The 72,089-nt window shown below is 42.4% G+C and overlaps 2 protein-coding genes and 1 long non-coding RNA gene across 7 annotated transcripts; 1 reads left to right on the forward strand and 2 right to left on the reverse strand.

Moving 5' to 3' along the window:
• Positions 1–9,832: 9,832 nt before the first annotated feature.
• Positions 9,833–31,871, forward strand: tctn1 (tectonic family member 1). Of its 3 annotated transcripts, none has more exons than XM_025909568.1 (14): positions 9,833–9,993; positions 21,468–21,585; positions 22,491–22,624; positions 22,814–22,962; positions 23,233–23,335; positions 24,931–25,043; positions 25,276–25,296; positions 27,728–27,862; positions 29,130–29,255; positions 29,901–29,989; positions 30,722–30,859; positions 30,958–31,111; positions 31,317–31,448; positions 31,559–31,871. In XM_025909568.1, the coding sequence occupies exons 2-14, from the start codon at positions 21,497–21,499 to the stop codon at positions 31,703–31,705; spliced, it is 1,530 nt and encodes a 509-aa protein (XP_025765353.1). In that variant the 5' UTR covers positions 9,833–9,993; positions 21,468–21,496; the 3' UTR covers positions 31,706–31,871. The 3 variants fall into 3 exon arrangements, with proteins under 3 accessions (XP_025765353.1, XP_005458945.1, XP_005458946.1); XM_005458888.4 differs by lacking the exon at positions 9,833–9,993 and adding an exon at positions 20,120–20,504; XM_005458889.4 differs by lacking the exons at positions 9,833–9,993; positions 31,317–31,448; positions 31,559–31,871 and adding an exon at positions 20,120–20,504 and having other exon boundaries at positions 30,722–30,828; positions 30,958–31,106.
• On the reverse strand, positions 31,831–36,935 carry hvcn1 (hydrogen voltage-gated channel 1). 3 transcript variants are annotated; one of them, XM_005458887.4, is made up of 6 exons: positions 36,819–36,883; positions 35,613–35,843; positions 34,464–34,568; positions 34,152–34,383; positions 33,558–33,670; positions 31,831–32,249 (listed from the first exon to the last, which is right to left on the reverse strand). In XM_005458887.4, exons 2-6 carry the CDS (start codon positions 35,784–35,786, stop codon positions 32,193–32,195), a joined length of 681 nt encoding a protein of 226 aa, XP_005458944.1. In that variant the 5' UTR covers positions 35,787–35,843; positions 36,819–36,883; the 3' UTR covers positions 31,831–32,192. The 3 variants fall into 3 exon arrangements, with proteins under 3 accessions (XP_005458944.1, XP_019218385.1, XP_003454349.1); XM_019362840.2 differs by lacking the exon at positions 36,819–36,883 and adding an exon at positions 35,997–36,149; XM_003454301.4 differs by having other exon boundaries at positions 31,838–32,249; positions 36,813–36,935.
• A 4,291-nt stretch (positions 36,936–41,226) lies between these two features.
• Positions 41,227–48,532, reverse strand: LOC100697818 (uncharacterized). The gene is made up of 4 exons (XR_134882.3): positions 48,412–48,532; positions 47,893–47,983; positions 42,970–43,057; positions 41,227–42,116 (listed from the first exon to the last, which is right to left on the reverse strand). It is a non-coding gene; the product is annotated as an uncharacterized LOC100697818 (long non-coding RNA).
• Between the last annotated feature and the right edge of the window lie 23,557 nt (positions 48,533–72,089).

The following is a 72,089-nucleotide window of genomic DNA, read 5'->3' on the forward strand; positions in this document are numbered from 1 at the left end:
CAAGTTTGTGACAGAAAGTTTGCTGGTTTGGTTCCATGTGTTAGCCAGTGTATGCCGCCTGCCGCATGTCTTCATTTGGGCATGTGTGAGATTACATGCAAACTTGACTTTCTGGCCTTCATGTCACCACAGTTCAGTTCTTCTTATGAGCAACTGACTGGCTCTCTATTGATTTCCGCACAATGTATCTCACAAATCATTTGTCTGTCGATCAATAGAGAAATCTCCCGGAAAATTCATATTGAGAAGGTGCGTGTGCTTTCTGCCTGGCTGCTGAATGGGAGCTATTGAATGTTTAGTTGATTAATCGGGTTAGTTTAAATTTGACCATGGCTAGCTCTATTAAAACTGTGGCTGGTGTAAATCAAGATGCTGCTGTTTGTGATTGAAATGAGTTGAGCTCTGCACACCCAGCTGCTGAGGATAAATCAGAAGTTGGGTTTTCATATTTATTTTATTTCAGTAATAACCAGTAATAACTGGAAGCAAATCTGGCAAACCCAAGGTCCTTGTTATGATGGATAATTCGCCTTTGATAGACTGAATATGATATGAATATCTCTTCTTCTACTCTATGTATATTAAAGGTAGACCAGTATATGTGGTTCATATTGTCCTAATATTAAAAATCGGACGTAGTTCGTCAATATTGTGGTCTGCTCACCACTGATTTGATGGGAATGATGCAGTGTGACTGATTATGTATTTATTAAACAGATCAATACAATGCAGATTGTCTGTAAGACACCCGTAACTTCCACTGATTGTCAAAAGAAAGTTTGATGATTAGTGTGTAAAGGCAGTTATCTCCAGTAAATATATTCCTTGGAGCTGGTGACACATATGCGAGGCGGAAGTGGAGTAGTCCATGGGGCAGCCCAACAGTGATCTTACTGTGACCCACACTAAGCAGAGGGACCCACAGTGAGGCCACTGTAGGACTGCAACATGTATGCTCGCACTCTAGATGTGGACTGAGGCCCCACTTGGGCCCCACAGTGCAATGCCCAGATGTGCCCCACATTTAATGCAGTAATCCAGTACAAATTAAGCTCCATCATATCTCACAGACCTCATAGTACCATAAAGCACTCTTCACTCTCTGAATGCAGACTTTTGATGTAAAAATGCAGAACAAAAGAATAAAATGCGAGGCAGGGCCCAATTTGAAAACTTTTTCTTTTTTATAAAGCAATAGTTAGGGCTATAACAGGTGACCCTGAACCACCTCTTAGGTACCCAGCAATAGGATGAGGCTCCTGGGGACTTTGCATAATCACCAAGTGAACTAGTATACAGTGTGAGGATCTGTGTGAGGAAACTGATGTTCTTAGAGAAGATCCACAAGGTCCAAGATTCAAACCCAAAACCTTAAGACGGATGTCAGATAAAGAATTAAACTTGAATTAGGCTGAATGTGGGAGTCTTCATGGACTACAGTACTATGGAAGAGTCTTGAGAACAACACAAGAAATCCTTCGTACCTGTACAACTCCTCCATCTAATGCACAGTGAACAGTGAAATAGTTACACCCTTTTGCACAGGCTCTACAGTGAAAATAACAGATAACAAAATGGTACATTTTAGAGTAAAATGTAAATCATATATATGCCAGGTCTCTCTTGGAAATTCGATTTTTAATGTCAACCAGACTTTTAACCCTAACCCCGGATAAATAAAGGACTAAATTAAAATTTTTAAAAGTTCACCTCTGTAATACTCTGGACATTTATAAGTGAGCTATTTGCTATTTGCACTATCTTACTGTATATTACTGTATACTACTATTCTTTTTGCATATATTGTATATCTTATTCATCTGTTCCTCTGTCTTTCTTGCTGCTTTGAGCATGTACATGACAAAAGAATTTCCCTTGGGATAAATAAAGTTATTCTTATCTTATCTTATATTAGAGCTATTTCTTATATTTTGTAAACTTTGCAATATGTTGCATTATTTAATTTAGTTCAGTCTGTTACTGTTATTTTCTTGGGGCAACTATAGCTGCATAATTTCCTTAGGGATTAATAGATTAAAAGTATTCTGATTCTGATACCTCCCATTTCCCCAAGAGTAAGAATGTACTAGATTTCTTTTTAAGTAATCTTGAATTATAATAGTTCTCCAGGCTTTGTGAAGGTGTTTCCAAGTTTTTCCTTTGGACATTAACTGCTTTTTGCTTTTTGCACTTATAAATAAAGTTACTGCTACAAGGACAGTTACTCAGTACTAGAGATGGCACGATACCACTTTTTTATGTCCGATACCGATATCATAAATTTGGATATCTGCCGATACCGATATGAATCCGATATTGTGTTTTTTAATCAATAGAACTGTTTTTTAAATATCTTGCTGCATTTTGTATAAGTTCATACTCAAGTTTAAATAAACAACAACACTAAAGCTATTCTGTTATACCTGTGTGTAAAAAATACACTGCGCCCAAAATATTTCATAGTTCAGCAACACTGATCAATCTAATAAACCTTACCTAACTTAAAACCTAACTTAAACCTACTCCATCCTTCCTATTCTGGTATTTTAAAGAGTACTTAGCAGAAATATTAAGCAACCTAACTAATAGGGTTGCAAACTCCCAGCAAAAAAAAAATATGGAACCACCCCCCACCCTCCACCTCATGATGCTTAATCGATGTAATCAACTTTAATTTGATGCAGGGTGAAAAAAAATGCACAGAAACAAATTATTTTTCAAGAATAATTAAATAGATTCAACATCTTTCTTCAGCAGAATTGCAGAATTCATAGATGGAACCTTCCCAAAGGAAAAAGTACTATAGCTTACTAGGGTATATAGACTTAACAGTTACTATATACAGTAATGGACTTCTATACATTTTACATCAGATTAAAATTTTGGGTGTAAGATTCAGATAATTATTTATTAAAAGCTAGACATTTTAAATGAGAATAAGAAAGAAAAGTATGTCTTTGTGCCCCCTTTTCCCTGTTCATGCCCTATCGGCCCCCCTGGCTAAACTTTGCTAGATCCGCCCCTGCACAGTTACCAGCAGTCAGCTACATAGAAAAGGATCCTGGTGTAGAAAGTAATATTAAATACATTCTAACAACAGCTTATCAAGCTTAAATGTGCTTCTGTTGTTCCGCCGCTGGTTTCCTCTTTCTGGTGCAAAGTGGGCCAAAAACAAAGAAGAGAGACGGACTCGCGACAGAAAAGCCGATCAGCTGATCATTAATAAGTTTCACGATTGAAGTAGCAGCAGCAGAGGGAGAAAGAGAGGCAGTCGCTCCATATATCGGTTGTTAAGCTTAACGTGGGAATGCTTTACAAACATTCAGAGATGAACTTACGTACTTGCTTTACGTCTCTCTGGGATAACTTCCTCGGAGATGAAATGCTGGTTTGGTAGTGAGGCTACAAATACACACAGCCGCTCTATCACGTGACGCATACTGCTCCGATGTGCTACGGTTATGAGCCGAGTTACGCCGTGTCGCAAGTTTTGTGAGATGCTTTTTTGATATTTAATGGATCGGATTACATTTTTTATTTTTCGCCGATATCCGATCCAGTAATTTAGGTCAGTATCGGACCGATACCGATACGTAATATCGGATCGGTCCATCTCTACTCAGTACTGTCCTTGTAGCTGATGATTTTCAGAGGAATGTTTTTTTATTATAATACATTTTTCAAGCTTAAAGGGGTACCAAACCCAAGAACCAGTGTTGTTTCAACACATGAAAGACAACTCAGCAAAGAACTGATTTTAGTTCATTTACAAAAATGACAATGATTTTTGCACCAACAAGGTGATTCTCAAAGAGCTATGGGCCAGCTGTTTTGATTTTTCTCAACATGGTGTGCAGTTTGTCCTTAAACACATGACTTTCAGATATTCAAAATCTGCTGTAGATTTTTTTTATGCCTCTCATCTGGAAGTCATGTGCATATAAAATGTGAAAAAAAAAAATCCATAAGAAATGCAGTGAGTCCACTCTGCAGGTGGGGGCGAGACACAGGAGAGGTGGAGAATAAACCTAACCTGGGTGTCTGTTGTCTTGTGTAGTCTGGAGATGATTGAATGTTGGGGTGGGTATAGTTTCCTCTGCGGTGGGGTGGGGTGGGCTTCCCCAGGTCCTGTGGGGCTTAGCGGTGCTGCTGCCGTGGGCCCCGATCGGGATGGGCCTGGGCTCCCTTGCCTTGGTGGGTACTAGAGGACGGGGGTGCCTACTGGGGTCAGCCGGGGAGCTGGCCCTAAGGAGGGGCATCTTGCCCCTCCCTTCTTTCCTCCCCATCCCCGGCTGCCTCCCTCTTCCCGCTCCACCACACCCACCCACACAGGTAGGGCCTTGGGGTGCGGGTGTGTCACCAGGGTGCAGGGGAGGCATTCCCCCCCCTCTGTCCCCTTCTGGCCACCTGCGCCTCAATTTTATTTCACAACTTAGACATCCACATTATTCACACTCTCATAACACACACACACACACATATATATATATAGGGCCTTGAGGGTGATCACGTTAACGGCGTCCAGAGGACGGTCTGTGTATTCAACCCTACCTCTGGCGCCGGTGCCCACCTCTCAATTTTAAATCCATGTAGACATTGAGGGTTCTCGGGAGGGGCCGTGCTAACACCTGCTGCTCTCTGGCAGCAGCACCATGCCCTCCCTTGTTTTAAATGCACTTTAGAACAACACGCAGCAACACTACACATGAGCGGGAGGAGGGAGGTATGGGGTCTTCACACACCCCCGTTCTCTACTAGCCATCGGGGCGGGGGCTGGGAGGAGGTGTTGGCTGTCCGATTGGCCTCCCTGCTGCTGCGGAGCCTGCGGCGGTCTGCTTGCCTCCACCCCGGGGGAAAGGGTCACATCTCTTGGGTCTGGGTGCCGTTTCCCCCTCTGGGGGCGAGGGTACCTGGACCCAGGGCATAGAGTATGTTTGGGGAGTATGATTGTGTGTACATGTCTATGTATGTCTATCCCTACGTTGGGTGAGTGCTGAGTGTTTGTATATGTGTGCATGAGGGTGAGAAAGCACGTTTATGTCTGTGTGTGCCTGTTTGTCTGTGTCTATATGTCAGGTCGGGTCTTAGACTCCACCTCCATGGGTACTCCCAGGCCCTCCAAGTGTGGAGGCCTATCTCCCCTCACCACACTCCCTGCTGGTAACTGATGCCCTCAGGGGTTGGTGCATTGGTGGTTCTTGGTGTCCGGGGCTGGGCGCTCAGGTATGCACCAGCTCACTCCCGGTGGCTACTTGGCGGGGCCCGATGCCTGTCGCTCGGTCAGGCCTCTTCCGGGGCAAAGGGGGCCCTCGGGCCTCCGGCCTCGGGGCCTGCAACTCGGTTCACTCTGGCACAGCTGGCTGCCGGCAGAGCCGGCAGGCACGCCGGTGCAGCCCCCTCTGGCTTCTGCTCCGTGGCTACTGGGTGACCCCTCGTCTGGGGATCTCCTCAGCCCTTCCCAGGAAGGTGGCGCGGATGCCCCTCCGGTGGTACTCCTTGGGCTCTCGCACTCTGGGGCCTCTGGATGTCTGGAGCCTGGATCTCCTCCATGCCTGCTTCATGCCCTGGGGGACGGGGCTATGGGCCTCCACACCCTCTAGCAGACCGTTACATGGGGAAACCTTTTGTATACAAGCGCGTTGATCCACACAGGTGTGCACACGGGTGTTCACTGTTCGTAGACATAAACTACACCTTTCTTAGCTGCTACTTCAAAGCACATTGTGCGCTGTCTGTCCTGCGTGCTGCACAACAACTTTCAATATTTAGTATTTACTGCTGTTCACACTCAGCTAGATTAACGTGATGGTGTTGTGTTTAGTATGTTGCTTTGTTTTTGTTTGGGTTTTTTTGCTTGTTTTCTCTTCTTTTTCTCTCAACAGGTGATCCAGGAGATTTTTTTTTTCTTTCTCTTTGTAAGTGCCCTTTCTCACTGTCCCTTTTCCCTTCTGTTTTCCTTTTCCTTCCTCTCTTTCTTTCTCCCTTTCCTATCCCCCAGTCATGTCTGTCCCATCTGTAACAACTGAAAATAAAATAAATAATAACAACAAAGTTTGATCAAATGGACCAATACGGCAATGCCATGATGATCCATTTGGCAAAATAAATCCATCTGGTATCCTTGTTGGTCTTCAGACAACAATTCTGACGGCTTAAGAACCAAATGGGACAGACAAAAAAAGAAAAAAAAAGAAATGCAGTGAGCCCTTTGGTTTATCCACCTGCTGGTTGGCCCATTAGAAATGATCCCAGGGGAAGAGTGGATGTCAAGAAGTCATTATTAAGGAAGGGATACAGAGGGAAAAAAATCACATTAGAACTCATTTGTTTCAGATTGTCAGTATGTATTGTGGAGGTCGAGAGAGGTAGAGTGATGTGCAGAGCTGTAGCAACTACTTAAGTATAAAACTGATGAGCCCCATGGCTTTAGCCATGGGCTAAATTAAGAAGAGAGGTGATAATCAGTGAAAACACTACGTATTCAGTCTTTGTTTTGAGAATGTTGATAGAGAAGGTCAGATGGACTGCACTTTGCCTTTGTGTCATCGTGGCAACCTATTATAGAGAAAGCACAGGGGGTCAAGAGAGGAACTTATGTACTGCATGAGGAAGCCAGGAGCGGCAGAGAATTAAATTCAGTTCTATTTATATAGCACCAAATTACAGTAAATCACAGGCACTTTATATTGTAAGGTAAAGGCACTATAATAATATAGAGAAAACCCCAGCAGACAACCCCATCCAAGCAAGCATTTATAAGGACATTGTTTGGCAGTTTATGGACTCACTGCACAGCATGTTGAGATATGCCAAACAGGTCAGCTAATAGCCATACATCCATCCATCTTCTTCCTCTTATCCGGGGCAAGGCTGTGGGGGCAGCAGCCTAAGCAAAGAAGCCCAGACCTCCCTCTCCCCGACCACCTCCAGCTTGTCCGGGGAAACACCGAGGCATTCCCAGGCCAGCTGAGAGATAGAATCTCTCCAGCGTATCCTGGGTCTGCCCCGGGGCCTCCTCCCAGTGGGACATTCCTGGAATACCTCACCCAGGAGGCATCCTTGTCAGATACCTGAACCACCTCAACTGGCTCCTTTCGATGTGGAGGAGCAGTGGCTCTACTCTGAGCCCCTCCCAGATGGCCAAACTTCTCACCCTATCTCTAAGGGAGAGGCCAGCCACCCTTCAAGGAAGAGTATAATATATAAAATATGCCCTTTTAGATAGATAAAGTTGGGTATCATCTGCATAGTAGTGAAAATGTCTGCTATGCCTTCTGATGATACTGCCTAAGGGGAACATGTATAGGGTAAACAGAGTTGGTCCAAGCACTGAACTTTGTGGAATTAACCTCAGTGTTTGAAGAGGACTCTCTATTTACATGGCCAAACAGGAGTCTATTAGATAGATATGATACAAACCACTGCAGTGCAGTACCTTTAAACCTACGGCATGTTCTAATCACTATAATAAACTATTATGGTCAACAGTATCGAATGCTGCACTGAGCTTAATTAAGACAGCTGGGTCAAGTCCCAGCTTGATGGCCTGTGGTACATAGCCAATTAATTGAGATGGGTTGACCATATTTAAGATTAAAAATGCTTGCTGGTCCTTGTTGGGATTCTTATTTCTAACTCTAGCCCTGAAAACCAAGTTGTCTCTGTGACATCAAAGGGAATTCTAAAAGAGGAAGGAAAGGGAAAGAATTAATTTTACCCAAGGCCAATACCCTTAAAATGAACCATCCTCTGACCTTTGTTGCAAGACAGTGACAATTCTGTCTTTTAATAAACGTCAAATACACACAGATCAGACATATGATGGTGTACCTTGATGAAGGGCATATGGCTGGTGTTTTAATTTGAAGAGCAGATAACATGATGTTATCAGGAGATGACAGACTGACAGACAGATGCAGGAAGGTGGAGAGAACAAGATGTCCAGATAATGTTAATATTCCAATTGCTGCATTTTACTGTTCTGCTTAGTTTTGAGGTACTTCCATGTATTAATTAAAGAAAGATGGAAGGTTGTGTGGGGTCCTGTTTCTAAAGTAGGAATCCACAAGTTTAATGTACTCATTTACAGAAATACAGAAGAATAAGGAAAAACTGAACTGCTGAGATAGCAGGGAAGGAGGGAAGGCTCGTGTTTAAAGGCAGAGACAGTAGAGAAGATGACCTGATGAGAGATAATTGAGCAGATGCATGGACAGAGATGTGCAGACTGAGAGGATTAGAGAAGTAGAGGTGGAGCTGTGTAGCACCTGGACATGATACACTAGAAACACATAGATATACATGCTTTGTATAGGGAGTTAAAGACATTCATAGGCAGGTATCTGTGAAATACAGCAGATTTGTAGGTCAGGACACAGTGGGACAAGCACATCGAAGGGCAGCTACAGCCCAGGTTTTGCTGTGGCATTTCTTTTTAAGCTGCACTTACTCTAAAGTCCACTAGATGTCTCTGCATAGACACTTATTAACAACAAAACTGTATGTAAAACATGGACATAGTTGCCAGATTTGAAAAGTTAAGCCAATGTAGAAGTAAATTAAACATCCTTTGTTGGGGAGGTTGGTTTTGTCTTTGTCAGTGTGAAGAATATGTTATTTGAATGTCTGCATATAGTTTATAGGTAATCAGTTTAACATTAACTAACACTGAAGATTCCACAGGAGTCATGACTGAAACATTACTTTCACCACTAAATTAGAAACCTGGATATTCTTTGGCTGTCTGGAAGGACTTTGCTGAGACCTCTGAGTTCTGTCCCAGGGGGTCTGGGTCCACCTGAGGGGTTTCCTCATCCCAATATAGTTCTAATGAGGACACAGTTTTTATGTATGAGCACAAAACTGGCAACACGAAGCAAAGATAAAACCATTCTAACGAGACTTCAAGTATTGAAGCACCCTTAATGATGGTTTTCTTAGGTAAATTAACTTAAATAAGCTGTTCTGGACCAGGAAGCTCAGATTTGCTGATCTCAGAGTTATTCAACTCACAATTCATTTTCCAGAGTGTTTTAAAATTCAGTGTTTGATAAACATGCTTCCTGGAAGAGCTTCAGTCGCCCAAAAAAAACAGCTTCAAAATACATGTAAAGCTGAATGCTATGTTTTGTTATGTTAACAAGTTATTGTGGAAAGTAAAATCACAGTGATTCAGTGATCATTAAATTGTGTGCAAATTTGGCAAGATGATGATGGTTTATCTCATAAATCATTAAACACTGCTCTCCCCTACATAAGCCGGTTTTACAAGTAAAAAGTGTTGGTATCAGCAATAAAATAAGATAAGATAAGATAAAACTTTATTAATCCCTTGGGTGGGTTCCTCTGGGAAATTCGGTTTCCAAAAGCACAGCACCGACAGAAGTTACAGAGCGTGAGCAGAATATTATATATATACACATATATAAATACAGAGACTTATATAAATAAAATATACGAAGGGGATAAATAGAATAAATAGGAATAAGAATACAAGTGAATTGCACATTTCAAGTATTGAAGTCTATTGCACCGTTGACTATTAACAAAAAGTATTGCACAGTGAAGTGAAGAGGCATTACAGCTTAGTTGTTCCCCCCTCCTTTGTCCTCCTGTTTCCCCTCCCTCTCCCCTCCAGAGAGGAGTTAAACAGTTTGATGGCGTGTGGGACAAAGGAGTTTTTAATTCTGTTGGTTCTTGTCTTTGGGAGAAGCAACCTGTCACTGAACAGACTCTTCTGGTTGTTTATGGCCGTGTGCAGAGGATGCCCAGCATTGTCCATAATGTCCAGCAGTTTTTTTAGTGTCCTTCTCTCTGCCACTGTCACCAGAGTGTCCAGCTTCGTGCCGACCACAGAGCCAGCCTTCCTGATCAGTTTTTCCAGCCTGGATGATCCTTCTTTGCTGTGCTACTCCCCCAGCACAGTACAGCATAGAAAAGTACTCCAGCAACCACCGACTGGTAAAACATCCTCAGGAGCTTCCTGCATCTGAGGTAAGTTGATCTATAGTGTTACATCATATTCTATAAGGATGTTATGTGTTTGTATACTTTCTGCCCAGTTTGACCCATTTAGTAGAAGTCAGCCTGTTTAAGGCTCTGATATCTATTCTGTGTGACTTAAAGCAGTTATGACATGGTCTGATTTTCTCACCCAATAAAGGAATATTTAATATATCAGTCTGATCTTCATTCTATCAGAAACAGTTATCACAGCTCGTACATTTTCCTTTTTACACATGTATGTAAGCATTGAGCCAAATTTAGTAATGCCAACATATTAAACAAACAATATTTGTCTCTTATATATAGTACATCTATACACTGTCAAAGATACTTGTCTTTGAGTGAAGATTTAAGGTGATTGGAAATATAAATAACTGCAACTTGAATCTTTGACCCAGAGTTCAAGCTCACTGCTGTTATTCATATATATATATATATATATATATATATGTATATCATAATAGTCTGACAATACATATAATATTGGCCATATTGTATTTACATTACCACAGTGAGATGATTTTAGTCTCATGAACAACATTAGCTAATTGTTATTTACTAACTAATCTTGAAATGACTGTTCAGTACAGAAATGAAGCCCAACTATCATGTTTTACAGTCCCGTGGTCTCAGCCTCAGATACTCAACTAATCAAAGTGATATCATGACAGGGCTCGCAAAATTTCAAAATCTCTGGTAGCCCTTCGGGCAGGCACTCTTCAGCTTTTGGTAGCCCAAAATAAATTTAAGTAGCCCGAATAAAAAAGAGAGCAATTTTTTAATGTTCTGTTTCCTTTACAATATTATACATTAAAGTATAATATTGTAATGGAAACAAAAATTTATCAGAAAATTGTTAAAATACAAATCACAACAACTGTATAAAAATTACAATCATCAACTCAAATACTTGGTTCTAATTGAACAGAAATTTCTATGAACTTGCAAGAACTGTGTAGAACATGAATCAGTCTGTGTCAGATCCTGAATCTGAAATTTCCACTGAAGTCAAGGGTAAGAGGTAAGGGGAACCAAGATCGAGGCCATTTGCTTTTTGAAGTTTGCAAAAACTGCTAAATTTGGCCAATGGTGGTTCACTCTTTGCAACATAGTACGCTTTTGAAAGATTTTTCAGGACTTCTGCTTCTGCTTGGTTTATTTTTAGTATGTTTTTTGCAATTGCTGTTTGTTCTGGGAAAGATATTGCAGACTGGGCAATAATGCATTTCTTGCATTTCTCATGGGTTCTGATGGGGTCTTTCTTCAAATTACTGGTCCCAGTTACAAAGGCGCTTGTCGACTCAAATGAAATGAAACTCACGACACACCCGGCAGAACATTATGTTATTTAGCTCGTCATATTCCAGCCACATAAATTCTTTTGTCCATGAAACCAAAAAAGCTGAGCTTTCTTTTTGCCTCATAGTCTGATTTGTCATAACTTTTCCGTTTTGTGGTAGGCTTTTATTTGGCTGTGCCTTCTTCACCCTGACCTGTCTTATTTGGCTCAGCAGAACTAAAATTCCAGCGTAAATCCTGCTGCTTTTACACACGTACTTACATAACGGTCAGCGATTCTCTGAGCAATCAACCTCTCACGTGTTTAAGCTTGCTGTGGGAGATTTCACTTGTCACGTTTGAATAGTAAGCTAATGAGTGATAAGACGACGTCAGAGGAATTGGTGCGCAATTAATCGTCACTCACCAATCAGTGCTGCCGCTCTCTACACACAGTTCGCGCGATCGCAAAGTGAAAGTGAAAGCAAAAAACAAGCACAAATTCAAACGCGATTTCAATATGTCACATAATGACAGTGGCTCATCGATGCCAATAACATAATTACTCAGCTACATTTGCGAAAGAAAATGCAAAATCATTGACACATTTTGTCTTCCTATGATAGCCCGACGGGCAGGGCTGAGATGGATTTTGGTAGCCCGACTGGAAAAATCGCTAGCCCCGGGACGTCGGGCTAGCGATTTTGCGAGCCCTGCATGACAAAAATTAATGACCAACAAAACATTCTTTCTCCTTAATTTATGTCACACAAGTCTGTATGAAACGTTTCTTGCGGTTAGTATCATGGTTGCTAGGCAACCTGAACAGCGCGACGAAGGCTAGACCGTCCCATTTCACACTTCTCGTACTTATAGTACACACCGTACGTAGTGTGCGTACTTCAAGCGTGCAGACCCTGGCCGTTTCTCAATTCTCAAGTACGCGAGTACGTACTCGCGTTCTCGGTGAGTACGTACTCGCCGAGAACACACGGGAGTACGTACCCGCCGAGAACGCGAGCACGGACTCGCGATATGTACAATTGGAACACCTGCGTACGTGATGATGTAACAGGTCCGGAGTTTTTACTGCCGTCCCCTCCTAATTTAACTGTGAGTAACATGTTATGAAGCTTAACTGTAATCACAGCCAAACCGGTTTACTGAGGAACAAATAAAACACTGAAATAAACCAAACATTAACATTTAGAAGTGATCTAAGTGACTTATATATCATTTTTAACCTCAGTAGTGAAACCTCTATTAATAAAAATAGTGTACATGTACATACGTGTACATACCTTAATAAAAACAAGCAGGTGAGATGTTAGAACGCTTTTATTTCTATTCTAGTGGACACTCAATACTATAGACAGCTGCTGGGTTTCTTTAACCTCAGTAGTAAGAAGACCGCGAGCGGGGGGGGGTTGAAAACGATGTGCTGGGAGTCCGCTGTTGAGTTTTGGACGAAATGCATTCTGGGATATTTAGCTGTACCAAGTCCACACCGATGCATGCTCGATAAAACGGGCGGAGCGAGAACACATCCGGGACTATTTCGCGTTCTCGGCTTGATGCATACTTCGAATTGGAACAGTACTTGGTCTCCGACTGATGACGTATCACGAGTACACGAGAACGCAAGTACGCACAAGTACGCATATTGAGAAACGGCCCCTGAATTGGGACACAGCCTTTGAATTGGGACAGCCTTCGTCGCGTCGCTGTGACGTAATCGGCCTTAAAATGCGGCCTTTAAGGCTGCAGACCCTGAATTGGGATACAGCCAGTGTCCTTCGCCCAGCCAGGCTAAGTAAACAGTCTTCCAGCCAACCCAGGTGGCCTTGCATAGAATGGGAAGAACAGTCTAAACACAGTCGTTATCAGGGTGTTGTTGTTCAGCTCCAGCCTTGAGACCGCAGCTGGCGCCGAAGGGGTCTCCGCATGAAGTGATGGTGTTTTTTACTTTAGTGCAAACAACTCATATGAATTTCAAAGCTGTTCTAACAGTCCGACACTGGTCTCTCAATCTCCCGTTGGAGAGCTGTGAGCTTCTCCATGATGTTATCAAACTTACGCTCCGTGATGTTGTCATTCTTGTGCTCAAAGAGACGATTCTGAGAACTCACGACCGCAGTGAGCTTCTCCAAGATGTGATCCAATTTGCGCTCAGAGGTGTTATTCTGAGCGAGCCCCTCCAGATGTAATCCAGTTTGCACTCAGAGGTCTTATTCTGAGTATTCACGGCAGCTGTAAGCTTCTCCAAGATCTTATCCGTGCTGCACTCAATGAGCCCATTTTGAGAAACTCACGCCTCGTCCCATCGTTCCAATCCCAGCGGGCAGCCTTGTGGGGGTTTGAACAGCTGGTTCCGCTTTCTTAATTCTTCGATAAGCCAGGGCCAAGCCAGCTCCGATCAGCAAGAACCCTGTTATCATGGTTCCGAATAGGTAGATATCTTCAGCACTGAGGCTCACCCAAGCCCAAACTTCTCGTTGAGAAAAGGGTGTCAATTGCATTCAGGGACCAGTTGATCAAATCCATAATTCCTCTTTTAGGTTTTAGAGAACAGACTGTGAGAGAGTGTTCCAGGGAAAATACAAAGAAAAACACGAGACTAGACAAGGACACAAGAGGCTAAGCAGGGAAGCTAAGGGAGAGAAGGAGGAGGAGAAAAGTGTGACCGCCTTCGTCAAGAGCAAGAGAGAGAGAAAAAAAAAAAAAGGGAAGCATGTATAATGTAAATAGAATTGGTCCTAGCAGTGAACCCTGTGGAACTCCATAATTGACCTTAGTGTGTGAAGAGGACTCTCCATTTAAATGAACAAATTGGAGTCTATTAGATAGATATGATACAAACCACTGCAGTGCAGTACCTGTAATACCTACAGCATGTTCTAATCGCTCTAATAGGATATTATGGTCAACAGTATCGAACGCTGCACTGGGGTCTAGCAGGACAAGCACAGAGATGAGTCCACTGTCAGAGGCCATAAGAAGATCATTTGTAACCTTCACTAAAGCTGTTTCTGTGCTGTGATGAGCTCTGAAACCTGACTGAAACGCTTCAAATAAGCCATTCCTCTGCAGATGATCTGTTAGCTGTTTGACAACTACTCTTTCAAGGATGTTTGATATGAAAGGAAGGTTGGAGATTGGCCTATAATTAGCTAAGACAGCTGGGTCAAGTGATGACTTTTTAATTAACGGTTTAACCACTGCCAGTTGAGGGCCAGTGGTACATAGCCAATTACCTTTACCATCTACTGTACACTCTCTGTAGGCTTCTCTTGTTAATCTGTGATTGACTCCACTGTAGTTGTCTCTGACCTCTGACACCCTCTTTCCTCAGCACCGTACCTGGCTCATGCAACTTGCATTTCCTGTTATACAAGACTACTCTCCCACTCCTCATAGTCATACCGCTCACAGTTATTAATCAATTGTCAGTGGTCATAAAGCAGTGTGGGATTTTGTGGTTAATATTGAGCTCTCAGGGAAAGCATACCCGCACTATGGATGGTAAAGGTCAAGGTGTGTTTGTCTTACTTTTGTGTGTAGATTGGGGAATAATCACTGAATGACAGACACACAGATTATTAAACTAAGTGTGTGAAGAGGACTCTGCATTCACATGTGAGAGATAGAAAGAGAGTGAGATGTGTGGCAGTGAGAGGAAGAAAATCTAATTAGAGCATTAATTAGGAAGCAAACTGCTTATTAAATAAATCATGTGGTCATTAAGTGATCACATAGCAGCCAGCCTCCTCTGAATTTCCTCATTCTACCCAGATGTTGGTATTGAAACTTTAAACTAATTTAACAGCTACACAGCTAAGTGTTACAAGACACACTATATTGCCAAAAATATATGATTTTGAGTGGCATCCTGTTTTTAATCCATAGGGTTTAATTTGATGACGGGCCATCCTTTGCAGCTACACTACCAGTCAAAAATTTGGACACCCCTTTCCATTTAATGGCTTTTCTTTATTTTACTATTTTCTACATTGAAGCACATACTGAAGACATCAACTATATGAAGAAAGATATAATGAATTATGTAGCAAAGAAAAGAATCATAAATAACTCTAAGTATGTCTTATATTTTAAATTTTCTTTTTTAGATTTAGATTTTTCTGACAGCGCTGCCAACCCCCGGCCTTCTCTCAGTGAGCTTCATGATGTAGTCACCTGAAATGATTTCACTTCACAGGTGTGCCACAGGGTTCATTTGTGGAATTTCTTGCCTTTTTAATGGAGGTTGAGACCATCAGTTACGCTGTGCAGCAGTCTGGTTGGTACACAGCTGACAGCCCTATTTGACAACTGTTAGAATTCATATTATGGCAAGACCCAATCAGCTAAGTAAAGAGAAACAACAGTCCATCATTACTTTAAGAACTGAAGGTCAGTCAGACCTGAAAATTGCCAAAACTTTGAATGTGTCCCCAAGTACAGCCGCAAAAACCATCAAGAGCTACAATGAAACTGTCTCACATGAGGGCCGCTCCAGGAAAGGAAGACCATGAGTCACCTCTGCTGCTGAGGATACATTCATCCGAGTCACCAGCCTCAGAAATCACAAGTTAACAGCACCTCAGATTAAAGCCCAGATAAATGCCACACAGAGTTTCAGTAGCAGACACATCTCTACATCAACTGTTCAGAGGAGACTGTGTGAATCAGGCCTTTATGGTCAAATAGCTGCTAAGAAACCACAACTAAGGAAAAGCAACAAGCGGAAGAGATTTGTTTGTGCCAAGAAACACAAGGAATGGACATTAGACCAGTGGAAATTTGATGAGTCCAAATTTGAGATCTTTAGTTCTACCTGTGAAGCATGGAGGAGGAGCTGTGGGGTTCTTTGCTGGTGACACTGTTGGGGATTTATTTACTTTTATTATTTTTACTATTCAAAACTGAAGGCACACTGAACCAGCACATCTACCACAGCACCCTGCAGCAACATGCCACTGTTCAGGATTTAAGACGTGTGAAAGTTGCTTTCACTGGAACGACAAGGCTGAGCCCCACTCCTAAAAAACAACCCCACACCATAATCCTCCCTCCAACAAACTTCACACTTGGCACAGTGCAGTCAGAGAAGTACGGTTTTCCTGGCAACGGTCAAACCCAGATTCATCCATTTGCCAGACAGACAGGTGTCTGAGACTCCAGAGAACACATCTCCACTGTTCTAGAGTGAAAAGTTGGCCCGTCAGTATGTGGGAGCTGAATCTTTAGCCCTGCTGAAAATCGGTGCAGGCAGGGGCTGGACTTTATTTTGATGGGCACACCCATGCAGCCAGTCTCATGCAAAGACAGACTGGAACCATACCATTATGTAAAAGATGGAAGAAGGGTAGGGTACAGGCAAGGTACACAGAGAGACAGGGGAGCCTGATTTAAATGCAAGCGTGTCGGGAAAAACTGAAGAAACAAGCAAAAGTGTAAAATGAGCAGCGTCTGGCTGCACTTCTGGCTCTTACATAGTTTTTTTTTAATCAAACAAGTGAACATTCAGGTACACAAACATTTTCTGTACCCCTTCAGCCGATGTTGTCCGACTTTAGGATAACTTTACACCATCCTTCGCTCTCTCCAGTTGCCCTGGGAAGTTTAGTTGTGTAACCAGCATAATTACAAGCTTAACAACATCACTATTACACACTAATATCTTTAAAACATATGGTTTCACACGCCTCTAATTTACTCACTTTCTATTGCAGAAGCAACAGACACATTTGCCCAGGAGAAGCAACTCTGCAACACTTGCAATTCTCCCCACTCCTGGCATTGTAAGCCAGAATTGTACTGCTAACTCCATTTTCCTGAAACATTATGCACACCACTACTTCTAATTAATGGTATCAAAGATACCTCAGTGAAAACAAACTCAAAGCTTTTGACTCATCAAATATAATAAATCTGAAAGTGATCGTGTGCTCATTAGAAATGGTTTTACAGCTGTAGGACTGTGTGTGTGTGTGTGTGCATGCGTGCGTGTGTGTGTGTTTGTGTGTGTGCACGCGCGTGCGTGTGTGTGTGTTTGCGTGTGTGTGTGTTTGTGTGTGTGTGTGTGATGGCTACCCTTATGTAAAGTTTTTTCAGTCCCTGGCAACTATAACCTAACCAAACTGTTCCAAACCGTATAGCAATTGTAGAATTCAAAGGCTGAAGAACAGTTAGTGCATGTTTTCTGTCTGAATTTGTGATTCTTTATGAACACTGGCGATATAGTTACATGAAATCTTGCTCTGAAGCATACAAGTCCCTTCTGCATTCTCAGGAAGCTTTGGTTCTAGTCTTTGTGAGTTTTTAATCACATCACAAAAAGATATCAAGATGGTGTGCAGGGGGAATCTTTGGAGGTCATTATCATTGCTGTGATAATGACCTGTTGCTTCCTATTACACAGAAAAATTAAAAGTTGTATTGACACATACCTATGTTGTTGTTGTTTAGGTTACCATGAGTCTTCACAAAGACGCTCAGTCTGAGGATTACACTACAGATGGTACAGTCTGAGCAGAGATAAAGGAGAGGAGATAAAAGCAAAATGTATACAGCACTGCTTATTACAGTAAAGGACTGTAGCAATTTATCGAGTAACTTGAATGGTTACATTTTAAAAGATTCTTGATGAACATTTTTTGCTTTGAAAATTTGTTTATTTGTTTATCTCTACAGCACCCAAAACTCCTCAAACATGAAGTTTGAAAATATCTGTATATGTTAACCCTCAGCTCAACAAATATCAGCAAAAACAGCTAGCTAAAGCTAGTAAAAGGTACAGTTGCTGTATTTCCTGGGAGAGGAAAGAGTGTGATTAACTTCACTCAGTGATGCAAGAAGTAAACAGGACGGGAGAGGAAGAATGCTCAGTGGTATTTGATAAACTGGAAATTTAATGCTTACACGTAATGTCCTAATTTTTAAATTGGACATTGTATAGAATGTGAAGCTGTGTTTTTTTCATGTTGTGAAACATCCTTCAAAACAAACTGTATTGAAGGTTGCATGAAAATACACGGCAGGTGAGTGTAGGATAAACAGGTTAGCTTCCCTTTAAATTCATAGTAAATCACTGTTGGCTTGGTGCACAGTGGCTATGTTAGGTTAGGGTGGCACAGCTTAATTCACTTTGGATTTAAGCTGATGATGATGATGAGATTCCTTCATTAGATTCCACCGTTATGCCAACTGGATACTGGCTAGTATAAAGACAATATGAGCACTTTAGTGCCAAGATATCCCATAAAACATCTGCTTACATCTTGTTGAATTCAGCTGTGTAAATCCACAAAGACCAGTAAACTTCAGAGGAGGCTTGCTGATCACAGCTGGCCTGTGTGCAAAGAAAATCTACTTGAGCTCTCAACAGAAATTTTTGTTTGTTGTGATTTTTGTGTGTGTGTGTGTGTGTGTGTGTGTGTGCTGAGTCAGTACAACCGAGCTTCCCCAACCTCCTGAAATCCACTCCGGACTATACTAATTCTACTGTTTAGGTGAGGAGACAGTATTAGTATTCCCATGTACTAATATTATGTTATCATTCTATTAATAATGACAATATTAATAACATATTCAAAATTAATAATAATATTTCTTCCATATTCCTTCTTTCTGTTGTTTCTGTCCTTTGGAAATGCCCGCTGTGCAGGATACTGAAACTTGTGTTTTGTTGTCCTGTGTCACCATCTTGTGGATGAACTGGTGATTTAAGCTCGCAGTTTGACCAGGCAAACTTTATTTCCTGGTCATTTGATGGAGACGTTTTGGTGAAGAAGATGCTCAAAGTAAAGACACACTGAAGAATGCAAGAAATAGTCACTGAAAGTTTTTTCTTTTTTTAATCTACCACTTAAATATAATTTGAACTCTTCAATGGTTTAATGGGGATGTCATTACAACAGACTCATTTGGTTTTCTATTCCTTCTTTTTCCTATTAAAAAGACCATTAGACCTGTTAAAAGTTTGGTTTAGAGGATTTTCAACACCCTTAAGGCAATACCCACAGTTTTAGCAACCTTTCTTTAATCTGCACTGCAACGAATCTCAAACCATGTCAGTTTGGTTTAGGTTGGTCATTGTGAAGGTCTGATGATTGATTACTTCATTACTCTGATTATACACCTTCCACAGAGTCTAGAGGCATGTTATAGGACCATCGTATCAGAGGGGATCAGGGGATCCGACTTGAAACTGAAAACACTTAATAGTTTCAATTTTAGGGTGGAGAAACCACACCACTCTAACAGGTTCTCAAGTGGCACATTGGGGGGCAGGGGAGCAGCCTTCAGATATGAGGACCAGGTTAAATATACCAAAACACCAAAATAAACAGTCCCGGACAAACATGCATGGATTGCTCTTTGGCCAGGCCTGTTAGCCACAATGCCTGAGGTTACCAGTCCAACCTTGGGAAGCAACAAGGTGGATTTGCCTTTTGGCAGAAGAACTGGAGTTCTGTCTGGACAACGAGAACACTTTCCTGCATAGTGCCGGGATGACCTAATTTAGTTAGTGAACTGTTGCTGTCAGATAGATGTAGTGGATCACAACTTCCTAGTTAATACCCATTAACTACATCTATTTGAAATCACTGGTGTCAGTTGGATGATGACAGGAGATTAACTGACTTAGCTTCACAAAAATAGGTTAAAGTTGTAGCAGTCATAACGGATTGCAGTTTGTCCTCTCACCAGATTCAGATGTCATACGTTGATAATCCCACCATCAATTCAACCAAACATTTGGCAGATCTGTACACCGATGAAAGGTGGCGGTAATACGGGCGGAAACCGGCACACGCAGCATAACCAAAAAGAAGCGGTACCCACTAGGTGGCGATAATTCACTTACAAATGGTTTGCAATCCGCCATTAAGGGCCATAGAAGAAGCAGCAGCAGGCGAAGAAGAAGAAGAACCATAGCAACGATTAAACAACCATGGCGGTCACAGCTGTAGTCAAGAGCGATCCAAAGTTCGTCTATTTATTTCTCTTGCTTACTGTCGTTACTGCAAACACAACAGAGAGCGACTTTAATACGACCGTTTTTGATGCCTACAATTTTTCATATAATGTTACTGAGAGTACACAGCCTCCAGTGTCTGAGAGCACGACCACAGCTCCGAGCAACAGCACCGAGATGCCGAACCTAGCTGCCGTGCCCCTGCCAGTCTCCGGCCACCTACCCTCTCCTCTCACCAGTGGTAACCTGTCGCTGTGATTTAACCCCAGTTTCTACCCTAGTCCCTCGGTTTTAGCAGATGTTCCCTGTTTTTCTTTGTTTACTAAAATAGCTTTTAGGTAATTCAGTTTGTCAGCTACTTTCAGTCCCTTAGATGTGAGCACATTCAAATTTAACCCATAACCATTATACAACTGTAACTAGGATATCTGTTCTCTCAGAGGTAGTAAGGAAAATGTTAAATGGAGATATTTTAACGTAGAGTTTGATCTGATCTTATGGTATTTGCAAGGTTTTATGTTTTTCATTCGAATAGATAAAAACTTGGGATGGTCATACATGCCGGGTATGTAAGTTTAAGGAGAGCATGCACATGCGCTGACACATAGACCTGTGTATGAATAATACGACAGCTCTGACATTACTTCTACATAACATTACATTCTGAGATTTTTGTGTTTCTTTAATTTTAATAAAATCCATTCTGATCATCAAAGTAGTTAAATTTATTTTGAAATAATATTCTGACATGTTACCTCTTCCCAAAATGTTTTACCCTTCTTTACAGTGAATCTTTAACCTCTCTGCAATTTAGTACATATTTTCTAAATAACTATTGAACTTGTCAGGATTTAATGCCAAGTCCCATTGACCAGTTGTTCACAATTAGTCAGAGTAAGAGCTCCAGTGCAAGCTCATTCCCAAACCTCTCCTGTGATATCAGCTTTATTTCTTTTTATTTATGTGTTTAGCATGAATTAAAATTTGATTGAATAGGGTGTGGACGAAATGAACTACATTATATTTAAATGTTTTCCTAATATGTTGCCTCTTGTGTTTATTAATGGCTTGAACATTAAACCTTGTTGTACACACAACTGCCATTTCACATTTGTACCATTTGTAATGCCTTGAATGCATTAAGACTGTTCGTCATCTAGAAAATATGAACTATCTGACCTGTGTGTGTTTGTGTGTGTGTCAGCTGACAGGTTATGTCCCTGCGATGAGCACATGGATGTATGTGACATCAACTGCTGTTGTGACAGAGTGTGTAATGGGGAGGTGCCTCTGTTCACCAGTTGCTCATATCCTACTGTGAGGTATGTAGAAGTCCAGCTGAAAATCTTCTCTTTTTCTACTGATGGGCTGTAGTGTCAGTTCACAAAAATAGATTTTTCTCCTCTTGGTTCTGTGTTGTATAATAAATAGTTTGCCTGGATATAGACAGAGTTTGTTAGAACTTTTTTATGTTCTTTTATGTGTGGTATTGCTGTATTTTATATTAAAAACAGTAGTTGATGCAAACAGGAGCAAAGTAAGCATTTTCAGCTTACAGCAAGTTTCAGCAAGTTTCAGCTTGTTAAACAAGTGGTTTAATGAAGGACTCTTATTGGCTTTGTAGTGCTTTTGATAGTGCGTCTTACTGTCGTCAACACTAAAAACATCACTCCACCTGAGTTCACAGAGAAAAATGTTGGCTGCTTTGGCCAAATTTAAAAAAAAACAGTTGACATACACACATGCCCCCAAATATTAAATAGTCCACACACATCAAATGTTAGCCCTGCTGTCTTTCCATAGCCTAATGCACTTCCTTTATTGGGACTAAAAAAAACTTAATTAAAAAACTGTTAGTGAGGGTTAACTTCAGCTACAGAAAAAGTCATAAATGTGACTTGTAGAAGAACCATTAATCACCCAAACTAACCATCAACCTAACAGTTTAAAAGTTAAACTTAAGATATGTTATTACTGAGTGAAAACATTGAGTGGTTTGTATGCTTGTTGTCCTACTGATGGACAGCTCACTGTGGAAATGTCCATGCACACTGCACTGACCTTATCAAAGCAACAGATAAACAAATGGCAACACTTCGTCTTATCTTGCTAAAAGATAAAATCCATAAAAATGTTTCCCAGTAGAGCAAATAATTCAGCAAAATGTTTGCATTTGTCTGCATGTCCATAGTAATGAGCTCCTTCTTTGTCTTTAATCACTTTGTAGTGGCAGCAAGCAGATGTGCAACCATGATGTAGCCTTCTATTCTTTAAGCAGAGCAGCAGACGGGTATTCAGAGCTGCTATCATCTGCTCAGAAGGAGACCAACTACGACATCTTCTGCATCGAGTCACAAAACCGTAAGTCAGCAAATGGACTTTTATGGAGCGTTAGAGTAAACGCTTCAAGAAACCATTTGCACATGAGTTTGGTAAAGTTAAAAAAGGCAAATTTAACAGTGTATTATTTACAATATCATGTATAATAGCTTCCTTAATGACTATTTTGGACTGCAAAGCTCATCTCAGCTAGTTTCTTTTTATCTGCAGGAGTTGATGGATTGTCGTATCCCTCTCCTGCTCTACCAACTGACAGCAACTTTGCGTCGCTCTTTAAACAATTCACCAGCTTTATTTTCGGTTTAGAGAAAGTTAACCAGGTGTCCTCTGTAAACCTCCAGACCTCGCGTGGATACCAGGTGAGCCTCTGTTTGAAAGGAGTAACTGCTTATAGCTCATGTAGTATCAGTAAGTGTATGTTTGTCCACATCAAATCAGTCAGTGATTTTTTTTATTCTTATATAATCCATGAGTACTTTAACATATGAAGGTATGTTTAGTCCAGAACATGTGAGGAACTTGTTTTCAAAGAAAGCTCAGTAAGAACACTCAGTGCACTCCTACATAGGTGAGTCTGAACTTGTCATTTTCCTGTCTGTTCATTCTCTGCTGATGCTTTGGCTTTTCAGTATGGGGATGTGATTGTGACGGCAGGGGCGGCTGCACAGAGAGGGATCTTGCGGCTGCCAACTCCTGGTGTCACTGCTGATTGTGTGGATAACAGTCCTGCAGGTAATGCCTTTGTACTTGTAAATTAGAGAAATTAAAATGTATTCATTATTATGAGATCATCACTTTTAACTATGAGTAGCGGTGTTTCCACTATGACCACTATAGATTCACCTGGCCACTTGAAAAGAGAGGGGGAAAGTTTTTTCTGCACCCTGTAAACTCACCACCTGATGTCACTCAGTCCTATCCAGAGTCCTTTAATGTTGTAAACATTTGCAATTTGCTAAGTGCAAACTACTACTACAGTTTGCAAAGGCTGTTTGTCTTCAAAGTAAAAAGTTGCTCCTGTTAAATGCTGGGGAGATAAAAAAAAATCTGGCTGGATATCTGTACTGATGTTGACTGATCAAGTGTAAAGAATGAAATGAGGCCACATCATTTGATGTAAAATTATCAACCTAGAGAATTCAAAGACAACCCCAAAATCAAAGTGAAAAAGTCATGTGGCAAAAATTTCATTGCAGCATCTCAGAATAGTACTCAGTATTTGGGATGGGCCACACGTGTTTGTATGCATCCCTGACAACGTCGGGGCGTGCTTGTAATGACAGAGTGGTTGGTGTCCTAGAGGAGCTCCTTCCAGATCTTAACCGGGGCCTCAGTGAGGACCTGGACAGTCTGAGGTGAAACCTGGTGGTATGGGATGGTCTGACAGTGGGTCCAAAGATTTCATCCTGGATTAAATCTTTCTCTACAATCGGGGTGTCCTTGCCTTGCCTGTTGAGATCTGTGCATCAATCCATTGATGTGCCTATGCAGACCATCACTGACCCACCACCAAACCAGTCGTGCTGAACGATGTTACAGGCAGTATAGTGTTCTCCAAACCTTCTTTCATATCTATCACATGTGCCCTGCTCTCATGTGTGTAAAGCACTGGGCACCAGTGGTAGACCTGCCAGAAACACAAAAAACCTTTTGGTAATGTCACACGTTGACATACCATCCTGGTGGAGCTGGACTACTTGTGCAACCTCTGCAGGGTCCAGCCTAATGTTATCAGTAATGTGAATGACTCCAGTCCAATGCAGGACTAGTGAAAGAACAGCCACAAACCATGAGGAGGGAAAAACTGCCAGAGACCTCCACATATAAAACCCACACCTGTTTTGGGAGTTGTCTCATTGTTGCCCTTTAGTGCACCTGTAATTTCATTAACAGCAACCCTCGCTGCTCCTTAACTGAACAGATCAATATCCTATCTAGTTTAATTGACTAGATGCCATAATCTGCTTAAAACATGTTACTTTCATTTTTTGGAGCACTGTGATATTTAACCACTCACTTGTTAAAACGGGTCCCACAGTGGGTAGCTCTGCATTGTTTTCATTTCGCAGATATGCAACCTCATTTATGTCTCTGGCTGAAAAATTAATGTGTTAACCACTACACTATGCAGCCATGCTCCTTCTCATCCCAGTCTCCTTTAAAAAAGTGTCAGTCTTTACTTATGCCCAGAGTTTGCATATTTACTGTCACTGTCTTATTAAACAGCAGTTTCTTTGTTTACATCCTATAAAGCTTTATGAAAAGGATGAGATGCTTTTTTAACAGTATGAATGCGGTTGTTTTAGCTTTGCTGGTTTGATTTGCAGCTTTCCTAAAGGATCAGAGCAGTCGGTGCTCCCGTCACGTGGTCCTGGATCAGGACTGCGGCCATCTGCCAGCCCTCAGCATGGACGGCTACACTGACACCCAGCTGTTTAGTGTGAGTCTCACATTTACTGAGCTACACACTGGTTGGCTCTTAAAAATCCACTCTTTAATACAGTGTATTGTTGAAGTGAAGTTCACTATACGCCCAGGAATTATAATGTTATTGAATTTGAATTGCAACTAATGAACAGCATACACAGCTGTTTTGTGTTCCTCAACTTTATATAGTTCAAATATAGATTATTAACTAAAAGGTTTAAAGTGAAATCTTTTGTGCTTGACAGGACATGAGCACAGATGCAGCAGTAAGTATCCTGACCTTTCTCTGTTTGTTTAACTCTGAAACAGTTGGTATGTTTATCAGAAAATTACTGATAAATTGCAAAAAAAATCCAAGTTAACAAGATGAGGTCACAGACTCTTAAATGTGTTCATTAAAAACAGTGTAGATGTTATAAACAAACAACCTATATACATTGGCTTTGTGAATGTGTTAGTTTTTTTCCTCTGAGATATTTTTATTAGATTGAAGCAACGAAGTAAAAGAGATACACACAGAATTATTACATGACAAGCAATCAGATTTCACAATGGTTGTTTGAGCTGACATAATAGAACACAGATTAATGACACATTCATATATCTTTTAATTGCTTTTGTCAGTGGCACGAAGTTTTAAACAATTTTCAAATGTTTTAAACACTAAATGATTACAAATGATACTCAACATAAAAAAGACCTGACAGTATATCATAATAATGGAAGATTCCAATTTTACAAACACTTTACAAATTCTTATTTTGGCAGGAATTTTATTGAATGACACAAATTCAAAAACAGAATGGAAAAAAGCCCAACAACTACAACTTCTGACACCATGCATTCTTTTACTCTAAAATTTTAAAAACTATTACATATTGTGCAAATCTTAAGCTGTTACAGTAGCCATGATATTAAATATTCTTAACTCAAGAGCAAATTCTGACTTCCCGACAGTACACATAAGTGTGCATTTGTGATGCAAAGACAGTATGTTAAAAATTGCAATGACTACATTTGGGCTACTTAAGGTTGGTTGTTTGATTTAGCTTAAACAGGCAAGCTCTCTTTTTAAATGCTCAGTTTTATGCAGGACATTTTTTCCAAAGGATAAATAAACCAAACGCATCTTAAAGGTGATGAGAGGATTACCAGGTCTGGAGTGCTGCTAAATGTTAACAAAATGGCTGTAAGTACGTTATTGTTTCTGCAGCCTGTGACTTTGGGAATTTGCATGATTTGTTGCTGTTAAGTAAATACATCTGTGTACATATGTATTTGCAAGATTAGTCGATTAAGCAAACAAGTTAGATTTTAGCTGTAGAAAGATTCTCTGTGATGTGAAGATTTATATTCCTTTATACTTTCTGATACAACCATTGCACCTAATTTCCAGCTGTTTCTGTTAAAGCTACAGTCATGGTATAAAATATACCCTATGCCACTTCTAAGACTATAGATTGACATTATATAAAACTTTACCAAGTTTTTATAATTTTAAAATTCGGTAAATACAATCTAAGATGAATTTAACAAAAACTGACCCAACACACAGAAGCAGTGTATGAACAACTTATGTTGACCCCATGATTCATTAGCTTTTAGAACCACCTTTAGCAGCAATAACTAAGTCATTGTTTTCTGTTACTTTATTAGTCTCTCACATTGTTTCGGAAGAATTTTTCTCCAAAAGTGCATTTTAGACTCATCCATGAGGTCACAAAAGCACACAGACACACCAGCAAGTGTCTTACTTGCTGTTCACAATTCAGCAGTAAGAAAGAGAGGCAAAAACAGCATTCACGTGAGTGTTCCTGGTAACCAAAAAGAAGTCAAGGGCTCATCTCACATATGCCAAAAACCATCTTTATGGTCCACGCAACTTTTAAGAAAATATTCTGTGAACTGATGAGACAAAAGTTGGAATGTTTCTGTTACATCTGCCATAAAACTAACATAGCATTTCATAAAGAGAACATCATACCAAGAGTCAAACATAGGTCATAGGGTGATAGTCTGGATGATCTGCCATAATTGATGATAACAGAAAGTCTGCCTGTAACCAGAAAATCCTAAAAGAGAATGTATGGCCATTGGTTTGGGCCTTGAAGCTCAAGTGCACCTGGACTCTGAAAAAACACAACGATCCAAAGCAGCAAGTATGTCTCAGTAAGAGAAAAAAAGGAAAAAATTGAGGTTTGGGAGCGGCTTAGTCAAAGTTCAAATTTAAGTCTGATTGAGATGCTTTAGAGTGACTTCAGTAATATTAATATAAAACCTGGCTCAGATAAAGACTCATGGTGGTATGTTAAGCATAAAATAACCAAAGAGGTGATAAAATCTATGGTCAGAATCTTCCCATGCCAAACACCCGTAGGTAGACCAGGACATTTAGTAAGACACTGACAGCTTCTCCTGATTGTGTAACTAGTAATCACTTAATTTCACATTAGCATTCATAACACAGTTGTGTTTTTGATTACTATTTACTGAGTAGTATTTGCAGCACGGTGTGCTGTTTAAAAATGTTATCATGTTAGACAGCCATTGATGCATTCTGTATTGTAGTACAGTAGTTTTAATGTGTCTGAAGTTCAGAAACACAGTTATAAACAGTGTGAACAAATCTGAATGAAGAAGTGAAAAACTGCCAAATGAAAAATGCTTGACTGATATGAGTCCCTGCTGTTGCTGGAGGTTGTTCCTGTGGTGGCGTCTTCAGTCATCCTACAGTCTGCAGATCACACTCAGACTGAGCTGAAGATCACAGGTAGAGGAAACATCAGTCCTGTTCTCATCAACCCAACCCTCTGTGGTAATGTAGTGCTGAAGGTGAGTCACACACTGGAGTTTATTTTTCACTTCCAGCATGAAGAAACGGTTGACATACATATTTGACATCCATTAGCATAGGGGCGATCGTGGCTCAAGAGTTTGGAGTTCGCCTTGTAATCGGAAGGTTACCGGTTCGAGCCCCGGCTCGGACAGTCTCGGTCGTTGTGTCCTTGGGCAAGACACTTCACCCGTTGCCTACTGGTGGTGGTGGTCAGAGGGCCCGGCAGCCTCGCCTCTGTCAGTGCGCCCCAGGGTGGCTGTGGCTACAACGTAGCTTGCCATCACCAGTGTGTGAATGTGTGCGTGACTGGGTATGTAAAGCGCTTTGGGGTCCTTAGGGACCATAAAGGCGCTATATAAATACAGGCCATTTACCATTTACCAATGTTGATTGAGTTACATAACATAGTATAATAAATATATAATAAAGTTATATATCCTGTAATGTTGTTAATGCATGACATTTATTTTATTTTTTTTAATTAGACCTGTAGTTCTACTGAGTCATCCACTTTGTTTTTCCTCCTGTCACACCTGTCTCTGATGACCTGTTCACTGTGCTCTCCATAAACACAGACAATTTTTTTTCTGAAAAGTAAAGTCTACAGATGTGACCACATTACACTCTGGTTTAAAATTGTATGCAATAGTCAGAAATATCCTCTTCCTGTTTTCTCTTTTCTGGATGATGATTATCACGAGTCTGTGTAGCTACTCCACACAAACACACAGGCAAGCAGTCATTTCGGAGAGATGCAAAAGTCTGGGCATAGGCACGCACGCCCAGACATGCCTGTGTTGTCAGTTATATGTGGAGGTGGGACGTGAAAGTACATTGAGGCAATTCAACCACCTTGAATTGTCAGTGCCAATGTTAGCTAATATATGACACATGAGAAAATCATATAAAAAAACAAAACAAGTCTAATTGCCACTATCATATAAATCAATATCAGTTCACCCAGAGATGTTATTTAAGGAAAAGTGATGGCACTCCAAGAATCCTGGGACAATTGTGCTGTCTCGTAGCTGGTCCCAAAAACACAATCAACTTTCCAAAAGGGAAACATTTTATGCTTTTCCAGTGATGCATGCACATAATTGTATTCCCATGTCTGGTGCCATTCCCTTACATCTAACTGAAGCAATCTAAGCAGTACTAAGTCTTTATTTGTTAACCACCCCAACACCTCTCCCTATTTAACAGTTATATGCAATAATAAGTTAATTGAAAGTGTGTAATTAGAAAATTATGTCTCTTCAGGTTCTCTATGTGATAAAGTACAACCCACATGGTAAGATAGACAATGCAACAGTGTCTGTGGTGCTTGGATTTGTGACTGAAGCCATGCTGCCTTTGGAACAGGAGTTTCAGGTCATGTACATCCAGGTAGTATATTCAAACAAACCTATCTATGTCTAATGGATTTTTCTCTGCATGGGGAAATCGTAAAGTCATATTTTTATTTTGGAACAATCAGTCACAAATGTTTTAGCTCCTCACAAAAGCTGGCTAAAATATCCTCATTTAAGTGGCGGGTGGGTGGGGCGGCTTTGCCAGAATTGTGTACATGAGATGATGATGTTAAAGGATAAAAGTGGGGTGTTTGAGTTTACCTGTACATATCCTAATTATCTGAAACTGCAAGCATTTTAATGTGAACATTCACCACTGTATGCGACAGTAAATAAGGGAAGCAGCATAGTTTCAACATGTAGTTATATTACTTTGGAACCAAACAGGTTTGACTTCAAAACTGTGATTGCCAGTTTGTCTTGTCAGAGAAAATCTATCTTTGCACATAGATTTTCTCTGTGTTGTGTACTTCCGCAGCTTTTCACTGGTAGAGATCAAATCAGGTTCTCTAAGAATGAGGGGATTTGTTAGTTTCACAGATTTGTTAGTTTTAATTGCGCTACATTTCTTCCTTCTGAGAAAGACTGCAAAAAGTATTTAGTAATTTAGGAAAACGTGTTACTCCTTGACCATTCACTAAATCTGAGTAATGTTCTGTGTTTTGTGCCTCCTAAACAGGCAGGTGGGGGGGACGTGAATGTCCACTACAGCGGAAATCCAGGTTATGTGGTCGGACTGCCGCTTGTGTCTGGAACAAGAACAGCCGAATATCCTTTATCTGGATAAATGACAGATTTCCCTCATTGTTGTATTACTGCAAGCCCATTTTTGTTAGTGTAACAACACATAAATAACATTTTTTAAAAGAAGTTTTATAATAAAAGATTAAAACTATAAGTAAAAATCAATTTTTTGAAATATTAATGGGAAAATTTTTAGTATGCAATTTGCTGCCAGATTTCAGACTGGCTTGTGGTTCATAGTTTCTAAAAGTGAAATGGGAGGAAGAGCTTTTAGCTCAGTTTAGATTCAGGAGACAGACACTTTCTCTACTTTTAAGATAAAGAAAGACACAAAATATAGTCACGTGCTAGTTTCCCAGGACAGTTCTCCATTATCCTTTTTCATTTCCCAGGCGTTTATGTGCCTCTACTGCATGTCATAATTTTTGTCTTATCTCTCCTGTGTCTTTCTTTTTAAAAATTTGTTCAGCGTCCATGGTCTTTCCATGCTCTTTACTATCAACCCCTAACTAGCCGTGGAAGAGTATGATTTTGTTGGAACTTTCTGTTAAAAGAGAGTTCTTCCTTCCCACTGCCAGCGAGTGCTGCCCGTAGGCCATCATCTGATCATGTACTGTTGTTGGCTCTTTACCTTATTATGTTAAACACACGGAGACAATTGTTGTTGTAAACTGAAGCTCTATAAATCAAACTGAATTTCACTGGTTGATGAAAGATGTGTAAGAACTAGGATTTGTCCGTAACATTCCTCTCCACTGGGATTGTCAGAAGCATTGACCTCAGAGACACTCTGTCTCTGCTTCACAGCACTGAGGACCAGGACTGTCTGCAGGGTCCACATCAGCGCTCACCTGTCCTCTTTGGTCAAGACTCTCTGTCTGGCTGCCTATTAAGGCACATCATCCTCACATTTTATTTATCATATTTAATTTTACAAACAGTGTATGTTTTTTCTTTAAGATTCCTGATGGCAACTTTTTTCAATCCTGCAGGTTGGAAGATGGTTTAAATTGCACTCTTGTCTCCCAAGAGCTTCTAAGAATTTTGAGAGGATTTAACTATCCTTATTATGTGGCTTCCTTTGGAAACTCCCCCCTGGACAATATTCTGGACTGGGTGCAAATCAAGACCAACTTCAATCCCACAGTGAGTGCAGTCTGAAAATAAACCTTGACTGGCCTGTTTACAGGAGAGGAGACAGGAAGTGCCCATCATTTAAACAAGGGGCACAGTATCTTACGATGATCATTGATGTGATGAGTAGGGGAGTAATCTTAGATCACTTCATGATGATCTAAATTGAGGTCTGAGGTCTTGAACAGATGTCAAGCATCATGTTTTTGACTTGTAGGAAGCTCCGAGTTGCAGCATCCCATTGTCACTGCATTTAGAAATTGAATGGACCAAATATGGATCCTTGGTGAATCCTCAAGCAGAGATTGTGAGCATCAAAGAAGTAATTCAGAGCAACACCAGCAGTTTGGTAAGACACACCATTTCTGTCAGAGCATTTATAGCAGAAAAAAAACTGCAAGCTACTCGGTTGTTGATGAAGCACAGAGAATCATTTGCACTGTGTGTATTCTCACACAGACCCTGTTGTCCAGAGGCAGTGGTATCCTTCCAATCAGAAGCTCAGTGGCCTTCATCCCAGTATCTGCTGCTGCTCTTCCTGGTTATAGGGCCACACCTACCATCAATGCCAAACTGCCCTTTGACTTCTTCTTCCCTTTTGTTTGATTCAACTGCAGCTTTTGCTTATTTAAGCTTCCCCATAAACACTGGTACACTGTGTGATCATCACTAGTACTATTATTGGACCATCAATCTGCAACTGTATATTGTGTGAATAATGTACATCTGAGTTTTCCCTGTTTTATAATAAAATTTAATACATGGTTTCACATTTTTTTCTCAGTTCTTGAAATAATTGTTTACATTTTTGATAACAGATCATACAGAACTCTAAAATCACATTTAGATGTAGTTTTATGTACAAGTCATCATTCTGTGTTTCACTTATTTACAGGTGCTTTAGACTTTATGGCATGAAAATCACTAACATGTATATACTGGAAATTCATGATGCAAGTGCAGTCCCTTAATTTGTCTCCATCACCACAAAGACAGGAATGATGACATTAAATCTCAGTGCAGTTAGTACTAAACCATTAAATGTTCTGTAGAATGTGGGTACAAGTAGCTCTGCAGCAGTGAGCTTGTTGACCTAGATGTCTATGCCATGCTTCTTGAGGAGGGCTTTCAGGTTGTCGTTCTCTTGTGCCTATAAACATAGACAACAATCAGCTTGTTACTCACTGTAAGCCTTCGTGCCACATACTTGAGCCTTCTGAGTAACAATATGAAGACTTTCTAAGCGGATCATACAACAAGGAGTGAAGCCTAAATAGCTAAATAACAGACACACCTTTCTGTATTACTGCTTTTTGTCTGTTTACAAAACAGACAAAAAGTAAAATAATTAAGTTATAATAAATATATCTGATATTCCCCATGGCACAGAATAACAGTCACCTCTTCCTCAACAAGAAAGGAAATAACAGACAACAGTACTGGTTTTGTTTATAAATACTTTTGAATATATACTGTGTATATGATTTATATATTTTTTACTTAATTTTAATTTTATTGAGTGACTGTATCTTAGCTGTTTTACTGCTACAATGCCAATGAGGATTCTGATATTGATTTAATGTGCATGGAGATTTTATCAGTAACTGTATTCATCACTCAGTCAGCATAATTACAGTTTTAGTTCTGCCTTCTACTGCCTGAAATCCAAAGGAGGACTGAGTGTGTTGTGAACTCTCTGCCATCATTACTGCACAGTTTTTGTGGAATTCCAGGCCTAAAGAGTTCCCCCACTGGGACTATCCATTTGGGAACTTTGTGTTTTAATTTGTTTTTAGAGGCAAGCTAACTGAGGATAATGTTATCCTACTGTAACTGTGAGCTCATTAACATTAAAAACTGAATGAAAGAGTGACTAGAACTAAACAAAGCTTTTAAAACAGAAAAGGTCAACTCTACAGTTTCCTTTCGTTATGAATTTGGCTCATATTGGTTCACTTTAGCCCCTTAATAATGTTAGTCACCTCTCTGTCCTCACACCAGAAGCATTGAACTACACACACTTCTGGAAAACTCTCGGAGTTGAATCCCGAAGCAGGTCTGAGTGACCTCCTCCTCAAGGTCAAGGTCAAATTTTGTGAACAGAAGAACAAGGCTAAGTAGCACGAGGGCATCTGCTAAAACTCTCAGACAAGCTTGAATCCCAGTGACATTAACCAATCAAGGTCAGAGGTCAGTTTTTCTGAAAATCAGAGGATTTTTGAATTTATACCATAGGTGCATCTACTAGGAGGCTGAGGAATGACATCAGTATTTTTATGGCCAGGAAGTCTGTCACTGGGACCATTCTCTAGACTCAAAACAAGGTAAGAAAAAAAACTGACTTTTCAGTAACCAGGCTGTAATCTGTAACCTCTCTGCAGAGGTGGAAGTCTGAGCCTGCCATTAGCAGCAGTAATCTTCATGAATATTTGACCAAATTTGCAACGTAAGACATCACCAGTTTATCATTGCGCTCCTGTAGCTCAGTGACTCTTTGAACCAGGTGGTCATAGCTTTCCTTCAGCTTGTGAATCTTCTGGTCTGCACGGGTCTTCACTGACACTAGGATTCCTACAACAAAATAAAAAATGGTCAGCGTTTTTAAACTTTGCCCTGCTAATGGCAACTTGTACACATGTACAACTTAACATCAGTAATTTTGATCTCATATGAAACCAAAACCCAAAACCTGCAAAAAAAAAAAAAACAATGTGAAAAAAATATTTTAGTGGGCCACCATTGTGCTTTCTGAATAGTGACATCCAATCTATTTTACATTCCCAATCTGCTTTGCAGCAAGATAAAAATGTATTCTGTTAGCAATTTGAACATGACTGTAACCAAGGAAGACAACATAGCAGACAATCAAAATGTGCATGTAAATGAAGATGATCACAGAGGAGAGGAGGCAAGAGGAACTCAGAGACATGTCAAGTTGCATCAGTATCAGTAAGTCTGAACAATTACAAATTGATGATCTGATTAAATAATCAGAGCCATGACCGTTTTTCATTTCATCCATTTCCTGTGAACACTACAGAGTGGCACTGACCATTGATAATCCTGGCTACCCTCCAGAGTCGGAGCAGGATCAGAAGACCTATCCCATCAAAGGCGTCCTCATGGAAGATGAAGACAATGTCCAAGATGAAGGACACTATCACCACAAAACCATCAAACACCTCAAATTTATGCAGGAAGAATTCCAAGTGGTATGCAAACAGCTTCCCAGCCAGCTCCAACATGAAGAAGGTGAGAATAGCCAAGCTCAGGTAGTGAAACACCTGCCAAACACATAAAGGTGTAGTCAAATCACAGTAATACCCATGGGATGTTTCTTAGACTGTGAAGAAAAGTTGCTTGCCTCTGGAGCAATGTGGCCATGCTCTAGCTTGATGACAGCCAGATCTATAAGCAACTCAGCCAAGACAAAGATGGCATCCAGGATTACCAAACACACAACCAACACCTGCAAGCAGAGTCAGTTATAATGTCAGCTTCTATTATAGTTTTCAAAGTAAAAGAAAAAACATTGGTGGAAGGTACTTGAGCTCAAAACCAGTTGTAGTTGAACTAAATCTAATATTTGACATTGTGCAGCACCTCAGTTCATCTTCTTTCTGAAAAGAAACTAAGGTCCTTTTGCTAACTTTAGCTTAGCTAACTTTCTTGTGTTTGGCTGCCCTTCATAGAGGAAAAATATGGAACAATAGCTGGGTTATAAACTGCTACAGTAAAAGAACACTATTTTTGTAAAGTCCATTGAATAGCTGTGTTTCACTGTTCTTTGGCATAATCCAGTCAATGTCCAAAAAATGATGAGGAATCCCCTGAAACAGTCGTTATGGCCTTGGAAACTGTGGACTATTCAGCCAGGGATCAAACCACGAGGCTTCTGATTAGAAGATGACCTGCTGTACCTCCCGAGCTAAAGCCACCCCATTGGTCAAAAAACAAAAACTTCGATAAAGTTATCTTTCAATAGCTGGGGCCACGTCCTCATTTTAATGTTTTACAGTGTTTTAGAGGTTGAAGGTGAATGGCTTGGACATGACGTTTGGGGAAGGCCTCGAAGGGAACTGGCAGCGGCTCCCGGGCCTGGCAGATCCCCATGTACTAAATAGAAGAGAAGAAGTTAAAGAATTGAAAAAGGGAGGGAGGGAGAGTGGGGCACGTAAACGAGAATGAACAGCTTGTAGGACCAGGGGAACCTATATAGATGAGAACCATAAGGACCGTGTATTGAGGCGTGGTCCCACTCCTGAAATTCTGTTACTTAATCTTCAAAACAATAGCAGCTGCTTTAAAAGCTGTCCAGACATAACTGAGAGGATGATCTCGAACAGAAGCTCAGCCAAATTTACACTGCATACATTTTTTTATTTTTATGGACCCACCCTTTCCCCACACTTATATTTTTCTGTCATTGTAATAGCTTAGTAGCTTTGGCAGACTGGAAGGCTCAGACAACTGTTTCTTTGTTACATTTTCTGAAAAGACTAGCGGGACATACCTGGAAACGTTCTGAGCTGTATAGCCTCTTGAATGAATCCCTAAATGTTAACGTCGCTGGAAGCTGTCCCGTAGCCGAACTCAACTCCTCACTGGAAACATGCAGTTCTTCCTCGTCACTATGGACCACATGCTGGTCCCCCACAGCAGTGAAATGCTTCAGGTATCGAGACATGACAGCAAGTTGAGGGAGAGGGATGAAGAGAGAGGACCACGTCCCAGCTCAGCGCACCTTGGAGAGAAGAATACAAGTGTGCATTTCACTTTAAAGCCATAAAGTGTGGAGCCATAAAGCGACATTGTACAACTTCATGAACTACAGCTTGCAAAATGTTGTAGGTTCCACTTAAGACCAAAGATGGTATATGTTCAAAATGCTGTATACCTTCTCTACAGATTTCTCCATGTTAGTCAATCCCAGTTTACTTCTCCTTTTTTAATATTTGCGACATGCTACTGACAAACCAACATTTTAGTATAGCAGACAAAGGAAGCTGCGGAGCTTGCTTATCTATCCCCACACTCCACTCAATAGATCTGGAAGGAAAAGTCATAAGACTGCTTTGGTTATCATGAAAATCCATCCTATCAAAATGTCATGATATCAAGACAGAAGGGCTGTTGAGCCTGCAATGGGTGCTTTGTTCTTAAACGATAATCAAGTGACAGGAGCACCAAACCCCAGCCATTTTTTGATTAACTTTAGAGCTAATAAAATCATCTTAGGCAAAATATTTTTAAATCTTAAATTTACTACAAACAGTCCCGCAAAGGTAAATTTTAATTTCAGCTACTAACACACTTCATTTTTCATATGCGTTAATCTGTGATGTGATGGAAGATGTGCAGCAGAACACGGATTTTTCTAGCCTTACTCTAACGCAAAGGGTAATTTTACAAGCGTTTTAACTATACTGGTGTAGCACTTAAAGTACAAGAAGTCAGAAAGTGAGCGTAAAATTTCCGACTACGAGAGATCTTCAGCACTGAGCGCAGCTTTGTCGCTTTAGATTTTTCTGTTTATGCGTCTCAGATGTTGGCAGGAGGCTGAAACTCGTGATAGACACGTCCATCCCTTTTGCTTTTGCCAAGTAAGCATTTTACTAATGAGAACAGCGCTGGCACGGAATCTGCACAGCGGAAGCTGTTATTTAATATACACGAATAAACGGTGACAGCAGGACAAATGACAGCAGCTTACCTTTACCTTCCACCTTCTCCTTTAGCACTTTCAACGCTCCTCTCAGAGCAAAAGTTAGTCGGCGTCAAAAAAAAAAAAAACCTCCGCCTCCGTCTTCAGACGCTCCTCCGCCCCATTCTGTCCACCTACCCGCCCCCGCCCGTTTCTTTGTTTTTATTTGTTTTGTTTTATTACTTAATATCAAACGGTTATTTTATTATAGCCCACTTCATAAAGCTACTTAATATTATACAAATCCTTTTTGAGGAAAACTGAAATATTGCTGACAAAAAGCTCTAGAAGCGCTGCCCCTTTCGCCTCTTGCATTGTTGCTCTCATATGCTTTCTACTCCATAATAGCAACACTAAGCGTTATGTGCGAATATATGTATGTGTATATGTGTATTTTATGGATTGATTTCTCCATTTCCATTGATTTAGTTATATTCATTATCTACGCGTTTCATTTAAACATTTATTTAAATCATCCTTGATAGTGATGATATAGATAATGATACAGTACCCAACAGGTACCTTACCGTCCACAGCGCAACTATTAAAGAATTTTGAATTATTAGTCTTTAACGTGTTTTGGTTCTATTTTCATTTTTATACGACTCACGATCTGTTCTGAAAATACCCTGAACTGGTAAAAGTCTCTGCCTTTGGTTAGATTGGCTAGGTGTCAGTGGGCAGAGCCCTGTCATACAAAGCGGGATTTTATCTTATCCAGGTGTGTTACAAGTGTAGATTGGTAAGCTTCAAACATAACCTGCTACGGAGCAGGTTATGTTCCAGTTTTGAGTACAACAGACATGAACTCATCACTGAAAAATCAATTTTGCATCATTTTTCACTTCCTACCTCTGCCAGGTGTGTTCTGTTGTGTAGCTCTCTTTAAATTTCTTGATGATAGAAAAATGATGATAAAAAAATAAATAAATAAATTTCTTGATGATAGTGCTCCCTTTAGTTCTGCACACTTGGAAATGTGATAACTTTGCAAATCCTTCTGCACTGTGAGCATCAAAAACTCTTTTTCTCAAGTCTAAACTGAGTTTGGACTTGTTTTTTGTTTAATTTGTTTTGGGCATGATACTTTCTTAGTGACAGCTCAAACCCATGCTGAAGTTTTTATGCTGTGTTTAAATTGGAAGATAACCCTCACTTTCAACTTGATTTTCAAGCTTTGACCATTACAATGTTAAAGCTGGTCATTGCACTGCAGTGGTTTGTGCTATGCCTCAATAAAAAGATTAATTTTTCAGGGGGCCAATAATATTGAGCCTGATCATTTTTTTTTTTTGTCCTGAAATTATTCTGTTATTGTGTGCAAATAGAAATATCTCATGCTTTCTAAAGAAAACTAGTATGTTTAGAAATGATATATATATCTGTATGGATATCTACAAAGATGACCTGGCTTTTGTTCTTAGAGCTTTCTCTGAAATATCTTTTTATTGCAAATTCAAAAATCCTTTTTGAAGGAGATTTTAACACTGTATTAAACATTTAGTAAATAACTAAAGTAGATCAGCAACTCTAAGGCATGTAGAATACGCCAAAAGAAAGGATAAGTATATATGAAGGATTTTTGTCTTGGCAACGGGGACTCAAAAATGTAAAAAAGATGGATTGTATTTTTTTTTCTCTGCCATACATCAATGATTTTCACAACTGGATTGTTTTCCTACAAGGAATTCTATTATTGAAAAAAAAAACAACTTACAGAAAATATTCTATCATTATGTTTCCATATTCAGAACCCATTTTAAATCATCATCCATATGGCAGTTTAATAACCCCCAGATATGACATATTTATAAAGACTTGGCTAACTTTATTCAAACAAATGATCTTTACTTTGAGAAAGAGCACTAATTAGGGTAGAAAAAAAACCCATTAACTTCTCATAAAAGAAAAAAAAAAAAAAAAAAAAAACCAGGAAAAGAAATTGGAACGCAATATTGAGTGAAAAATTGAACAACTAACAGACACAACAAATCCAAACGAACAAACACTGAAAAAACTGGAAAATGCTAAATTATGACTAAATAATATTTTATCTAAAAAGGCAGAATTTTTACTATAAGCAACTTTAATATGATAAATTTGAATATAGTATTGAATCAAGCAAATTCTTTGCAAATCAGTCACTTTTCTGGACAACACTGTTAATTCAATTTACATTTATTTATATGGTGTGAAATCACAAGAGTCACTTTAAGGCTTTGGAGTGTAAGGTAAATACCCTACAATAACAACAACAACGAAACAATCTCTTTGAGCAAACGGGAAGTAAAAACTCGCTTTTAACGAGAAGAAAGCTCCGGCAGAACCAGGCTCATGGACGGGCAGCCAGGAAGGCAAGACAAACAACACACTGTAGAAGAGAGCCAAAGATTAAAAATAACTAATGATTAAATGCAGAGTTGTGTATAAAAAACACAGTGAGTGAAAAATAATTAGTTCTCTATACATGAAAAGCTGGACCTTTGAGTTATGGACACACAAAACCAAATGTTCAATAGTCATATATGAAACAAAAACATACAGTTTCTGCTTGCTGGCTGTCGTCTAGGCCCACTTCTGCTCCCAGAAAAAAAACAAAGATGTAACTGCTCAGTGCAGGAGATGTTTTGTCCATGTGTCACACCTAGTAATAATTGATATGAAGTAAACACTGCTTTGTGCTCAATTCATCACTTGCAAGGCAAAACCTGTACAGGAGCTGACACCGAGTGACCAAGTGCAAGGAAGACAGAAGCAGCAACGGTGTATGGTGAGAAGAGCAGCTCTGTGTGGGCCACCTACTCACTCTCTCTGCTGATCCAGACTGCCAAATCTATGGGTCCAGTGTCAGAACTCTTATCTTGATTCAGGGGATGAGGACAGCTGTTTTCACTAAAAGGATGACCCTGGATTGGGCTGTACAGTTTTATACCCCAACAAGTATTATTATGACTCTCTTCTCTCGGAAGTGACGTGGCAGTCCTGCTGGCTCCCTATGAGTCTTCTCTCAGTTCACATCCGACTTTGTCTCGTGTCCTTTCCCTGGAAGAGAAGAGACAAGAGAAAACACCCTCCCTGCCTTGATTAATATTATCCTACTGATTCTATTTATTATCTAAGTTCAGGACATTCTGTTCAGACTCCCTTGACCCAGAAAATCTCATTCTGACTGTTAACTAGTTATATGTAAGCATGTTTGCACAGTTACGTCAGTCACAATAATTCAAATCAGTTATAGCGCTGAATGAAGCTTACGACCCTCAAAACTCTCTTTAGTGCCAACTCTTTAATGAGCACATCGCAATGTGTATATAAAAAAAAAAAATCATAAGTAGTAGAGAAGTGCTATATAAGAGCCCAGGGCTCGCAAAATCGCTAGCCCGACGTCCTGGGGCTAGCGATTTTTCCAGTCGGGCTACCAAAATCCATCTCAGCCCTGCCCGTCGGGCTATCATAGGAAGAAAAAATGTGTCAATGATTTTGCATTTTCTTTCGCAAATGTAGCTGAGTAATTATGTTATTGGCATCGATGAGCCACTGTCATTATGTGACATATTGAAATCGCGTTTGAATTTGTGCTTGTTTTTTGCTTTCACTTTCACTTTGCGATCGCGCGAACTGTGTGTAGAGAGTGGCAGCACTGATTGGTGAGTGACGATTAATTGCGCACCAATTCCTCTGACGTCGTCTTATCACTCATTAGCTTACTATTCAAACGTGACAAGTGAAATCTCCCACAGCAAGCTTAAACACGTGAGAGGTTGATTGGGCAGAGAATCGCTGACCGTTATGTAAGTACGTGTGTAAAAGCAGCAGGATTTACGCTGGAATTTTAGTTCTGCTGAGCCAAATAAGACAGGTCAGGGTGAAGAAGGCACAGCCAAATAAAAGCCTACCACAAAATGGAAAAGTTATGACAAATCAGACTATGAGGCAAAAAGAAAGCTCAGCTTTTTTGGTTTCATGGACAAAAGAATTTATGTGGCTGGAATATGACGAGCTAAATAACATCATGTTCTGCCGGGTGTGTCGTGAGTTTCATTTCATTTGAGTCGACAAGCGCCTTTGTAACTGGGACCAGTAATTTGAAGAAAGACCCCATCAGAACCCATGAGAAATGCAAGAAATGCATTATTGCCCAGTCTGCAATATCTTTCCCAGAACAAACAGCAATTGCAAAAAATAAACCAAGCAGAAGCAGAAGTCCTGAAAAATCTTTCAAAAGCATACTATGCATACTATGTTGCAAAGAGTGAACCACCATTGGCCAAATTTCTCACCAAGAGAAACACAGTTGTGCTAAAGTTTGAACATTTGAGAAAGACAGGAGAAAAAAAAAAAAAAAAAAAAAAAAAAAAAACCCCACACAAAACAAAACCGTATTCAGAAACCTTCCAAATAAATTAATCACAAACATCAGATGTCTTGTTCCATTTAGGCATTTATAAAAGCAATGACACATTTCTTGTTCAGTTTATTCACCTTTTAAAGAGGTAGCTTGAAAACTCAAAGTAGGGACAAAAAGGTTTAAGTACATTTCTCAAATAAAGATGATTCTATCACCATCTGGAGTTTGGAATATTACCCAAATAAAACGACAGTGGTACAACATTACATCTAGGCCAATAAAACAGATGACAAATGTTAAGCCAGAATGAGAGGAACAATTCATGCATTTGTCTGTTATTTAGCCTCTTGTACATTGATTATACAATGGTACAAGCATTAGACTTCAGCACCACATCATCTTGCCATTTTGTTATGACCCTAAATGAGTGATGCCATAAACTTAGCAGTAAAGTGTTTACTAGAAAGCCATTTCTCATAATCTGCAAACATAGCAATTGACATTTGGTGGCTTTCAGACAGAATGTTGGTTTAAGGGATTTCAGCATTTGCTTCATTTTTCCAAACCAGAATTTACAGCCATCTTTTTTTTTTCTTCAAAACACCACATGGGAAACTTGCATTTCTTAATCATTGAGCTCAGTTGCAAGACAACCTCAGAATCATCCAACTCAAAATGTACACTTGCTGTACTCCAGTGTAAAATGTGTGTTCAATATTACCCATTGATGCTGCTGCTTAGATTAACTGACATTAAAAGGCAAACATTTTGATAGATCTGGTTTTAAACCTTCAAATGAGGGATTAGAGAGAAAAAAAAACCCTCCTCTTGAAATCTAAAGCCCCTGTGAGGTTGAGGTATGCAGACAGAACTCCACATACTGACATGAGATTTGCCGAAACTGGTTGATGTAGCCAAGATAGCTGTTGCATCCCCAAGTCATCCAAAACCGCCTGTCAGAATCACTGTCAACACAAAGCACAAGTATAACTATTATTATTCTTATTCAATCTGCACACTGAAGGTAACTGAACTATTACCAGCAGCATGTTTCAGGCCTTCAGTCAGGTTCTGGTAAATGGTTTTTACTTAAACCTGTGCCAAAGTCCTGACTTTCTCTCCCAATACTAAGATTCTCCAGCAGAGATGAGCCAGTCTCTGTCAGAGCAGTACAAGATTGGGTTCACACCATTTCTCCACACTCTACATCCTTCATGTACATCACACATACCTACAGTCAGTCAGCATGAGCTCCTTGCAGCATAATGTGTAGTTATTCACTAATCAGTGCATACAGGGCAAAAACTTTAATACTAGTAAAAGTTGTCAGTGAGACCCACCTTCAGTCTGTAGATATCAGTACCACAGATCCTCTGCCTGCAACACCACCGCCATTATCTCATCTATTCACAACAGCCTTTATGCTCAGCGTCAGGCCAGTGTCAGTCTCAGTGTAATAACTTTAGATTTCCCACACACCACCCACCAAGAAACTGATTTGAATTGTCCAAGAATTTCCAGCCTGTGTGTCTGGCTGGATGTTCTCCTCCCACAAATGACTGATCAGTGCATCCCCATCTGAAACTCATGCCACTTTGGATGGAGTAAAATCTGAGTAAGCAGCAACATCTAGCTGCTGTAATGATGTCAGGCTGTGGCATCAGTTGGTCCCTGTTAACTACACTAGTTAAGAGTCTGAAGCAAATCTAGTTTAACATCAGTCTGAAATTACACCAGGAATGACAAAGATGTCAAAATGACAAGACTGCTAAATAGTTCAATGCAGAACACTTCTATAAACTGAATTCATAAATTTACCTTTATGCCTAAATGCAAGCAGTGTGTAGTTCTATTCCATTGCCAACACTGGGCCATCATGTTTGTTCAATACTGGGTGCCAGCATGTCTGCAAGAGAAAACATGAATGCATCATCAGGATAGTCTTCCAAGATAAAAATGTGAATGCCTACACATTGTCAAGACATTTTTAATTTGTCTGCATCTTCAGACTCAAGACAAAAATCATACATCATTATCTGAGAAGGGATCCATTTTAAAGTGAAAACGCAAAGGAAAAACAATGCAATGGCACAGACCATATTTACATCAAGCCCTATTTTCTAAACTGAAGTCAGGGAGCACACAAACGTGCCAATTTATTCTTATGTTGTCGCAGCTACTTCTGCTAGCAGACTTAAAATAAGTGATGCCAAGTACTGCCATAAACACTAGCTTGAGACCAACCACATACTTATGTTAGAATCATTATGCCCCTATCGTGGACTAAACCAATCGGAGATAGTCAGGGGCGGGACCTCTGATTGGCTGTGGTCCAGTTGAAAGTGCAGTTGGAAGAGGGAGGTGAGTAGCTTGAATAAAGCGATATCAGGGCTCGCAAAATCGCTAGCCTGACGTCCCGGGGCTAGCGATTTTTCCAGTCGGGCTACCAAAATCTATCTCAGCCCTGCCCGTTGGGCTATCATAGGAAGGAAAAATATGTGTCAATGATTTTGCATTTTCTTTCGCAAATGTAGCTGAGTAATTATGTTATTGGCATCGATGAGCCACTGTCAATATGTGACATATCGAAATCGCGTTTGAATTTGCGCTTTTTGCGATCCGTTCACTTTGCGATCGCGCGAAGTGTGTATGGAGAGCGGCAGCACTGATTGGTGAGTGACGATTAATTGCGCACCACTTCCTCTGACGTCGTCTTATCACTCATTAGCTTACTATTCAAACATGACAAGTGAAATCTCCCACTGCAAGTTTAAACACGTGAGAGGTTGATTGGGCAGAGAATCGCTGACCGTTATGTAAGTACCTGTGTAAAAGCAGCAGGATTTACGCTGGAATTTTAGTTCTGCTGAGCCAAATAAGACAGGTCAGGGTGAAGAAGGCACAGCCAAATAAAAGCCTACCACAAAACGGAAAAGTTATGACAAATCAGACTATGAGGCAAAAAGAAAGCTCAGCTTTTTTGGTTTCATGGACAAAAGAATTTATGTGGCTGGAATATGACGAGCTAAATAACATCATGTTCTGCCGGGTGTGTCGTGAGTTTCATTTCATTTGAGTCGACAAGCGCCTTTGTAACTGGGACCAGTAATTTGAAGAAAGACCCCATCAGAACCCATGAGAAATGCAAGAAATGCATTATACTGCACCCAGTCTGCAACACCCAGTCTGCAATATCTTTCCCAGAACAAACAGCAATTGCAAAAAACATACTAAAAATAAACCAAGCAGAAGCAGAAGTCCTGAAAAATCTTTCAAAAGCGTACTATGTTGCAAAGAGTGAACCACCATTGGCCAAATTTAGCAGTTTTTGCAAACTTCAAAAAGCAAATGGCCTCGATCTTGGTTCCCCTTACCTCTTACCCTTGACTTCAGTGGAAATTTCAGATTCAGGATCTGACACAGACTGATTCATGTTCTACACAGTTCTTGCAAGTTCATAGAAATTTCTGTTCAATTAGAAACAAGTATTTGAGTTGATGATTGTAATTTTTATACAGTTGTTGTGATTTGTATTTAACAATTTTCTGATTAATTTTGTTTCTGTTACAATATTATACTTTAATGTATAATATTGTAAAGGAAACAAAACATTAAAAAATAGCTCTCTTTTTTATTCGGGCTACTTAGATTTATTTTGGGCTACCAAAAGCCGAAGAGTGCCTGCCCGAAGGGCTACCAGAGATTTTGAAATTTTGCGAGCCCTGGATATCGATTCATTAAATCCTGAATTGACTTTTAAATATAACTGTGTTTTGCCAGAAACGCCAGATTCTCAGATTAAAGCTCACAAAACTATTTCAACAACCACCAAACAGCAAATGAGAGCAGGTACACTGATTCCACACAAAGACGTAAACACAGAGCGGACCCGACACATCAGAATCATCTTTGTCTTTCTCGGCTTTCTCACCCGATGGCCCGTACACGGACACGCTGTCGGAGCTCACCGATTCTGATGCGTCGGGTCCGCTCTGTGTGTCTTTTTGCGCTGATTCTGAGCTGCAGGTTTCGTCTCTCTCCAACCAAAATTCGCTGAGCCAGCAGCAAAAGAAGCAGCAAACTACGCTTCACATTTGATCAATGTCGTCATGAATTCCCTCTGACTTTTGCTGTTTTGCTTCCACCACGATTTTAAAAAAATAAATAAAAATTACACTTCATGCACAGCTCTCTCGCGCTCTCTGTACTTCAACAACAGTTTCCCATCTCAAATCTGTTTTCTGCATTATTCATTCGCTTATTACCCACCAGTCTACCATCGTTTACAGCGCTGTCGGCCGCTGGCTTTTTTTTTTTTTTTTTTTTTTTTTTTTAACTTAATGACCTCGGACAAGAAAGACTAATTTCGGCTGTTCAATACTGACGACATTTAAACTTTTTAAAACTATGCAAAATTGCAGAATATTTTTAAGGTTATCTGCTATAAAAAGCCAGGCCAGGAAAATCTCCTTCATGTCTTTGAGTTTTTATTCTCAGTTACTTTCACACAAAGGCATCTGCTGTGATGTTCACAATTCTGATGAAGTCTCACATGTATCAGTACTGTTAAATGATCAGAATTATAGTATTTCTGACTGTCTGAGGCTAAATTGAATCGAATCAGGACTTTGAGAACCGGAATCGAATGGATAGAAATCAGTGATGATACCCAGCCCTAGTGAGCAGCCTAGGCCCGACAGAAGTGGATGTAGCTGTGGGTAATAAGAAAAGACGAAGAGAACTATTGATAGCGTTTTTGTTAAGTTAAGGACTGATCCGTCTGAAATTCATAGCCAGTGCTCTGCAGGGCTCGCAAAATTTCAAAATCTCTGGTAGCCCTTCGGGCAGGCACTCTTCAGTTTTTGGTAGCCCAAAATAAATTTAAGTAGCCCGAATAAAAAAAGAGCAATTTTTTAATGTTCTGTTTCCTTTACAATATTATACATTAAAGTATAATATTGTAATGGAATAATATAATATTATAATATCATACATTATACATTAAAGTATAATATTGTAACGGAAACAAATTTATCAGAAAATTGCTAAAATACAAATCACAACAACTGTATAAAAATTACAATCATCACCTCAAATATTTGTTTGTAATTGAACAGAAATTTCTATGAACTTGCAAGAACTGTGTAGAACATGAATCAGTCTGTGTCAGATCCTGAATCTGAAATTTCCACTGAAGTCAAGGGTAAGAGGTAAGGGGAACCAAGATCGAGGCCATTTGCTTTTTGAAGTTTGCAAAAACTGCTAAATTTGGCCAATGGTGGTTCACTCTTTGCAACATAGTACGCTTTTGAAAGATTTTTCAGGACTTCTGCTTCTGCTTGGTTTATTTTTTGCAATTGCTGTTTGTTCTGGGAAAGATATTGCAGACTGGGCAATAATGCATTTCTTGCATTTCTCATGGGTTCTGATAGGGTCTTTCTTCAAATTACTGGTCCCAGTTACAAAGGCGCTTGTCGACTCAAATGAAATGAAACTCACGACACACCCGGCAGAACATTATGTTATTTAGCTCGTCATATTCCAGCCACATAAATTCTTTTGTCCATGAAACCAATAAAGCTGAGCTTTCTTTTTGCCTCATAGTCTGATTTGTCATAACTTTTCCGTTTTGTGGTAGGCTTTTATTTGGCTGTGCCTTCTTCACCCTGACCTGTCTTATTTGGCTCAGCAGAACTAAAATTCCAGCATAAATCCTGCTGCTTTTACACACGTACTTACATAACGGTCAGCGATTCTCTGAGCAATCAACCTCTCACGTGTTTAAGCTTGCTGTGGGAGATTTCACTTGTCACGTTTGAATAGTAAGCTAATGAGTGATAAGACGACGTCAGAGGAATTGGTGCGCAATTAATCGTCACTCACCAATCAGTGCTGCCGCTCTCTACACACAGTTCGCGCGATCGCAAAGTGAAAGTGAAAGCAAAAAACAAGCACAAATTCAAACGCGATTTCAATATGTCACATAATGACAGTGGCTCATCGATGCCAATAACATAATTACTCAGCTACATTTACGAAAGAAAATGCAAAATCATTGACACATTTTTTCTTCCTATGATAGCCCGACGGGCAGGGCTGAGATGGATTTTGGTAGCCCGACTGGAAAAAATCGCTAGCCCCGGGACGTCGGGCTAGCGATTTTGCGAGCCCTGCTCTGACACAGTGCCATCAATCTTTGAATGCTGAAAAAGCAGCAGTGTATCCAGAAAACACATTATATCCTGCGATAAATGCACTGCCCAAGTGTCCCCTCTCCCCACTGCCTTTCAGCAGCAGGCAGCAGCAAACAGGTCGTCAGAGAAGGCCAAGATGATGATTATGTTTAACATTTTCTACAATATTGACAAAGCACCTTAAGCACAAGATTGTTAGTTAATAATTTAGAAATGAATATTGTCTGTATGGACTGCAATTCCCCCCCCCCAAAAAAGTGCACATGGAAAACTGCAGTGTTAAGCGATGCGGTTGAAAAATTTGAGTGCACCTAACTTTTGTGAAAAGTTATTCTAGAGCCCTGGGCAAAGGAGAAAAGATTATTTTGTTGTCTTGAATAGACCTTCCCCCGAACATTTTTTTAATTAACTGGCTTTTATATAGCCGTTTAATAGCCAATAAAGCACTTTCTAATTGATAATTTAGTTTTTTGGAACTGTTTTTATTCCCAAAAGTAGAGTTCTCAAAGTTGAGCCTTAACCGCAAGACTAAATCTAAAAGACTTACCAAATAAAGTCACTGCCTGTGGTGTCCGTTTCGTAGTAACAACATGGCGGTGCCGCAGAAGTGTCCACTGCAGCCTGTCTATCTGAACCCACTGGGAAAAAGAAGCGCAAAACCAGTTAAAAACGTACAGCATGAGAAGTACAGAGAGTGGTAACAGCAGACATCCGTCATTGTTTAGCACTCTGTACTTCATCTCTTCGTATGTTGTAACGTTGCTCCTCGCACAGGAGTAGCCCACAGACTGGTTGTTGCATATATTTTTTTGATGCTGTCTCCCATCAAGAGCAACCACAAGTAAACGCGGACTACCACTGCACTACAACCGCTCTGCGCAGTCATAAAACGTTCGAGTCGTGTTTTAACACCAATTTCTCTTAAAGTAGAAAATCGCTAGTTTAGAGCATTGAGTCATTTCTCTAAATGCAGTATTCCCGCATGTCGCATGGATAAATTACACTCTCTTTAGTCTTTTTCCTTGTCAACGCACTGCACGGGCCTTTACTGATCAGACGTACTCACCATACAGAAATTCATTCCTTCTGTACCACATCTTCCTGCCGACTGAGAGGCCGACCATGTGTCTCGTGTTAATTTATTAAGCGCGGATACCGCTGTGCATTGTGGGACAGGAAGCTCTTCCATCTTTTTTTTTTTTTTAACCTTTATTGAAAGAATTATCATATACAAGACAAGTCAAGGAAACAGACCAGTATTGAAACGATTTATATTATAATGATGGTGAAGCAAGTCATTTTAACTTTAAAGGGAGAAAATAAAAGTATCTAGGGTATAATAATAAGGAACATAGGCCTTTTGACACAGGCAGGAATATTCAGAATAGCAAGTACTTTGTGATTTTACAGTATAGTACAGCAGTTTTTTATTCATATTAGAAATAAGCTTAAGTGACTTAAAATAATGACAAGAGTAATTCAAGAAGACGGTAAACAGAGGAGAGGTATTTTTCCACTGTAAGAGCCAAAGTCAATGTTTATGTTTTATTTATTTGTTATGGTGGTACAGGTGTATAGCTTTACCTGCATCTCAGGTGATTGCATGGGGGTGTGGTCACAGTCTATTTACCTGATCTCGGTGCTCGCAGCAGGGGTGTTGGGTGAGTGGTTTGTGGGCAAACTTTTCTGTTGACCGTCATTTTTTTGGCACATCAGTTAAATCATGCGCTATTTGTAATTTGATTCAAAGCGCAAAAGTTTGTTTTGTTTTGTTCTTAAAATAAATACGCAAAGTACAAGTATGACTCATTATGGATTATTGGAGGTGCGTCACAGGGACACAATCAACTCAGCCGGCCGCGGCTTTATTTATGGATGAAAGTCGCAACATCCACTTACATGAATGAATAAAATACTTACATAACACTATTGCAAAATTGAAAACATCTGAGATTTCAGAATCTAGATTGTCCATAAAGTAAAGAACATCCTTAGATGTGAAAGAAGGTATATTGGAAATTCTGAGTGAAACCCAACAGTGTATTTCAAATCAAAAAGCATTAACATATTGACATTTGAAAATTAGATGCTCTAATGTTTCTGGATCGGAAGAACAGAAAACCCAAGAGTCAGACTCAAAATTAAACTTTTTATACAGGAATTCTCCAACTGGATAAATGGCAGCTATGATTCTGAAGTGTGGTTCTTTCATTCAATCGTGGCTCAAGAGTTGGCAGTTCGTCTTGTGATTGGAAGGTTGCCGGTTCGAGCCCCAGCTCGGACAGTCTCGGTCGTTGTGTCATGGGCAAGACACTTCACCTAACGCCTATTAGTGATGGCCAGAGGGGCCGATGGCGCGATAGGGCAGCCTCGCTTCTGTCAGTCTGCCCCAGGGCAGCTGTGGCTACAACTGTAGCTTGCCTCCACCAGTGTGTAAATGTGAGAAAGAATGAATAGTGGAATTGTAAAAGCGCTTTGAGGGTCTCGAAAAGCGCTATATAAATGCAATCCGTTATTTTAGGCGCAAGTGGGTATTTTAGGTAAAAAGAAAATGACTTTTTTTCCAACATGTTGTCAAGGTCATGTCTGACATTGACATTATAGTTACAGAATACTATTTGCTTAAAGGTATTAGAGATTAACTTATTATTAAATTGTTTGTCCTTTATCGAGGTATTACCTATCGCCAGTGAAGGTAAACATGTTCTTATTAGTGAATACTTTAAAGTATTTGCGATAAGATTTAACAAAGGTATGGGTATCGCTTTACAAACCTTATTATAATTATTAAATGAAACATCTATTTTATATTTATCAACAAATTCTTCGTAACACAGCAAGTTTCCGTTTTTATCAAGAAAATCAAAGATAAAACATACACCCCTATCATACCAGTCTGATTTAAATAAGGACTTCTTATTGATGACTATAACCCTATTATTCCACGTCACAGAATTGTGAGGTGAACAATTGTGGGTGAAAATTAGTTTCCCAAAATCCAAAGCTTGCTTATAGAAACTAGACAACTTAAGAGGAATCTTAGATATTTCAAAATCGCATTTGAGCAAAAAATCTAACCCCCCGACCTTATTAAAGAGTTTGTTTGGGATATGGTACCACATGGACTGAGGAAAGGAAATGCAGTCTTTTAACCATCTGAGTCTGAACGCAGCAATAATGGATTCAAAGTCTAAAGCTTTTAAGCCCCCGTTTTCATAGTCTTTAACTAATTGTGATTTGCGTATGTAATGCGTATATAATTTTATTTTTCCAGATAAAGCTGAATATAATAGAATTGGACAGTTTAATCATTTTTGGAGATGTACAAATTGAATACCAGGGGTATAGAATGCCTTTATTGTCACTATACTGTTGTACAATGAGATACAGATATGGTATATGAGTCTTGAAAGTCCTTCTGCTTTACACAGTAAGATACGACCTAATATGGATAAATCACGTGTTAGCCAATGATTAAATTTTTTTAAAAACTGCATTTAATCTAGGAGTTATGTTATTAATCTCTCGATCATTAATATTTTTACTGATTATTAAACCAAGGTATTTTACCTCCTCTTTTACTGGAATATTGTTAATAATATTTTGATTACAGCTGTGCACAGCTAAGATTTCACATTTTTTAAGATTTAGTGTTAAGCCAGATGCTTTTGAGAATGAAAGGATTTTATTAATTGCAATAGAGACCATATTTATATACTTTAGAAATAAGGCAGTATCGTCAGCAAATTGACTAATTTTAAATTCTTTATCAAGAATAATTATGCCTTCCAGATCTGAAGAGAGTTTGATATCAATGGCAAGCATTTCTGCTGCAACAATAACCAATAACAGGCTAACAGGGCATCCCTGTCAAATGCCACGATTAATTTTAAAACTATTAGAAAACCCTTGCATGAGTGCAATACTACTTGTTATATCTCTGTACAACATTTTCACTACACTAACAAATCTGGGACCAAAACCCATAGCCTCCAAAGCTTTAAATAAAAAAATTATGCTCCAAAGAATCAAAAGCTTTAAAGAAATCAAGAAATAAAATAAGGCTATCATGAGGAATTAAATAATTGTAATCCAACATATCTAATACTAAACGGGTATGATGATGAATATGACGTCCTTTTATAAAGGCTGACTGTGTCTCATCTATTATTTGAGTTATTCCTGTTTTTAATCTGTTGGCATAGACATGAGCTAACAATTTATAATCACAGCAAAGAAGTGTGATTGGTCTCCAATTATCTAAAAGGATAGAGTCCTTGTTTGATTTAGGAAGTAAAGAAATTATTCCTTGTTTCATAGTTGGAGATAGCATCTGATTATTTATACATTCATTAAATACCTGGGATGGAATGGTGCTGTGCCTAACTGGAGGGCAGGCTAACTGTGAATATGAGGAGCAGCCTGCCCTAGGCCGCAGTAACAAACAACGGCAACAGAACCTGAAAAGACAGCGCCACCTGCTGGTCAGGCTCAAACCAATGTGGATCATAAAGATCCAGATTGGTCTGAGCTTGAAGGAGGAAGGGGAAGGAGAAGAAGAACAGCCTTGTGCAGCTCGAGCAACAGGCATGGCTTCTCCGGAATTAATAGCCGAAGAAGCAGAGAAAATGGTGGAGATGGTGCGTAAGCGGTTCGACGAAGAAGAATTTTGGGAAAAATTTAAGAAACAAAACGCAAAAGCTAAAGGGAGAGGAATCCCGTGTCCAGATGTGAGGAAGAAGGTGCACCTTAAGCTGCGGTTACCTGGAGTAAGGGGTGTTGACTCCTGGGATGGATGGATACAGGGCACCCTGGAAGAGGATACAGACGAATGCAGTGTGGCTCAGAGTGCAGGACGGAATGAAGATGACTTGGGAGGATGGCATGCGTTTGGATCTCGGAGAGAGCGAGAGGAGATGGAAGAGCAATGGCTTCAAAGTGGAGGAGAGCCTGGAGATCACCTGATGTGTAGAAGTCGTCAAATGAAAGAGGTAGAAAAAGCCCAGAAAGGGGCCAAACGACACCCCAGTTCTGCATTAGAAATGCCCCTAGTGGTTGCAGGAGTGGGTGAGAGAAGATATAAAACATAGGGGGTAGGGAATGTCACATCCCTGGTGCAGATGCTGCCACCCATCGTTGATGGAGGGGCAGGCTGGCTGAGACAACTTGATAAAGTGACATCAGGCACACAGCTCACCTTGGGGGATTTCCGAGCCATAGCTGGCCGGTGCATTACAGTTACTGCACTGGAAGAAATCCAAATACTGGCGACTGTCACTACCAGACCGGACTCCACACCCTTTTTTAGAGTGCAGGAGCAGATTGGGAACGCCGTGCGTCAAAAACACCCCACCCCAAATGCGTCTGCCATTATTAAGTGTCACAATCAGCGGGGCTGACTGTGTGTAGAGTGAAAGGTGGACCCAAATGCAGATGAAACAAAACGTGAAACGTGACTTGAATTGAGGTTGAGGTTTATTGAGGTTGGCAAAAATAACTGCAAACAAAAGGCAAGGCAAGACTAACAATAAACTAAACTGGGTGAGCTAAATAAAATAAAAACCTACAACAGGAACAAGGACCTGACATGAGAAAACTTGACACGAACTCTTGGCCTGGAAACAAAGCAGACAATCTGACAATGACACACTGAAAACAGAGGACTTAAATACACAGGAGGTGATTAGGGGAAGTGGGAACACAAGGGGGAACAGCTGACTGACATGAGCCTAATGACAGGACAGGTGAAACTAAATACAATAAACAAAGAGCACACAACTCCTTCAAAATAAAACAGGAAACACTGAAACTAGACATGACAACACAAGCTTAACAGACCTAACACGTGATGAATGATACAAGAACCCAAACACCGAAACCAAGGAAACAATAAACAATGACTGCCTTTAACCTCAACTAAAGGCTAAATAGGAATGACACATGAACTAATCACAAATCTAAAATGAGACAAATACAAAATTTACTCAGAGCGCTGAGTCAGGGACCCAGCCTGTAACAGGTAGAGTGGAAGCCTGAGCAAAATCCCAGAGACTATGTTGAGAAGGTGAAAGAGAAGTGGATGCAGAACACAGGACACAATCATTCTGCACGTGGTCTTAATCAGGTACAGTTTAGAAAGGCTGTGCTAGAAGGGGTACCAGAAAAGGTAAGAGAAAAAAATCTTGGATGACCCTGACTTAGAAGGGGCAGATGCACATCGCTGGCTGGGGCAATCTACAACACACCAGGGCCTGTGTTGCTTGCTGAGGCCATCTACAACAGAAAAGAGCCTGTGCTGCTGTCTGAGGCCATCTACAAAACACCAGGCCATTTGCTGCTGGCAGAGGATATCTAAAAGACACCAGGGCCTGTTCTGCTGGTTGAGGCCATCTAGAACTCAAGAGGGCCTGTGCTGCTGTCTCAGGCCATCTGCAACAGACCAGGGCCTGTGCTGCTGGCTGAGGCTATCTACAACACACCAGGGCCTGTGCTGCTGGCTGGGGCCATCTACAACACAACAGGCCTTGGACTGCTTGCTGAGGCCATCTACAAGACACCAGGGCCTGTGCTACTGGCTGAGGCCATGTACAACACACCAGGGCATGTGCTGCTGGCTGAGGCCATCTACAACACACCAGGCCCTTTGCTGCTGGCTGAGGCCGTCTACAACACACCAGGGCCTGTGCTGCTTGCTGAGGACATCTACAACAGAAAAGGGATTGTGCTGCTGGGCTTCTGTGTCTCCTTCTGTGTCTCATTCCCTCGTTATTCCCCAGTGTATTTAAGCCCTGCGTTTCTCTGTCAGTGTTGCGTCGTCCCTTAGAGCTGTGTGATTTTTCTCCCCTGTGTCTCCTTGTGCTTTAGTTTTCCCAGTTTAGTTTTGTATTGTTATTTGTGTCCTACCACGCCAGGAATAAAGCTGTGATTTTTGTGTTCAACCCTCGTGTCTGAGAGCCTGCATTTTGGGTCCAACTCCTGCCTGCCACACAGCGATACTTGACAGAACGACGCGACCAGACATGGACCCAGTGGCACTCAACCCATCAGAAGATCTGTGCCAGGACATTATTTACTCTGTGGAGAAACTCCTTCAACTCTGGCTTGAACATGAGGGGAGGGAGTTTCATTGCGCTGTGGAAACAAAGCTGCAGTCTTTAATTTCCGCTCTTCCTTGGCTACTAGGTGTGCCCCACCTGCTTGGACAGGATTTAATCCTAAATGAGCTCCACATTCATCCCCCAGCTGCTACTGCTCACCTGCCCGACTGGCCGGACGTGGAGCTGCCCGGCCCATCGGAGCTGTCATCAAAAGGGAAGCAGCTATCACGCCGCCGACGCCCATCACCACAGCCGGACTCCGAGACTTCTGAGTTGCTGGCTGTGGTGAGTGAAAGAGACAATAATCAAGAGTTTCCTGACTTAGAGACAGTTTATTCCGAGACCGTGTTTTTTTTTTTGTTTGTTTGTTTGTTTTTTTTCCCTGTCCCATTTGGTTCTTTAGCCGTCAGAATTGTTGTTTGAAGACCAACAAGGATACCAAATGGATGTATTTTGCCAAATGGATCATCATGGCATTGCCGTATTGGTCCATTTGATCAAACTTTGTTGTTATTATTTACTTTATTTTCAGTTGTTACAGATGGGACAGACATGACTGGGGGATAGGAAAGGGAGAAAGAAAGAGAGGAAGGAAAAGAAAAAACAGAAGGGAAAAGGGACAGTGAGAAAGGGCACTTACAAAGACAAAGAGAAAAGAAAAAAAATCTGGATCACCTGTTGAGAGAAAAAGAAGAGAAAACAAGCAAAAAAACCCCAAAAAACAAAGCAACATACTAAACACAACACCATCACGTTAATCTAGCTAAGTGTGAACAGCAGTAAATACTAAATATTGAATGTTGTTGTGCAGCACGCAGGACAGACAGCGCACAATGTGCTTTGAAGTAGCAGCTAAGAAAGGTGTAGTTTATGTCTACGAACAGTGAACACCCGTGTGCACACCTGTGTGGATCAGCGCGCTTGTATACAAAAGGTTTCCCCATGTAACGGTCTGCTAGAGGGTGTGGAGGGCCATAGCCCCATCCCCCAGGGCATGAAGCAGGCATGGAGGAGATCCAGGCTCCAGACATCCAGAGGCCCCAGAGTGCGAGAGCCCAAGGAGTACCACCGGAGGGGCATCCGTGCCACCCTCCTGGGAAGGGCTGAGGAGATCCCCAGACGAGGGGTCACCCAGTAGCCACGGAGCGGAAGCCAGAGGGGGCTGCACCGGCGTGCCCGCCGGCTATGCCGGCAGCCGGCTGTGACAGAGTGAACCGAGTTGCAGGCCCCGAGGCCGGAGGCCCGAGAGCCCCCTTTGCCCCGGAAGAGGCCTGACCGAGCGACAGGCACCAGGCCCCGCCAAGTAGCCACCGGGAGTGAGCTGGTGCATACCTGAGCACCCAGCCCCGGACACCAAGAACCACCAATGCACCAACCCCTGAGGGTATCAGTTACCGGCAGGGAGTGTGGTGAGGGGAGATAGGCCTCCACACTGTGGAGGGCCTGGGAGTTCCCAGGGAGGTGGAGTCTAAGACCCGACCTGACATATAGACAAAGACAAACAGGCACACACAGACACAAACATGCTTTCCCACCCTCATGCACACATATACAAACATTCAGCACTCACCCAACGTAGGGATAGACATACATGGACATGTACACACAATCATACTCCCCAAACATACTCTATACCCCGGGTCCAGGTACCCTCGCCCCCAGAGGGGGAAACGGCACCCAGACCTGGCTCTCCAGAACCCCCAGCGGATGAGGCAGGCGGCGGCGTGGGAGCTGCAGAGTGCTGGATGGGCTCACCTGAGCTTCCAGCAGGAGATTATGAAGGGCCAGAGGGTATTGGGACCCCTGGCTGAATGTGTAGCTGTCCAGGGCACTGCACTGCTACAGGGCACGGCACGGCACTGCTACAGGGCACGGCACGGCACTGCTACAGGGCACGGCACTGCACTGCTACAGGGCACGGCACGGCACTGCTACAGGGCACGGCACTGCACTGCTACAGGGCACTGCACTGCACTGCACTGCACTTCTACAGGGCACGGCACGGCTCTGCTACAGGGCACTGCACTGCACTGCTACAGGGCACCGCACTGCACTGCACTGCTACAGGGCACCGCACTGCACTGCACTGCTACAGGGCACCGCACTGCCACAGGGCACCGCACTGCCACAGGGCACGGCACCGCACTGCCACAGGGCACGGCACCGCACTGCCACAGGGCACGGCACCGCACTGCCACAGGGCACGGCACCGCACTGCCACAGGGCACGGCACCGCACTGCCACAGGGCACGGCACCGCACTGCCACAGGGCACGGCACGGCACCGCACTGCCACAGGGCACGGCACTGCACTGCCCTGCCCTGCCACAGGGCACTGCCCTGCACTGCCCTGCCCTGCCACAGGGCACTGCCCTGCCCTGCCCTGCCCTGCCACAGGGCCCTGCCCTGCCCTGCCCTGCCCTGCCACAGGGCCCTGCCCTGCCACAGGGCACTGCCCTGCCCTGCCCTGCCACAGGGCCCTGCCCTGCCCTGCCACAGGGCACTGCCCTGCACTGCCACAGGGCACTGCCCTGCACTGCCACAGGGCACTGCCCTGCACTGCCACAGGGCACTGCCCTGCACTGCCACAGGGCACTGCACTGCACTGCCACAGGGCACTGCACTGCACTGCCACAGGGCACTGCACTGCACTGCCACAGGGCACTGCACTGCACTGCCACAGGGCACTGCACTGCACTGCCACAGGGCACTGCACTGCACTGCCACAGGGCACTGCACTGCACTGCCACAGGGCACTGCACTGCACTGCCACAGGGCACTGCACTGCACTGCCACAGGGCACTGCACTGCACTGCCACAGGGCACTGCACTGCACTGCCACAGGGCACTGCACTGCACTGCCACAGGGCACTGCACTGCACTGCCACAGGGCACTGCACTGCACTGCCACAGGGCACTGCACTGCACTGCCACAGGGCACTGCACTGCACTGCCACAGGGCACTGCACTGCACTGCCACAGGGCACTGCACTGCACTGCCACAGGGCACTGCACTGCACTGCCACAGGGCACTGCACTGCACTGCTACAGGGCACTGCACTGCACTGCTACAGGGCACTGCACTGCACTGCACTGCTACAGGGCACTGCACTGCACTGCACTGCTACAGGGCACTGCAGTGCTACAGGACACTTCACTGCTACAGGGCACTGCACTGCACTGCCACAGGGCACTGCACTACTACAGGGCACTGCACTGCACTGCCACAGGGCACTGCACTACTACAGGGCACGCACTGCACTGCCACAGGGCACTGCACTGCTACAGGGCACGCACTGCTACAGGGCACTGCTACAGGGGACGGCACTGCTACAGGGAACCGCACTGCCCTGCCACAGGGCACTTCACTGCTACAGGGCACTGCACTGCACTGCCACAGGGCACTGCTACTGCACTGCACTGCCACAGGGCACTGCTACTGCACTGCACTGCCACAGGGCACTGCTACTGCACTGCACTGCCACAGGGCACTGCTACTGCACTGCACTGCCACAGGGCACTGCACTGCACTGCACTGCTACAGGGCACGGCACGGCACTGCTACAGGGCACGGCACTGCTACAGGGCATGGCACTGCTACAGGTAAATGCACTGCCCTGCCACAGGGCACTGCACTGCTACAGGGCACTGCAGTGCACTGCTACAGGGCACTGCACCACTACAGGGCAGGGCACTGCTACAGGGCACGGAACTGCCCTGACACAGGGAACGGCACTGCTACAGGGCACTGCACTGCACTGCTACAGGGCACTGCACTGCACTGCCACAGGGCACTGCACTGCTATAGGGCACGCACTGCACTGCTACAGGGCACTGCACTGCTACAGGGGACGGCACTGCTTCAGGGAACCGCACTGCCCTGCCACAGGGCACTTCACTGCTACATGGCACGGCACGGCACTGTACTGCTACAGGGCACGGCACTGCACTGCTACAGGGCACGGCACTGCACTGCAACCGGGCACTGCACTGCTACAGGGCACTGCACTGCACTGCACTGCTACAGGGTACTGCACTGCACTGCTACAAGGCACGGCACTGGACTGCCCTGCCCTGCTACAGGGCACGCACTGCCCTGCCCTGCTACAGGGCACGCACTGCCCTGCCCTGCTACAGGGCACGCACTGCCCTGCCCTGCTACAGGGCACGCACTGCCCTGCCACAGGCCATTGCCCTGCAACAGGGCACTGCACTGCCCTGCAACAGGGCACTTCACTGCTACAGGGCACTGCACTGCTACAGGCGACGGCACTGCACTGCTACAGGGCACTGCACTGCACTGCTACAGGGGACTGCACTGCACTGCTACACGGCACTGCGCTAATAATCCAGGTGCAAACGGAGCTGCTGATGACAGAGCTAATGGCTCAGCTACAAGTAGCGGGGCCGAAGGCTGAGGTACGGGCTGCAAAAGAGGTTGTGAAAATGGTTGTCGTGAAAGTGGAGCTGGTAGCTGAGTAGATTATAGAGCTAAGGGCGACTGAGTGGCAGAATGAGCTGAAGGCGACTGAGCTGCTACGAGGAACTGAATAGGCAAGTGAGCGATGGACTGAACAGGTAAGTGAGCTATGGACAGAATAGGCAAATGAGCGATGGACTGAACAGGTAATTGAGCTATGGATTGCATAAATGGCCGAACTAAAGGTTTAGCTGAACACTGATTAGCAGACTGGGCTAATGGCAATATAGGAGGCTGAATAGCAGGCTGAGTTAATGGCTGAAGTGATAGCTGAGGTGAAAATGGAGCTAGTGCTGGAGTAGATGACTGAGCTGCGGGAAACACTAGAGACTGAGCTTCAGGCTGGGCAGCTAACTGAGCTTCAGGCTGGGCAGCTAACTAAAAAAAAACACGGTCTCGGAATAAACTGTCTCTAAGTCAGGAAACTCTTGATTATTGTCTCTTTCACTCACCACAGCCGGCAACTCAGAAGTCTCGGGGTCCGGCTGTGGTGATGGGCGTCGGCGGCGTGATCGTTCAGCTGCTTCCCTTTTGATGACAGCTCCGATGGGCCGGGCAGCTCCACGTCCGGCCAGTCGGGCAGGTGAGCAGTAGCAGCTGGGGGATGAATGTGGAGCTCATTTAGGATTAAATCCTGTTCAAGCAGGTGGGGCACACCTAGTAGCCAAGGAAGAGCGGAAATTAAAGACTGCAGCTTTGTTTCCACAGGGCAATGAAACTCCCTCTCCTCATGTTCAAGCCAGAGTTGAAGGAGTTTCTCCACAGAGTAAATAATGTCCTGGCACAGATCTTCTGATGGGTTGAGTGCCACTGGGTCCATGTCTGGTCGCGTCGTTCTGTCAAGTACCGCTGTGTGGCAGGCAGGAGTTGGACCCAAAATGCAGGCTCTCAGACACGAGGGTTGAACACAAAAATCACAGTTTTATTCCTGGCGTGGTAGGACACAAATAACAATACAAAACTAAACTGGGAAAACTAAAGCACAAGGAGACACAGGGGAGAAAAATCACACAGCTCTGAGGGACGACGCAACACTGACACAGAGAAACGCAGGGCTTAAATACACTGGGGAATAACGAGGGAATGAGACACAGAAGGAGAGCACAGCTGGGGGAAATCAGAACTGATGAGACAAGGAAGCAAAGTAGGATACACTCACATGAGACACAGACCTTCAAAAAAAAAACAGGAAGTATAACACTGAGATGCGAACTTGACATGGTGGAGACAGAGCAACTAAGAAACACAGAGACATAAGCATAAGGCAGAGAAGTCTAAGAACCAAAAGACTAGAGATGATAAATATTACATAGAGGGAAATCCTAAGCATGGAACACAAGAAACTAGACTCAAGGGAGTAACAAAAGACCAATAATGAGAACATAATTCACAATACAGAGCGACAAAAAACACAGGAAACTCAAAACACTTCTGTCTGGAGCCCCCCCCCTTAAGGGCTGGCTCCAGACAGAACAAACGAAAACAGAAAACAACCCAACCAGGGCGGGCCAAGACAGAGGGCTCGGAACAAAACAGGAGCACCAAGAGATCAAAAATGAAAAATCCAAAGAAACATTGGAGTTTGGGTCACAGTTTGAAAACCGTTCAGGAGACCGACCCGGAGGACAGCAACAAAGGGGTCTAAAGCAGTTCAGTTCAGGGGGTCGACCCGGGGAATGGCACAGGTGACAGAGCTGGTCCGGAGGCCGGCCGTGCGGAAGGCAGAGGCAGCGACGCAGGCCAAGGAGATCCGGAGGCCGGCCGTGCGGAAGGCAGTGGCGGAAACTGAGCAGGTCCGGAGGTTGCCCATGACGGCGATGATGCCCAGCCAGTGGCCTGGAAGGCGGCCGGCGATGTTGAGGCGCTGGGGGCGACGGCGTGGAAGCCACAGGCGGAGGCGCTAGAGGTGACGGCGTGGAAGCCGTAGATGGTGGCATTGCTGGCTGGATCGATCCCTTGGACCCTCCGGTGGAGACCGAAGGCCGATGAGGTCCCTAGGACCCTCCGGGGGAAATGAAGAAGTGCTGGCCGGGCTCTCCAGAACCCCCAGCGGAAACAGGCTGCTGAACGGGCCCCTCAGACCCTCCAGCAGAGACAAGGATGTGCTGGCCTGGCTCTCCAGAACCCCCAGCGGATGAGGCAGGCGGCAGCGTGGGAGCTGCAGAGTGCTGGATGGGCTCACCTGAGCTTCCAGCAGGAGCTTATGCGGGGCCAGAGGGTATTGGGACCCCAGGCTGAATGTGTAGCTGCCGCAGGGCACTGCAGGGCGCTGCCGCAGGGCACTGCAGGGCGCTGCCGCAGGGCACTGCAGGGCGCTGCCGCAGGGCACTGCAGGGCGCTGCCGCAGGGCACTGCAGGGCGCTGCCGCAGGGCACTGCAGGGCGCTGCCGCAGGGCACTGCAGGGCGCTGCCGCAGGGCACTGCAGGGCGCTGCCACAGGGCACTGCAGGGCACTGCCACAGGGCACTGCAGGCACTGCCACAGGGCACTGCAGGGCACTGCCACAGGGCACTGCAGGGCACTGCCACAGGGCACTGCAGGGCACTGCCACAGGGCACTGCACTGCCACAGGGCACGGCACTTCCCTGCCACAAGGCACTGCACTGCTACAGGGCACGGCACTGCACGGCACTGCTACACGGCACTGCTACAGGGCACTACAGGGCACTGCTACAGGGCCCTGCCACAGGGCCCTGCCCGGCCCGGCCCTGCCACAGGGCCCGGCCCGGCCCGGCCCTGCCACAGGGCCCGGCCCGGCCCGGCCCTGCCACAGGGCCCGGCCCGGCCCGGCCCTGCCACAGGGCCCGGCCCGGCCCGGCCCTGCCACAGGGCCCGGCCCGGCCCGGCCCTGCCACAGGGCCCGGCACTGCGCTGCGCTGCCACAGGGCCCGGCACTGCGCTGCGCTGCCACAGGGCACGGCACTGCGCTGCGCTGCCACAGGGCACGGCACTGCGCTGCGCTGCCACAGGGCACGGCACTGCGCTGCGCTGCCACAGGGCAGGGCACTGCGCTGCTACCGGCCACGCCGCAGTGCACGGCACGGCTGCAGGGCCCGGCCGCGCCTGCAGGGCACGGCTGCAGGGCACTGCTCATCTACATGCACTAATTTGTCCGGCGCCTGGACATTTTTTCTCTAACCACTGCTCGTCAGCAGTGAGTTTTGAAGCTTCGTTACCCATTTTAATCCTTTTAATTTTAATACTTTACAACTACACAACTGCGGCACCTTCTCTGGCATGAGAATCGAGAGAGGTAGTTGATACGGCCTTCTACAGCACAATAAGGAGGCTGAACTATTCCACTATTTTGTTTACTGTTGGCCACCCAAGTACTGGTGAAAAGAGAGAAAAAGGTCGTGTTTTATCACGTAAAGCTGACACCACTTTCAAGAATAGCTTGAAAGTAGAAGGCCGTGTCAACTACCTCTCTCGATTCTCGTGCCAGAGAAGGTGCCGCAGTTGTGTAGTTGTAAAGTATTAAAATTAAGAGGATTAAAATGGGTAACTCACTGCTGACGAGCAGTGGTTAGAAAAGAAATGTCCAGGTGCCGGACAAATTAGTGCATATAGATGGAGAAATCCAAAGAAAACCTAAATGTCCCACGTGGGAGGGAAAATGCATTGACTAAATTATAAGAAACCCTCCAAGCAGAAATAAATACTGAAAAGGAAGCTAAAAAGAAAACAAAGCGTACACAAGAGTTGTAATATTTTAAAGCATGGAAAGAGGAATGAAGTGGAATAAACAAAAGGTTAAATTAAGGTTAACTTAAATTAAATCAGAGCTTATCTAGTGATAAGCATGATAATAGGAGATAATAGGAAGGATAACAACCTGTAAATTGGTACAAATGAAACAAAATTGGGAAGACAACCATGCATGAAACCGGATGATTCACACGAAAATATATCAAATAAAAAGAGAAATGCATAAGGTATATTACGGCTGTGTCATTGTTCAGCCAAGGAAAATGTCTCCAGCTTGGGAAGGTGTGAAGCTGCAGATTCACACAGACCCGTGATGGATACATAATAAAATATAAACTAATATACTATTGTATATTAGTAGTAAAGTAGTGTATTGTAATATACTCTTGCTGTTATAAAAAAGGAAAAACAATACAATGATAACATTAATAATGACATACTATTAATAAGAAGAGGCACCTCAGTCAGGTATGATATGAGGTGAATGATTGTTAAAAGTAGTCTAAATCAAGCTTAAGGTTTGCTCAAACTCAGTACAATGACATATGAGATGAAGAAAATAAGGAAAATAACTACACTAATCAGGTGCATAGAGACACTTGACCGGCTTGTAAACCTGTCATCTTAGATGAGACTTTGTTAAGGTGAAGAGCAAACCTATACTAACAACTAATGAGCCACACCCTGTATACAACAGCTAAAGCTACAAGATTGAGAAGCTGAATTAAATAAATATGTGGACACTACCAAGCTAATGAGGAGCGGTGACGCGCATGGAGATGCTGGTTTTGCTCACTACAATTGTATAAATAGAGTTTGAATTCATTACTGTGGATGTACAGTGAGTGACCTCTATATATCTTGAAAAGCATGTCTGAAATACTCGTATGGAAGCATATTTTGAGTGATTTTGACTGAGTGAATGCTGTGAGTAGTAGGTTTTGAGTGATTGGGTGTGATCTGCACAAAAATAAAAAAATAAGTAATAATAACACTACAAAGGTTCATAGTAGAGTGAGGGAACAAGTGGAAGTTTGAGAGAAAAGGCAGAGTGTGTGATGATTCCTGATGTCTGAAAGGGCTCTATTTAGAAGTGTGAGCGTGACATAAAGGTGTTGGTTTTAGATCAAGATTTAGTAGAATTAAAGAGGGTTTATAGACTATGAATACAAAGATAAACAAAAGAGTTCGATTAGTCTGCAGAAACAGGAAATATGCGTGCCTGTGGTGTGTCAAGACAGCTCACAGAGAGAAACAGACGAGTTAAACTCTAAGAAGAGGAAGCGAATGAGTGTTTTAGGAAAAGTAATGATAATGTAGAGGCTAAGCCTATGCTTGAAGCCACTGAGGTGGTCGTTAACCGGGGGGTGACGCGATTTCACTGGTATGTATGAATTAAGTAAACAGTCCAACAACTCCAGCAGTACTTATCTTGTCCTTTTTGTTCTTTATTCCAATATCATCTTGACATAACAGCGCACCGGTCACAAACTGTTTGCCTTCGTACAATTAACGACACACCTGACGCCGATTACGTGCGTCTACCTTAAATACGTTTACATCAACAAAACAGAAAAAGGTGACCTCTATCGGCCACATAAGGTATTAACCCAAAATGGCTCCTACACCCCGGCCCCTAATTCCAATGGCTATCAGACATGGCAATTCTAATCACAAAGAAAATAAGGAGCCACTAATACAGTCTACTTTAGACGTATACATTCACATGAATAAACATAAGTAATAGAGCACTTTTAGGTTACAGTCTCATGTAACAAGCAAAGTTTAGTTACAGGTCTTTCTAGAATATTAGTCTTTGTTTTTAAACGTACAGATCTTACAAGTCCATTTTTGTCATGAATGGTTTCCTGAACTCTTCCAAGTAGCCAGGAACCACGCGGTGCAGAGGAATCCATTATAATGACTATATCTCCAGGTTTTAGATTCTTCTTCTTTTGGTTCCATTTTTGTCTCTCCTGTAACAAAGGCAGGTATTCGAGTATCCATCGTTTCCAAAAAGATCTGAGCTGTACTGAGCCTGTTCCCATCTTCTCTTCAGATACATATCCAGAGCTCTTTCCACCGGAAGTTTGTCTCTGTCAAGATTTAATTCTTTCAAGTCTTTAGCCCTTTGCTCCTCTGAGATACTTTGCAACAGGGTGCGATTGTTACTAACCCACTTGGTCGGTGTAAATCCTCCCCTCTGACAAAGTGATGAAAGATCTTTGACCAAATCAACAGCATCTGAGGTGGAGGCCACACTCTTTAAACAGTCGTCCACATAGAAGTTCTCTTTATTGTTTCACATACCTTGTCTAGGAATTCAGTTTGGTTGTCCTCAGCCGTTTTCTCAAAGTGAAACTGGCACAGCTCGGGGAAGATACTGCACCGAACAGATGAACAGTCATGCGAAACTCAATTATGTCCTTGCTCAGATCTCCTTCTGGCCACCACAAAAAACGCAGAAAGTCTCTGTCCTCTTTGGCAACTTTAACTTGATAAAACATTGCCTTTATGTCACCCATAAATGCGACTCGATCCTTTCGAAATCTAAGCAAAACCCTAAGCAATGTACTTGTGAGATTAGGACCCTGTAAGAGCTGCTTGTTTAATGATGTCCCCTGGAATGATGCCCCACAGTCAAATACAATTCTTATAGATCGTTTTCTGGGATGGTAGACTGCGTGATGAGGAATGTACCACTTCTGACCATTTTCGCAAGAGAGCTGCTGTGAAGGTATTTGCTCTGCATATCCATTACTTATCATCTCGTCCATAAAGCTTTTATATTCTTTATGCAACCGTTCATTGTTGAGGAGTTTTCGTTTTAGACTTTGCAATCTTTGTTTAACTATGGAGAAATTGTTTGGCATCTTTATGTTATCCTTTTAAAAAGGTAACTTCAAACAGTGGTGTCCATCTTCCATTGTTGCAGATTTTTCCATGATCTTCATGAACTTAAGGTCTTCCCTTGACAAACCCTTTTCCTCTGTAACCTTTTCATTAAAGTCATAGTTATATTGACTTTTCAACATTTCCTCCAGCTTACAAACAGATATCCTATTTACAACTGTTGGTGGGTGCTCGCTGTCCAAGTTGTTTTTCCCATCCTCCATGGGCCCATTTATGACCCAACCCAATGCCGTTCTTACAGCATATGGGCCATTCCCTGGCTATGAATGACCTCCCATGGTTCCAATAACTTGGGAGCGTTGCATCCAATCAACAGGTCCACGTTAGCCATTATGTGGGGAATTTGAACCTTTGACAGATATGGCCACCTGACCAGATCTTCTTCCTTTACAAGGTTATCTGTGGTGACAGGCATCCTTTCCTGTGTTAGGATTTCTGGAAGTTCATAGAAGCATTGCTGCCTAAACCAGAAACTTCAAGACCAGTAAGTGAGTGGGCAGAGACGACCTTTTCTTGACCCATCGTTTGTAACAGGAAGTGCGTTCTTTTGCCCACAAGATTTAGCTTTTGCATGAGGTGCTCTGAACAGAAGCTAGCTGAACTGCCAGGATCTAAAAAACATATGCATCATGCCTCAAGGCGCTTTATATTGTACAGTAGATAGCACAATAATAAATACAGAGAAAACCCAACATCATATGACCCCTATGAGCAAGCACTTTGGCGACAGTGGGAAGGAAAAACTCACTTTTAACAGGAAGAAACCTCCGGCAGAACCAGGCTCAGGAGGGGCGGCCATCTGCTGCGACCGGTTGGGGTATGTCTGTATGACATGACTACCTTTAACAGACTTTATTTGAACTGGCAGAATGGAAAGCAAACCACTGTCTCTTCCGGCCCCTGTATGACCACAAGTTCTCACAGGAGTTACATTCTTTGAAGAGGAGGGCTCTCCACAAGATTCTGGACTTAAACCATTATTGTTATCAATATGGAGGACAGTGGGATGACCTTTACCACACGTCCTACATGTCAAACGCTTAGCACAGTCCTTGCTTACGTGCCCAGCACCTAAGCAACCAAAACACAGCCCTTTCTCCTTTAGAAAAAGCATTTTGTCTCTGTGCTTCTTCCGCTGAAACTGTTGACACTCCTCCAATGTGTGTCGTTGAGTACAGCAGCACAAGATGGCTTTACTGTAAAGTCATGGTTTGTTGTGGTAATCAGCCTTTCCGTGCTGTAGGTTTTATTCGGGTTCATGGGTGTGACTGTAGCAGCAAAGCTGTTCCCTTGAGTTTGTTTGATTGGTTGTGACTTCAGTCTGTTGTCAGCCTTTGAGACAGGGATTGTTGACGTTACATTCTGAATGTCCCCAAATAAAGGATCCAAAAGAATTTTCACCTGCTTTTCAATAAATGCAACCAAATCTTGAAACCGAGCTCTGTGCTTAGAAGTTTCCAATATATCATATGCAAAGGCTCTCCATTTCTCTCTCATTTTATATGGCAACTTGCACAAAATGATTTTCATGTTCACTGGCATGTCCAGTTCCTGCATATACTGCAATGTTTTCATGACATTACAACTCCCACGTAAGAAAAGAGAATATGCTTGCAATGATTTCACGTCTTCATTTTTAATTGCAGGCCAAGATAATGCCTTTTCAATGTAAGCAGTTGCAATTTTATATTCATTTCCGAAGTGTTCTTTGAGCAGTTGCTTTGCTTGTGTATAGCCTTGTCCTGCAGCCATATGTTGACAACTGCGTACCAGCTCTCTCGGCTGTCCTGTTGTAAACTGCTCCAAATAGTACAAGCAGTCCTTCATATTGGCCTTTTCTTCCACTCCTTGTTCAAACGCATTAATGAAAGACATGTATTGAAGAGGATCCCCATCGAATACAGGTATTTTCCTGGATGGTAATGATGATGAACGCTGATGCTGAACAAGGGTTGCAGTTATTTCATTTTGTCTTTGTAAAATGGTACAAATGTCCTCCGACTGTCTTTCTCCCGCTGTAGGAATCGGCCTGGGCGGTGGAGGATCCACATTGTGAAATTGTGTTGTGATGACCGTTTGAGCTTGTGGCTCACTCATTTCTGTTTCTGGCAGGATCCTTGCAGATGTGTTGCTTTCAGTTTGTACCATTTGCATTGCAGGTTTATCTTCATTGACTGGTGTACTGGGCTTGACTGCGGCTGAAGCAGCCGTTTTCCTGATTTCCCTTTCATAATATGAATTCATAGCATTGGACGATATGTTAGATATACTTTGAACTTCAGCAGCTTGGAGAACAGCTAACTTTGCAGAAGAGGCAGAAAGCAAAGCTTCGAGCTCAAGCTGTTCACGTTTCCTCCTTAGCTTTAGTTCTTGCTCCTCCAACGCATGCTTCTCTTTTAGCACTGCCATACGAGCGAGCAATGCTGCCTTTTCTGCTTTTGCTTTTATTCTGGCAGAAGAAGTGGTGCTCACTTTATCACTAGATGAGCTTTTAGTGACTGAAGATTTACCAACAACATTTGAAACACTGTCCTCTGGCTTAACACCATCATCAACACCATGATCACCCTTTAAATGTAAATGTTCGCAACCTGATAACCATTCTTTCACTTCATGAGTGAACTCATCATAATGCATTGTTTTCGCTTTAAACCATGTTTCATGCTTTTCTTTTTCATCATCTGGTAACAAACACATCAATGAACCATGAACTGTTTTTGCTTCATTACACAAACCAACAAAATCATTGAATGATGCTTGAACCATAGAAGTTTCATTTTTTTCCATTGAGACCCTTATACTCTCTTTTAAATTATTAGCTTTATTTACTTTAGCTTTTCTATCACGTTGTAGTCTGTCCAGTTTTTCTGCAAGTGCCTTAGCAGTCAATTTCACCACTCGTTTTTCCTTTTCTGGATGCGCCCCAGCCTTGCTGGCGTTGCTACTTTGCACAGCTGACTCTGCAGCAGGCTCAGGGAGCCTGTCAGCAGCTTTATTTGTGTCCATAGTTCAAATGTCCCAAAACTCAAATATTTACCAAGTATTGAGGGTTTATGCGCACATGCAAAAGTTTGTTTATAAATCAGATTTATTATGTTTGACCACCAATGCATTGGAATTACGTCTTCTTAAATAAGTGTGCACACTTTTTATAAATGGCCATTTATTAGTAGCGCTACTCATACCTTGCGTTGGGCGCCGTGCTGATTCCGATGAAGAATTCTGAGTCCTCTCCAACATCCACTGAACAATCGCCAGAAATCCCACGTCGTCAGCTGACAGACCGATACTCCAGCTGTCCGCTGCTCGTGAACCCTCCACGCTAACGTTTCCAAACGGCATTCAGCTCTCCACGGCGATCGATCACTCAGACGTTAATTGTCCTGTTTGCGCCGAGCCCCCAAAACACCGCGGCGCAGTTGGCGTAAACTTTTCCCCATAGAAAAGCGAGTTTGTGACTCTAATTGTAGAGGCTAAGCCTACACTTGAAGCCACTGAGGTGGTCGTTAACGGGGGGGTGACGCGATGTCACTGGTATGTATGAATTAAGTAAACAGTTCAATAACTCCAGCAGTACTTATCTTGTCCTTTTTGTTCTTTATTCCAATATCATCTTGACATAACAGCGCAGCGGTCACAAACTGTTTGCCTTCGTACAATTAACGACACACCTGACGCCGATTACGTGCGTCTACCTTAAATACCTTTACATCAACAAAACAGAAAAAGGTGACCTCTAGCGGCCACATAAGGTATTTACCCAAAATGGTTCCTACAGATAATGATATTAATTGTATGCTTCAGTGTGTCAGTACAGGTGGATTTCTCTCAACCTGGAACCTTGAGTACAGCGTCAAAAGCATAGATTAATTGGGGAAGTGCGAGTGCGAGGATACAGGGTATAATTGGGTTGAAATTGAAGGCTGAACTCATGATTGTTTAGAGATGTCCGCCATGTCATAAACAAAAGAAGGCAAAATAATGACAGAAATGATTGACAACTATATTAATGAACAGACAACACATACTCAAATTGTTATATGTGAAATTATTTTTGGAAAGGGTCAGAAGAGATAGTTTGAATTTAGAACTCAGTGATATGATGCATGAATTAAACCTTATTGCAATAAACACTTGCAATGAAGAAAGCAGCTTACACTCAATTAATATGAACGCAAAGCCTTGATGCCATAGGCAATTTGTTTTGTTTTTGTTTGTTTGCTTAGTAAGTTTGGAAAACAAATTTGTGATCATACTTGTGGATCACAGTAACACATAATGATTTGGGCATATGATTTGCTGATGCCTAGTTTTAGAGCTGTGAGCTATGAACTGTAAGCAATGCAAGGTTTTTCCTAACTCAGAAGTTTGACACATGCCAGACAACTTTCCTATGTAGGCATTTTGCTTACACTGTCACACATCAGAATTGCTGTATGCTGTATCACGCGCTGACCTTCACAGCACCCCACAGGCTGGTTTCGTTGATATCTTTGTAGACGGTTCAGCGTCCAAAAGTAGCCTTGGGCGGAACTGTGTAGGTTATGCGGTAACCACAGTAGACACAATTTTAGAAGCAAAAGCACTAACTTCCTCACACTCTGCACAGAGTGCAGAACTCACAGCTGTCATACGTGCCTGTTCCCCTAACCCAACTGCAACATGGAAATCTTTTGAAGGCACTGTTGGAAGTGTTTATATTGCCAAAACAGTTAGCATTTTGTAAATGTGCTGCACACCAGAAAGGCTGCTCAGAGGTCACTGAAGGCAATAACTTTGCAGATCAAAGCCGCAAAAGCAGCAGCACAACAAACTATAGACACATTAATGTCTGACTCCTCAATGCAAATACCACTTGATGTGCTTATGAATGAACAAAAAGCCGCACCAACTACAGAACAAAGGAAATGGTTAAACTGTGGAGCACAGCTAGAAGGTGGTTTGATGACTTGTAATGGCAAACCAATACTACCAAAGTCCCTACACAAATCAGCAGCATTATTGTCAACAGGAGGGGGGATAGGAGTGGTAGATAAAATTTCGGAAATTTGTCGGAACATGCATGATTTGCCAAAAACATAATGCACATAATGCGCATAATGCACACCACCTCATCCTTTTCATACATCCACATGGGTTTTATTGAGCTAAATGAATGCCAAGGCTCAGAATACGCTCTAGTGATCATAGACGTGATCTCAAAATGGCCAGAAATCTATCCAGTAAAAAAAGCAGACGCCATCTCAGTAGCAAAATGTTTGTGCAACCATTTCAAAATGCATGGAAGAAACAGGGAGACCATGGCCCGAGTGTATAGGCCTGGTAAAAATGTGGATGAGACTGACACAAAGTTCTCAGAAACTCACACCTTTTGAAATCATTCACGGTAGACCATTTCCACTACCAATTACAAGTGAGCCCATACATAAGTCAATAAGAGAAACTACACTAGCCGAATGGATGACTAAATTACTTGAAAATAAAGAGATTGTTCTAAACAACCAACTGCGAGTGACATCTCTCCAGTGTCTTGCAGGTTGAAACCAGGTGATTGGATCCTGATCAAAGTACTCCAAAGGAAAAATTGGAGTTCACCAAGGTGGGAAGGTCCACCTACTGCCTGCAAAATAGCAGAAAGACCGTCTTGGATCCATCAAAGTCACTGCAAAAAGTGAGTGACAACCTAAGCGTTTAGACGCCGACACCCCTAACTCCTGGTGATCTATTGGTGGAGGGAGGGCTGATCGGGTACACCCCGCCCTCTTCTTCTTGCCAGTAGTCTACTCATCAGAGGTCACAGGTGTGTCTGGTCATTGTGAAGACACTCGTCCTCCTAGTGGCTAATGTTGAACTCCTGGTGAGTTTATTAACACTCACCCGAAAGAAAGAAGATGAACAACACCACCTGCAGACAAGATGGACACATGACAACTCACATCTTCATGACATGACACAAGACCACATTCACCCATGGATGAACAACGCATGGTATCGATATATACATGACAGCACACCCAGAAAAGACTGCTATGTTTGCTCCTATATGCCCCCAACGACGCAGTACGCCACCTTGTACGCGAAGGCAATGGACATAATTCAAGCAAAGTGTGCCGCAAGCTACGCCAGCCTTGGGTATCAATTCCAGGGAATCGTGGTCAACCATGAGGAACCTCTCCAGATAGGACTACGAAATGGCACATGTGACGAATGGTTCTGGGTTGACCTGAAAGTGAAGCACAGAAGTAAGGCTAAATCATTCCCAGTCTTTCTTGAAAACAATGGGAATTTAAGCCACAGCCTATGCTACCGCCAAGAGAACGGATCCACGCCAATGGGAAACACCACCAACTGCAAAGCAGTACAGACACACGCTCTTGGAGGGCCCGTGAAGAGCAGCAACATCTGCGCTCAGTGCGCTCCCATTTTCATATCTGACCACACTTTCAAGATAACCATGGACGCCACGTCAACATCAACGTCAACAACAAGGAAAAGACGAAGCACCCCAGACCTCAAGCAGCATGATTCCATATGGGGTTCCGATATC

Source organism: Oreochromis niloticus, linkage group LG2 (genome assembly GCF_001858045.2).
Source record: "Oreochromis niloticus isolate F11D_XX linkage group LG2, O_niloticus_UMD_NMBU, whole genome shotgun sequence".
NCBI classification, from domain to species: Eukaryota; Metazoa; Chordata; class Actinopteri; order Cichliformes; family Cichlidae; genus Oreochromis; species Oreochromis niloticus.

Excerpts from the sequence above, each read along its gene's own strand:
- tctn1 (XM_005458888.4), top strand. The coding sequence starts at position 20,240 with ATGGCGGTCACAGCTGTAGTCAAGAGCGATCCAAAGTTCGTCTATTTA. Across the intron at positions 22,625-22,813 it reads CTGCATCGAGTCACAAAACC|GAGTTGATGGATTGTCGTAT; the intron begins GTAAGTCAGCAA and ends TTTTATCTGCAG. Across the intron at positions 31,112-31,316 it reads AGACCAACTTCAATCCCACA|GAAGCTCCGAGTTGCAGCAT; the intron begins GTGAGTGCAGTC and ends TTTGACTTGTAG.
- hvcn1 (XM_005458887.4), bottom strand. The coding sequence starts at position 35,786 with ATGTCTCGATACCTGAAGCATTTCACTGCTGTGGGGGACCAGCATGTG. Across the intron at positions 34,569-35,612 it reads ACAGCTCAGAACGTTTCCAG|GTGTTGGTTGTGTGTTTGGT; the intron begins GTATGTCCCGCT and ends CTCTGCTTGCAG. Across the intron at positions 32,250-33,557 it reads AGGAGCGCAATGATAAACTG|GCACAAGAGAACGACAACCT; the intron begins GTGATGTCTTAC and ends CTATGTTTATAG.